The 72089-nt window shown below is 39.7% G+C and overlaps 1 protein-coding gene across 1 annotated transcript; it reads left to right on the top strand.

The window, feature by feature from the left end:
* The first annotated feature begins 25638 nt into the window (after positions 1-25638).
* STMN2 (stathmin 2) lies at positions 25639-60059 on the top strand. Its single transcript, XM_048938620.1, has 5 exons — positions 25639-25899; positions 48492-48587; positions 49231-49403; positions 56136-56327; positions 58654-60059. Exons 1-5 carry the CDS (start codon positions 25881-25883, stop codon positions 58711-58713), a joined length of 540 nt encoding a protein of 179 aa, XP_048794577.1. The 5' UTR covers positions 25639-25880; the 3' UTR covers positions 58714-60059.
* The last annotated feature ends 12030 nt before the right edge of the window (positions 60060-72089 follow it).

Here is a 72089-nt window from a genome sequence, read left to right as displayed (position 1 = left end):
TACATCATAATGGAGCCACTGCATACATTTCCATAGCAGCAAGTGATAAATAACACAATGTGAAATTTTTATGATTTTATCGCATCATCGCCTCTGATTTAATATTTGGTACTTTTTAAAAAATTTCCTTGTCCACTGTACTCACAGAATCACAGAATCACAGAATTGTAGGGGTTGGAAGGGACCTCCAGAGATCATCGAGTCCAACCCCCCTGCCAAAGCAGGTTCCCTACACCAGGTCACACAGGTAGGCATCCAGGCAGGTCTTGAACATACTCCCTCCTACATTACTCAGTTCACACGATGAGCCTCTCACCACTTTCAGAAGTTTATACTTTCTTTTCTCTTCTTGATGCAAAATAGAAATTTGTGCTAAGAAGTCATCCCAAAGGTGATCAGAGTCATTCGTATGTGAAGCAGATGAAGTAATACCTGGGGAGGAGTACTGCATCTCTGACTTTCACAATTCAAGAACCTTGTTTTCATCTTTTTTCCACACTCAGGACCCCAAAATGCAAACTGATGTGCCAGAATTAAAGACAAAAGAAAAAATTAATTTTTTTTTTTTTTAAAAGGTTAATCTTGGAAATACATTCTCCATTGGTGGTCATTTCTGTTTTACTGTTTAACAGTAGGCAGGCAGGCAATCCTCAAGACAATTTGATTCCGTAGATGCTGCACACGAGCAAAAATGCTCTTAAGTCTGATTCTTCCACACTGACCCTTTCAAAAAAATTTGCTTTTCATTTCAAAGCAAATGAGATCGAGATTTACACTTCGAGTTAGTAATGCTCTTTCCCAAGGAAAAAAGTGAAGTTAGGACAAGTACTCTTCTGAACTACTACAATTGCTTTCTTCTGGTAGACTATAAAGCAGGGAGAATTACTTTTTCCCTGTTTTCATCAGATTAAATTGTACGTGAGGCAACCAAGAAATAACTCAAAGTGGTTTTAATGTAAATTTTGTGGTTTTATTTTTACCTCTAAAGAAATGAAGCTCCTGGGAGTTCAGGGAGTTTTATAAGATGGCAATTTCTTGCTCTTAGAATGGGAAAAAAACGCTGTTAGAACTGTTTAGAGTTTCATAAAAAGTGAAAGCAATCTTTTTTCGTGATTTCCTGTCATTTTTTTGCTAATTCAGTGCCCTTCTAACTGTCATTAACTGTCAGAAACTGCACCCTAAACTCTGATATCCTTATTCATTGCCTTCTGTCACCCTAACTGGTAAAAAATAATCATACAGTAATAGCATATCCCAAGTTGGAAGGGACCCATAAGGTCCACTGGGTCCAACTCCCAGCTCCACACAGCACCGCTCAGAATTCAAACCACGTGTCTGTGAACTTTATCCAAACACTCCCTGAGTGCCGTGCCCACTGCCCTGTGCAGCCCGTTCCATGCCCACTGCCCTCCAGTGCAGACCCTGACCCCCACCCTCCCTGCCCTGACGCAGCTCCATGCCGTTCCCTCGGGCCCTGTCGCTGTCACACACAGCAGAGCTCAGCGCTGCCCCTCCGCTCCCTGTGAGGAGCTGCAGCCGCCATCAGGCCTCCCCTCAGCTCCTCTGCTGCTCCTCACACATCTTCCCCCTTTAGGTCAACGTGTTTATAGATCTAATGCACCTAGCCTTGCATTTTCTAACTTAAAACGGCACTTACAACACCACATATGTTATTATTTCAGCTTGCCATAGACAAAGCAAAATTAAATATGCACAATTAATAAAAGTATAATGGAATTATATCCAGAATTTACCCACATTAAAAAAAAATCCTTGTCTAAAATAAAAACTTTAGTCAACGTCTTGTTTCTGTTTTATAAATGAAGAGCACTGTGAGAAAGCTTCAAGAAAGGACACAGTTGCCTGCCTGTCTTCTGGACCAAATTTTACATTCTCCTGCTCACCACTGTGTAGAAACAGGACTGAACTGCACTCAACTGTCACCAAACCAGAGGTGCACCCAAATTTCCTTCAGCAAGAGATTTCCTTCTTCAAGTTTTTCAGTCAATATTATAAACATGACTGATTTGCAGTAAGACCACAGCGAACTTGCTTTATTTTATGACACTTGAGAACAGAGCAAGACTCGATGATCTCTGGAGGTCCCTTCCAACCCCTACAATTCTGTGAAGAGTTCCCCACCTCTGCAGACAGCTCACAAACCCCAGCATTGGAAGGTGCTTGATTTTCTAACTGGAAAATTCTCTTGTTTCCAGCCTGTCTCTAACTAGGATCACCTATAATACTGAATTAACATTTAAGACCCTAACACCTACTCCTCGTTCTGCAGGATTCAGATATTCACTGCTCCTCCTTCAGCTTTACCCATTGAACTATTTCTAATGTGTGATGTCTTTGCAGTTTACCTACTAGAACACATCTGAGCCAGTTGAGGTAAACATTTAAACATGTTGAGTTAGACTAAGGCTAAAGACAAGAAACATAGGCTTTCAGTGACCTTTAGATGCCAGATTCATCACCATTATATTACTCCATCCATTATTATATTCTAAATATATTAGGATACTGGTGATGTGAACTGAAAAACAGGCTATATTCAGACTAATTTATTTTAAGTAAATCATAACCTAGTAGTTTGAGAACCTTCCACGTAGGCTTAAACACTTACGATAGCTGCCAATTTTAATGATAGCTGCAACTAGAGAGTAAAGAAAGAAAAACTGGTAGAAAGAAAAACAAATAATATAGATTTTTATGAGGAAAACTGAAGTGATTTTCATACTAAAATTTCATTTGATAAATAATTTTACCTTACCAAATTGATTTTTTTCAGTATTTCCAAAAGACGTGACTTTATCAAAACAGTAATTTTCTTTTTTGGCATTTGAAAAGAGAGATAAAAAGAGCTAAAAACTAAATCCTTTGCTGAAATATGCTGTGTACTGGACTTGCTTTGTTTTATATTGTTTGTTTACTCATCTTTTAAATGTTGTAATTTTAAGTTCTGAAATTACGTGATCCTTCTGACACTCTCCCAATTTTTCATCTCAATTGAGCCTAAATAAATAAATAGCTTGCATAAATGTGGAATCATAGACTCATTTAATTGGAAATGACCTTCAAGGTCATCGAGTCCAACTGAGTCCCGTCACTGAACCATATCCCTTAGTGCCACATCCACACATCTCTTAAATATCTCCAGGGATGAGAACTTGCTTGGACAGCTCATTCCAATGCCTATATAAATTCTTCCTAATGTCCAATGCAATAAATACTTTCTACTGTCCAACCTAAGCCTCCACTGGCATAGCTTGAGGCAATTTCCTTGTGTTCTATATCACTTATTACCTGAGAAAAGGGATTGACACTCTCCTTGCTACAGCCTCCTTTCAGGAAGTTGTAGAGAGCTGATTCAGGGTATGTTTGGATCTGAGAAACGGGATGTCTCAGGAGCAGAGGCAATCAAACTACACACTCAGAGCAGCACAGAGGGTTATGAATTTTATTCAACATACGCACACTCATACAGAGGCATCCATTTTAGATAATCCCAGTAAGAGGCAAGCAGAAACTCCCTAAGCAATCTCACTATTACTTACCCTTGAGAGATGGCAAACAGCCAAAAAGGAGAGGGAGAAGGAACATCCCAGCAATGGGTTCAAAAGGTAGTGCCAGGAGGGCATCCCCTGCTTCAAAGTACATTTTTCCTTTCTTTCCCACCACAGCCTCTCTCCTGCTTTTATTCTCTCCAGGGTCTGCAGAGTTTTCCACTTGCACACTGTAGCTAAGACAGGATAGAGGGCCCAGGTGGAATACCTGTTTGCAATATAAGTCCCTGGCAAAAACAAGATAAGATAGCAAGGTCAGCTCTCTCATCAAAACAAGATATTTGTATTGGTAGCCACAAATATCGTTTCCCTTAAAACCATCAGAATACTGTGCTTCACCCCAGGATTCTTCATTCAGAGCCTTTAGGTCACCGACACAAGAGCTGAAGAGAGCATGTTAGATTCCTCAAAATATTGAAGGCACAGCTCCCACATTTTGAGATACAGATAAAATGCAGGAGAGGAAAGACCTACACCATGTAAGAATAGGATTCACACACTTTCTCCAGCTCTTGCTGGGTGGCTGGATCCTGAGCTGGACCTGCTTGATTCATCAATATGTGCTTTTCAGCTTCACGACTTAGAACCCTCCTCTCTTACATTTCCATTGGTCAGGATTTGAGGCAAGACAGGAGGCAAGAAGAGGGACTGCCATCCAGCATTCCTTAGTGTACTGCTGAATAAAGAAAGGCCTTTGCCTTTCTGTACACTTATTTACATGAAGAAGTGAAATCTGATGGGAAAACAAAAAAATCATGAGAATAAATATAGTAGATTAAACTCCTTTTCCTCTTAAGTAATAAGAGAAGCAGAAAATTGAGAATATTATGGTGAAGATTAAAGTTTTTCCTCATTTAAAGCAGAAAATTATCATTGGAATTGGAATTTCATCCCAGATGGCTTGGCCAAGGAACATATGCCAATACTGTTAACCTCACTGTATATGATTTGACACACTGACATTCAGTAAATTTGGAAAATGTAATTAAAAGAGACATATATCCTGTAAAGATGAGCCTTACCAATACTAATGTGTGTATTTACTGTCGCTGTTTTCCCTGAGCATCTGGCAGGTTGGAAGGCATCTCAGGCTGTAAGCAAAAATTATCTAAATTCACATAGCACTGCACCCACACTAACAAGCTTTCAAATTTCTGGGGATTTCTGCAATTCACTTCACTCAGTCCAGCCCCTAGTGAAAAATGCTACTGGGAACTGCAGTTTCTATGGTAAGAGGCAGGAGAGCTTAAAAATGTACAGAACTGAGCAAATATCGATTCATGAAGGCTTCTACATCCTTCCAAAGAGATGAGGCTCAACAAGACCAGTCAGCAGGTCTAAAGAGTAACAACAAATTCATCAGAAGTAGTGGTGGAAATATAGGACTACCAAGGAACAAAATTCTCTATGCAATACACCCTCTCTGCACAGCGTGCTTTCTGGAAGTGATGGTTGATGTCAAATGGTGCATTTAATTTCATGTTTCAATTCAGGAGTATTTCCAATAACAAATTTTTAATATCAAATTTTTTTTGTATCCCCATCTACCTCACTTAGTCTTGCACTACAGACTGGTTTTGGAGCTGAAATTCTGAACTTAAACTGAAAAAAAAAAAATTGAATGTTATTAATTCTGGATGAAAATAAGAATATAGGCTCCAGAAGAACACCTGAGGCAAATGAATTATTATTCTCCTTTCAGAAAAATAACTCCCAGCTCATGACCAGATAAGAACTAGACCACAGTAAAAAACTCCTGAAAGTGTAATCTGTGTGGACATCAGGTCTCAGCTGCACTTCGCTGCACTGACCTTGCTCCCTCTGGACAACAGTACTGGCTAATGCAAGCATGTTAGCCAGTGTGTTAAGGGAATGAGAAAGCTTTGGAGTCCCTTATGGTGCCTCAGGTGCCTCATGTAAGTGTCTGAGCCATCTTGCAATCAGATTCCAAAGTCATTGAATATGCATTACAATGAACTCAATCAATCTGTGTTGCATATATCAGTGTAACTGCAAAGTATTCTACAGACAATTTTGGTAAGTAATTTTTATCGTAATTTCCATTACAACTGCAAATCGAAACTTGATCTTAATGTTTTCTTAGCAGTTTCCCCCTTGAGCTGTTATCATGAAACATGTTTTCTGTCTTAAAGTAGTGTGGATGGCATAGCACAGATGGGATGGTTGATTTAAAATTATTTAGGAAATGGATCCTATTAGCAAATGGTAGACGTTAAAAATTAGAAGAAAAGATGACAAGATTATATCACAAAAAGGATACACAGGAAGATGGATGACTTCTAATGAGATTTATTCACTGGTGATTTTTTTCTTAGAGATGGGACTTTGAAATGAAACATTAAAAATAAGACAATAAAATTTAATTATAAAAATGGTCTTTTTCTCAGCGTTCTAGAGACGCCAAAGTGCTGTACAGCATTCTATTTAAAGTTGAAAACATATTTATTTGTCTGCTGATCAAATTAATTACTGTTCTGCTCTCAGAAACATAATTTTTGAAGGAATTCCTTTTTCTTTCTAATGTGACTCAAAACAGCAACAGCTTAATCAACTGATTAAGAAGAGTGACTCTGGAGTGTGCATAGATCTGATGCATGTGATCTAAATAATGAAACATTTTGTTCCTCCAAGCCAAAATGCTTCTTCAGCATATGCCTAAATAAAAAAAAATTGTGGTCATGCTGTGGCAATGTTCCATTGACTGTTAGCAATTGTTATAAGATGCACCTTGTACCTAGTGCTGGAATAGAACTTTGTGTGAAAATTCAATACAAATTCTTCAGAATCAGAAGAAAGCCTGGGGAAAAGGCATAAGAACACCTTATAGTACAAAAAGATAATAGTCTATGACATTATATTTTAACAAAGGGTCACCATCCTCTGTGTGAACAAATAAATGTTAAAAAATCATTGCAACTGTCTGCAAAAGAAATCTCTCTTTTCTCACTTTGCAGGCACTTTTCTCCCATGAAACCAAGTGGTAAGCTTTGCAAATTAAATAAATAAATTGTATAAACTCATCTTAACCAATACAAAGATTTGCAGTAAATGTAAAGAAGTTGTGTGGTTTTTCTTCTAGAAACACCAAGAAAGTATTTTCCATCCATTTGACAAACTCCATTCCATCTGATCATGCTATTGGAAAATTGCATATCAGATATGATAAAGAAGACAATGTTTATATCTGAATAATCAGAATAAATCTTAAAGCCTGCTAGGGTAGAAAAAGTTATTCATTAAAAATAGGACAATTAACTATTCTGAAGTTATACATGTCCCTCTTTTTTTATTAAAAGTTCTGGAGAAATGAATTCAAAATATTCTGTTAAACCCACTTACCAATATTTGAAAATTATCATAGGGTTCTCATCTGGGATACTCATTTACATCTACTGTTAACCTGAAAATACTGCATGTCTATTTATTAGTCCACACGGTAAATAGAGAGGTTTTGGTCAACAATCTCTAATTAATCATCACAACATTTCTGTGAGGTTTTGTTAATTCCACCTCAACAAAAAAAAAAATGAATCAAAGACAGGGAAAAAAAAGGAAATGAATGAATTATGAACTCAGCAGATTAGCTACATATAAATGATGGAGTTTCCTGAGAAGCACAGCTGTACACTTTCCTCCAGATGCTTAAGAGAAGGCTAATACCTATCACCTCCTTCCTCATCAAATGACAAATGAGGACCCAAGGAGGACCTAAAATCATGAGTTCTTTATTCTGTTTGGAAAAAAATAAGCGTTTTTCCTCATGTTTTCCTATCTAGTTCTGAGAAATTAACTTGCTCTCATTGCTTTACAGAAGTATATATGAAGCCTAACATGCTTATCGAAATAAAAACTGCTTGTTATGGCAAAGACTTTGGATGGAAAGAAAAAACCCGAGATTGGCAAGTGGATTTGAAGAACAAGAGAGCTAATTTGCTGATGGGTTAGTAATTGTCAGGCTTTAGCGAAAGCAACAGAAAACCTTTAAAATCTCTATAAAAAGGACCTATTTTAAAGAAGCTGTCATTGCTGAATAGAGTAACAGACAGACTAATGGGACTAATTCTAAACCCAGCAGGTCTGGAGGTGAGTCCCTGCAGAATAGAAAGGGAAAGCAATCATGTCAGATGAAAGAGAACATGTAAGGGAAGAATATTCTGCTGGGTACCATCAAGCCAATTGTGGACTAATGCACATCTCTCATTTCTGTCACTAATTTAAAGAGGCTGAACATTCAGTCACTGTTATTATGTTATCTTTTTAGCTGAAGGTTGAACATATGGGCATTGGAATCCATTTCTCCTGTACAAGTTAAAAATGGATGCTCCTTTATTTGTTGTAATATGTTGCACAATTTGGTGAGAACATTTACTAGGAACTAGAGTTGAAGGATATATCTGAGCAAAAGTAAACAGAAAATGCTTTGTCTGAGTGGCAGTTGCTATCTGTTGAGTAAGGATACCTATCAGCAAGTAGGAACAATATAGTCCCTATTGCAGAGCTTCCCACTATCGACATACATTTACGGCAAGCGGTGTCAGTGATGTAGTCACCAGTGAGCTCCTCTGATTATTTCTCATGTAAAACTGCATGGTGGAAGACAACAGAAGTCTCAGAAGGGTCATTTCATTTACTTACCTACTCAGTGACTGTAAAAATAAAAATCACATATCAGAGCTGTTAGCAGGAAATCTAGTAATAATTCTGTAGCTTCATGACAAAAAGTCTCTAGTTTCTTAAAGAATCATACAATAATTTAAGCTGGAAGGTATTTAGGTCAGCATGGAGACCTCCCAAAGCAGGGCCAATCTGAGCAAAGAGGTTGCTCAGGGTCTTGCCCAGGAAAGTATCTAATGTCTCTAAGGATCAAAACTCAGCAGCTTTTCCAAGTAACTATTCCAGTACTTCCCTTTCCTCGTTGTGCAGAAATATTTTCTTTACAGTTATCTGGAAGATCTGATATTTTTATATTTGCTGAGATTCAACTCCAGCATGCAGCCAGGTGCAACACGGCCACTCATTCACTTCTCAGCTGGGTGAGGAAAAGAAAGAGTGAGAAAACTCCTGGGTTGAGATAAAGACAGTCTAGGAGAGGCAAAAGCTGAGTCCACAAGAAAAGCAAAATAAAGATTTGTGTTCACTACTTCCCACTGGAAGGCAAATGTTCAGTCACTTCCAAGAAAGCAGGACTAAACAGAACTATCACTTTCTTTGGAAGACAAAACCATCACTCCAAATGCATTCCCTTCCTCTTTTGTTCCCCTATCTTTTATTGTTGAACATGATGCCGTGTGGCATGAAAAGACCCTTTCAACTGCTTGGGTTGGATGTCCTGGATGAATCCCCTCCCACTTTCTTGTGCATCCACACCTCCCTGCTGGTTGGGCAGTAAGACAAACAGAAGCTCTTGCTGTGTAAGCACTGTTCAGAAATAGATAAGACATTGGTGTGTTATCAATGTTGCTGTCATCGCAAATCCAAAACATAGCACCATATGAACTGCTCTGAAGAAAGTCCACTATCCCAAACAAAATCAATATGATACTGAAAATAAAAATTCCCAAGTACAGTCTTTTCATCACACCAAATAAATAAATTTAAATAAGCAAATATGCAGTATAACCTGGAATACAGTAAGACATTTTTAATAAAGTATTTTTTACTACAGACAAAATTCAAGGACCCTTTGGATTTCTGAGTTATTACTCTGCCAGTTTGAAGAATGGGAGCAGAGATGACAGGTCACAGCTTTCCAATCCTGCTTTTTAAACTAAGAAAGTCGTTTCTTCTGATCCTCCCAAAGGGGTTTTGATGCACCCTATTGCAGTTTTCTTTACTAGATGGGACACACAGTGCATTTCATATGCACTCACCGAACATTCGTTGAAGTAGATTCAGGTAACGTCATAAATTATTAAAACTATAATTATATCTGTATATATCCCAGTGCTTTATAGAAAACACAGCTTTTCTACACACTGTGCAGCACAGAACAACACACAGCTTTCTGTCAAATTTTAGCAATAATACAGAGCACTCACAGATGGACTGATCAAAGAGAAAGAAAGGAGACAGGAGGACTTCAGACCTTCAGTTCCTGATTTCTGTCCCAGCATGAGTGTCTAAATCACAGTCTCACTTGCACTGGAAAGACCTGCCATGGGGAGCTGGAGAAAGCTGCTGGGTGGTGTCTCCTCATCCCAGCATCAGAAAGTGAAAGAGGTCCATCACAATACACTGGGAGAACCTTGCTCTTCCTCTTCCCTGCTATCCAACCTGTGACTTCAGAGCCAGACACCAGTGGTAGACAAACAAACAGAAAAAGTGTGGAGAGAGAGAATTTGGAGGAAGCCCTGGTGCAGCAAACAATTATTGTTGATTTAAGGAGCATATGGAAAAGTCATTTTCAGCATAACTGGTTTTAACTAAATAAAGTACTCGTGCCCATATTACAACAACACTTATACTGGCCATATACAAATCAATGCACATATCATCATAGATGCTTCTGCAGCCTAAAACTGTTTCTTCCACAATTACCAAGCAAGCTAAGAGTAATGGAATAAGCTTCTTCATAGCTGTAGATGCTTCTGAATTTATTTGTTTAGATAATGCATCTCTAAGAAAATGTTGACACATAAAAGTGACAGGTATGGTTAAACCATCAAAATCCCTGAGAAATAATTTAAATTATTAGTAACTTTCATGGAGAAAAATGTAATCTATACATTTTTTGTTTGTTTGTTTTTATATCTGGCTCTGCTAAAATGAAGGTCTTGTTAGAAATTTTTTTCTCATGTAAAACTACCCTTAAATCATTTCTCTTTCTCTTCGCAGAGCTCAGTGGCTTAGTCAACCTTAATGCTTTAATAAGCGGGTCCTGTCCTTATAGCTGTTGATGTTTTCACCCCTAGATGTTTCCTCAAGGACATTTACATAATAGTTTGCTTGAATTGTGCTTATTACTCCAGCAGCTGAAGCAGGGCATGCCATGGTAATGGGCCCACAATTATTTCTGCCATTTCTGACCGTGCTGCAGCAATCATTGCTAGGTAGATGGGATGAACACTTTCACTGACAATCTGAAGAAAAAAATAAACACACGTGCTCTCCCACATTAAATTCAAATCCATTCGAGACAACTGAACCAAATGTTTGTATTATACTTCACCGCTAGTGATGTACAAGTGTATAAAGGTGTAATCTACTTTTATTCTATAAAAATAATTACGCAATGCAGGTCTAGAGATATAAAGAGTAAATGCAGACAGTTTCAACATTAAAAGGTTGTCTTTTTTTTTTTTCCTCTCTATTTCTCTCACTCATGCATAAATGCTATTCTGAGACAAACTACAGAATGAACCACAGTGAAGCAGGTCGCTCCACTACAGTTAATGGATCAGCATTGGTACCTGAATGTCTAAGTCTGAAAAATATAGATTGCTGCTAACTGTTCTGACAGATATCATTTCCTTCAGGCAAGTCCATGCTGATCTTTGGAGGCTACTATTTCTGTTATAGAACGTGGGTCACTCCCATTGCTTTCACACTGCAGAATTTCCAAAGTATCTGCTGGAAGTTTGAAATGAATTCTGAATTTCAAAGAGATACACAAAGGGAAACCTGAAATTTCATTTGGGTTTGCTTTGATACCAAGTAAAGATCTTCAGGCACAAATTCCAGAGTTTTCTAAATTTGAGGCAAGCTTTCAGAAATATTGATTGAAATAAAAGCCAGTGATAGGCTACCTTTCAGATTCAGTAACAAGTGTGAAAGCCCACAACTTCAGTATCACAGTGCTCCAACCTAAGTGTAAAATATCCCTGTAAAATATAATCTTCAGTACTTCCAGAGAGAAGATCTGGGGAATGATGTTTGCTAACATCAGCTAATCATATTTGTAACATACAACTTTATAGCTATTTAATAAGATATGGGAAAGAAACACAGGAGACCTGTGAAATCTGAGCCTAGCATCCATCTTGGGACACTCAGCTGGCTATTAGGGATGCTGCTGCCAAAATATTTCTAAGCCAAAATTCTTAAGAGAACAGCTCTGCAAACCTTGGCCAAGGAGGCCACTACCTCCACTTTCTATGGGGGATCAATGAAATCCTGGGAGTTGGCAAGCATGCTCTTCTGCTGCAGTACATGAACTGCTGTGTAACCCGGTCTGTCCTTCTCACTGACCCCTGCTGCCTCTTACTGCTCGCTCATGGGTGCCTGCTGGGGCTGTGTCTGTTCCCAGTTCTTCTGTAGATGGCAGAGACTGCTTCACTCATGCTAAGCAAACAATACATGCTCACGGTCTTGGCTCTTTGTCCTAATATCAGCTGCCTGCAGAACTGATTCATTCACGATGTATAATACTTTGGCTTGAAAGTTGGCACCCTGAGGCACAGAGGATTTATGGCACATGAGTGTTCATAGCCAAATCAGATTGTTATTCCAAGAAATTGGACCCAATCTCATCCTGACAAAGCTAGTGGTAATTTTCCTAATTAATGCTTTGAGAGCAGTCCTCAGGAACTATACTGAAATGCAGTATCCCCTTAGCCCCTACGGGGCTGCAGTTTTACAGTGTGACAATTATTCAAATATCATTCCATTGTAAAAATTATAGTTTTAAGCGATGTCATGGGTTTTGACATTTGATAAATTCACGATACATTTTACTACATGCTCCTGCTCAGGTATAAATGTTCAGAATCCCACAAATGCAACAAAATACAATAAAACTTTTGACTTAAGATATTAATTAGGTGATTAAACTGTCACATAAGATTTGTTTATTCTTTGTAAATTAGCAGTTCAATCCTCACAATTTATAAGCAGTACAAATCATAAAACAAAAGGTTTGGTTCACTATAAAAACCACTAAGCTTTTGCACAAGGCCAAAGCTGCCATGGAAAATTGATTTTCCGCAGCTTGCTCAGTTTTGAATAGGCGCTGCTTTGTAGATTTTTTTATTGAGTGAATCCAAAACTCATTCTAGCTAAAACCTTTAGAAACAACTCGTGTTTGCTCCATTATTTTTAATGTCATCAGAATCACATTTTAACCTGATGTATTAAAGTGAGAAGAGTGTAAAGATACATTTTCATTTTATTATCAGTGTAAAAGAAGGAGACTATGCTAGATTCAGTGCTAGAAAAACAATTATTCACCAATTCTTAAAGGATAAAGACTGTGTAAAGAGCAGGTGTAAGATAAAGTAAAAAGGATGCAGAGTACTATTAAATTCTGAAACTCGTTATCACTGGATCTTAATGCAGTCGATACATCATAGAATCATAAATCATAGAACAGTTTGAGTTGGAAGGAACCTTTAAGATCGTCTAGTTCTAACCCACCTACTATAAGCAAGGACGCCTCCAGGTTGCTCAAAGCCACATCCAGCCTGGCCTTAAACATCTTCAGGAAGTGGGCATCCACAACCTGTTCTAATGTTTTACCATGCCCACAGTAAAGAATTTCCTCCTAGTATCTAATGTATATCTACCCTCTTTCAGTTTAAAGCCATTTCCCCTTGTGCTGTCACTACATACCCTTATTAAAAAAATCCCTCCCCGGGAAGGGAAGGGAAGGGGAAAAATGATTGCTTGCTGTAGCAAGAAATGTAATTCTTCACCATGATTGACATTTTCAAGTAGTTTTGCCATTTTAATGTTAAAAAAAAATGAATTTTATGCTGTCATCTTTTCTTCTCTGGGGTATATTCAGACCAAACTCTTTGCTCCCAGAACTACCTCAGACACAGGAAAAACTATTATCCCACTGCTGCAATGATGAGATATATGACTGCTGAGATAAAAAGGGCATGGCTGTAGTGTGTTAGTTCAAATCTACTGAATTTAGCATATTATTAGCTGACAACATTCACTTTAGAATCACTGTGGCCATTATTGATGTTTAATAATGCCAATTTAAATGCATTACTGAATTGAAAATTTGAAGTCTCCAGAATGTGCCTTATTTACTTTTGAAATCATTCATTTTTTGCTATGTAGATACATGGTTTCTCAGAAATGATGGATATTGCATTTCTTTTGCTGCTCAGGATTCTTATCATCCTTTCAGACAATTGAATTTCTTCCATTTGTAAAATCTATTACCAGAGAAACAATTGCAAGTAAAACCCAATGACAGGAATCAGAACTGCTGTGGCAATATAGGAATAGTTCATTGATCCATATTACTACCTAGGTATCCCATTTAAAATATTATATTTACTCAGTCTTAACAATTAGAACTTGAACAACATCAAAGAAAATCCTATGAGGCTTGTATTTTCATTATATTCTTAGAACAGATTTCTGCTCTTAAACCTGAACTATTGAGATGTTTTAATGTTTGGAAATGCCCTAAATAAATGTAACAATATTACATTTTTAAAGGCTGATTAACCAGAGAGACTGCAAAAAACAATCATAGAGGAAAATCATTGTCCAAAGAGATACTTTCTGGAAAGATTCCCAAAAAAGTATTTACTTTAATCCAGATGTGAAGCAGCATTTGCTGTAATCTAAATGCAACTATTAAATTATTGCTATTAAATACAAAAATGCTCATAAAAATTGTGACATCGTAAGCAGTTATTTGCAGAATGACTAAGAGAAGTAATAGCCCATTCCAGACTTAAAAATTTATGAATTGATGACACTGTATTGACTAGAACATTTACTGAACCTTCAATAGGTCTAATTAATCAAACTATTCACACAATTAAACATAGTGCTTAGCAGTATGACGTTATGTCCCAATTCTTTGCAGACATCTCTGCATTAAAACATGTTCATGCTCATGCAGTGGCCTACTCAGCATCTTACTGCTTATCCTGTTCATGTCAGGGAGTGCTTAATTAATATCACGTATCTTTTGCTTGCCTGCATATCAGTGTAGAGCTACTTCAAAGACATGCACACTGCAGGGAGTGATATTTACTGAAACAACACTGTTAGAAATTAGATGTAAAGCAATATTTGGTTCATTTTATCACTTAACTTGAAAACTAACTACAGTGATAAAGATGTAGGTGATTACTTGGATAAATAAGTTTGTTATATTTTGCAAATAACAGTTGCATTTTAACGTGGTCCTTCACAGAGGTATAGATCCAGAAATAGGTGGTCCTCGCTACTAAAACAGAAAACAATAACCTGTAAAGCAAAGGGTCTGAAAGGAATCTGCATGAAATCTCAAGCAGCTACATTACGGCAAGAGCAACTAAAACAATTTTTGAACACATCAAATGAAAAGTAACGAAATAAAGCTTTCTATTTCTGGATGAAATAATTTGGAAATAAACTCAGGAGGCAGACAAGTTAGAAACTTGACTTTTTTCTGCGAAGATGAGGGATTTTTTCATCTCTCAGTATGTTCTTGTGATGATGAGGTACCTTTATAGAAAACATTTAGGAAAATATGAGCCATTTTGCTAAAGAGTTGTTAGAATGTAGTTACTCTGTTTTGTCCTCCTGTCAAGGTAGAAAGTTCAGTGGAGCAAGGATTTCAGGTAAAAGAGATCAAAGTTTTCTAGCTCAATGAATCCTTTGTTGCCATGAACTCACAGCTAACCGGAGATCTAATAAGGGAATTTGATCCTTGCCTTACTTTCAATCTATAAATCCAAGAACTTAAAGCTATTATCCTGAAGGTCATGTTCTTACATGTTAAGATGTTACATCTTACAGTAGCACTATCCTCATATTGCACGATCACCTAGCAGATATGTACTGCAACACTTCAATGCAACAGCCTCACAAAGAGAAGAGCTTACAGTCAGTTTTCTTGGTTATGTGAGCTTCAGTCAGCACCAAAATGTTACTTACACTTTAGATGTGTAAGAATTGGTTAAGCAGCCAGGTTTTCCATTGAAATCCATCAAATAAATGTGATATTCTAAATTTTGGGTAAGGAAATGTCTTAATTCTGAAAGTTACTAGCACTTGGAAACTGATACTCTACAGTAGAACAGAATACAGCTGTGTCTAGCAGTAGCAGTACACATGAGACTGACACTGTCGAGTCCAACCAGAATGCCTATCCTACATAGTGCATGCTTCACTCCTTAGCTCATAACCTCATTTTTTACGTAGGTACTTCTCTCATTCATGTCTCTCTTTTACCTTTCAGATAAAATCAACTTTCGTGTGCTGAGTAAAGCTGCAATCTGTAGGTTGCCAACACTACAACTCATGCAGACTTCTCTATTGGCCAGCTTCTCTGGAAGAAGAATATAAGAAGTCCGCTCCAAGATCTTGGACTCAAGAAACTTTTCAACAATTTGAAAAGAAAATCTGAGTTTAAAAAGCAGTGTAGAAATGCACTCTCGGCCAGTCCCATGTGCAGCGTCTGAAGCATGGACTCAGATGTGGTGAATGATCCAAATCGTTTATTACAAGTTCTCACATCATTTATATACCTTCACAAGTTTTCTTTTTCTAGCTTTGCCATCCACCCCTACAACTTTCCCATGCACCTTTACATGCCAACAGAGCATTCTACAAAACACTCTTCAACCGTTCTCCAGGCACTTATCCAATCAGAGCCGTGAGACATTCTTTCTTCTTCTAGAGGAGTCCTTGGTTCTCATGCTGTTTATCTTGCTCCACAGCTTCTGCTCTGAACAGTTTTCCTTGTATTCCCACACCCATGTAGCTGATGAACTGAAGATTTAATCTAATTTGATTTTCCATGTTTGGTTATTACAGCAACTACATAACATGGAGTCATTGAAAATGAATGGCAGCTTTTCTCTTCTTTTTTTTTTTTTTCATTTTCTTGCTAACATAAAACCTTACTTGACTTTATTCTAATAGTATTAGACTGAAAAGGAAATCACAATTCAGACAGGAATTTTTCAGCCCTAGAAAAAATAAAAGTGATTTACTGCTTTAATTGGCTGTTGAATTAGCTCATATGAATAATAGCTCATGGTGTTTTTAAGTTCTGTGGTTTAATAAGACTCACTTTTACTTCTCTGTCTGAAGATTTACTGGAGGATACCCATTCCTTCTGGGCATAGTGATTACTTTCAAACTCCAGACGTAAAAAATGAAAATGCTATGCAAAGCAAAAAAGTATATGTAGTATATGCTGCTGGTAACATTGGGGTTTTTTTGCTGACTTTTCTTTCCATGTGGTAAATATAATCATCTGTTACAATTATGCTGCTGGGCCAAAAAAAAGAGGGCTCTTCATTACCTGGGACTGCATATTTATATTGCATATAAAAATATAAGCAAATATAAAATACAAACATATATAAAGAATAAAAATAAAAACAAGTGAAGCCAAGGAGGGTCAGATGCATGCTGGTATGCCAGTCAGCAGAACCATCACCCATGTCACAGAGCTGGAACTCAAGCAGAACATGGGCTATTTCATGTTCAGTGCTGAACCAGCACTGAAAGAAATAAGGGAAGAAGTGTTATGTGATCCAAAACATGGATTTGTACTGAACCCTTTACCTACAGTAACCACAAGCAGGTACTACTAAAAACAGTTTTTAGTGTACCACTAGACAAAAGAAAACGTCAATACTAAATGAAACAATTCTGTATTCTCTTTGAAAATTGTTGTTGTGGGTTACTAAGCCAGTAGCTTACTGCTTACATGAGCTTTTACTATAACAAGCAGCAGCATCAGAGATAATTATCTAGCCTCCAGCCAGCCACAAGCTGTTAATGCTTTGCCACTATCTTTCACAGCATCAATTCAAGCTCTGCCTAAGCAATATTTACCCTTAGGTTACCCAACCATACCTTCATGGACCCTACCCATTTAAAATAGGAACATAACCATTGAAGAATACATCATAAACTCAGAACATCCTAAGAACAGCCAGAACAAACAATCCTGCCCAAGAGACAGGAAAAGGCATATGGGCCATCAGTATATCACTTAATCCCCCTCCTGCTAATACTTCCTGCAGAAGGATGATAAAAACTGATTTTACGTGTGTATTTTGATATATTGTTTAGTTACTATTTTTGCACAGGGTAACTGGTTCACTCACCAAACAGCTAATCAATATTTTGCTTTCACCTCATAACTCATTGTGTGGCCCATGCTTTGTTTACTGCTCATTATTCAATTGTGTCATGGTGGTAGAATTACTAATTTCCTCCAGGGCTTCTCAATAGTGCTCATCACTTCAACATATGAGTGCTGCAAAAAATGCAAATTAATTTAGCTTCACAAAAATCCACAGTGGCAAAGAAAAGGTAGTATTCCTATCAAAAATGTATGGAGTAGAGGCACAGAAAGATTAAGGGCACACGTGTTCACTAATTTTACGTGTCCCGTCTGATGCATCAAAGATGCAATTTAAAAGTGTTTAGCAATATTTCAAACACAGAAGTTGCAGCATCAGTCACAGGTGTGAATGCTGAGCAAATTGGATTTGGGACTCTAACGGTGGTCATTAAAATTAGATAATTAGAAGCTATTAGACTATCAGAGGTTTCACCTAGAGAGACTGCAAAACTGTTTTAAGTGGATATATTATCACTAGATGGGAAAAATCCTGTGCAGCAGCGCATTAATTCAGTCACATGACTTTCCTTTGCCTTCCCTTGCTTCATTCATTAACTACTCTCAAGCTCAAGCAATAAATGAGGCAGGAGTCATGCAGGCATCATCACACAGCCCCAGTGCATCCTCAGAGCAGGTCCATCCTGTACCACATTGGAGCCAGCAATCCTGCATAAAAACAATACATGATCACAGACGTATCATACAGGAACTGAATTAAGGTTGCCAGGCAACTTCAACCCCGCATTATGCCACAAATCCTTGTCCTTCATCTTTTCAGCAAACAATGCCAAGCCCCAACTCACAACCATATTCTTTCCTTAGTCTGCCTCAGAGATCCTAATTAGCCATGCTCCCAAAGGCTTCTTCATCTCAGTCTCTTTGTCCAGAGAGTTCCAGCTTTCTCTCATTACTCCAGTTGTAATTTTGTTTTCTACATAGTCCTTAGTCCATCTCATTCCCTATTTCCCTTACAAGTTCTCAGTCCCAAGAGATGAGACAGATACAATTAAAAAAAATAAAGCATCCTCAGTGGGATAGAAACTTCAGAGATTCTAATGAGATTTTAAAGTGTCTCCAAAAGCTGTACATAGCACTTCTTTTCCTAAAGCACAAAAATATTGCCAAGATTAAGTGAATTTTTACAGTGAAAAGATAGCAAAACTTTCCACTACCAAAATAATTGTCTATCATATTTCAATTATCTATTGCAGAATAGATACTGTTAGAATGTTCCCAAGACCACCAGAATGAACAAAACATTATCACATTACTTAGAGCTTATGGTCAAAAACAGCTAAGATAGCTGGGTTTTGTTATTGTTTTTCTTTTTTCAAACAAAACAAGTAATTGATGGACATGAAACACTGAAAACATCAAATTAAGATAATTAAATTTGACAAAGCTGTGAGCAAAAACAGGTGCTGCATGAAATTTCCTGTAAACTTTGTATGGGCTACAAGCAAGACTAGAAATAGAAAAGTTCTCCTACACTTCGTTCTCAGTGTTGTTTTTTGCTACTGTTTCCCTGTAAGTGTGAATTTCACCCAAATGCAACTAATGTATTCAAAATCTATTTTATATATCCTCAATGTTTTTTTTTTTTTACTTTATTGTCATCTGTTGTCTATACAGTGATAAATTGCTGAGAAAGTAAAAATAAATTCTAGTTACAAAAGGAATACATAATGAGCCTGGTATCAGAAACAGGATCATTACTTGAGAGACAGTAATAACATAGCACTTATTCTCCTAAAATCTGCCTGACTAACAAAGAAAATGATCTGTAGTATATTTGCAGCATCTTCTTCAAAGTTTATGAGACAAGAACCATGGTGAAACAGCTAATTACCAAAATTAGCCACCACTGAGTGGTGGCTAATAAATAAAGTATAAGTATAAATAAATATTAAAATCAACAAGGGCACAAAAAAGTTAGTCAATCCTAAGAAGAGCAAAAGCATCAAAGGAAAACCTGACTAATTGCATTTATATCTCTGCAAACAGTATGGTAGAGAGAACAAAGTGAATCAGACCTTTGCAGAATACTTTATTGCCTATTTCTCTTTACAGACGGCATTTTGCTGTTCAGAAAGACTAGAATCAGGAAACCAAATCAGAAAAGTGACAACGTACGCTTCATTTCAAATAAAAGGGCCTTCTTGGAGGACATTTTCAGTCTAGGACTTCTAATTCTGTAATGACTTGTGATTTAGATTTGTTGAATATTGTCACTTCTAAAAAAAATTTCATGGAGAATTTCTGACTTGCTGTGGATGGAGTTGTCACTTGCTTTTCTAATCTAATTCCTTGTGCATCTTCTTCCTGCCTGCAGGGTTACTTGAAACTCCTCCCATTTTAAAAGGAGAATTGGATCTGATGTTCTCCTCTTTGTTACCTTCTACTTTAAAGAGTGAAGAACCCTATGACTCCAAATTGAAAGCATACTTAGCATATCAGATCTAGAGATGAACATAATAGGTCTTGGCAGGACCTATCATGCTTAAAATAAAGTTTATTTGCTTAAAATAAGCAAAAGAAGATTGTTCTTTACAAAGGAGCCAGCCTGTAGAACTGACCACCACAGGACATAGTGGAAGGTAAAAGACAGCACGAGTTCAAGCACACTGCACAAGCACTTAGAAAGGTTTGTAAAGGGCTGCTGAATAGGAAAACTGTACCAAGCTCAAGAATCTGCTGAGAAAGTGGCTGGAATGATCCATGGGGAAGAACTGCACGTGCTTGTCCTACTCATGGCCTTCCCCAGCATTCACTTACAGCCAGTGGTAAGGGAGAGGGTGGAGTCACTAAATGTGTAGAAAACATAGGAAACCAAGTCTGTAGAAACCAAACTGCGTATATTTAATAGAAGAGAGAATAACAGGAGCACTATCATGGAATTATAGAATGAACCACAGAATCATAGATTGATTTGAGTTGGAAAGGACTTCAAAGAACATCTAGTTCATCTCTTTGCTGTGGACAGGGACACTTCTTACTAGATCAGGTTGCCAGGGGCCATCCAACCTGGACTTGGACATTTCCGGGATGGAGCACCCACAGCTGATCAATCTAGTCCAGCATCTCACCACCCTTATAGTAAATAATTTATTCCAAGTATCTGATCTAGATCTACCCTCTTTCAGTTTAAAATCATTGTTCTTTGTCCAGTCACTATGCCCACTGATAAAGAGTCCCTGCCCAGCTTTCTTGTAGGATCCCCTTTAAGTACTAGAAAGCTGCACTAAGGTCTCCTTGGAGCTTTCTCTTCTCCAGGCTGAACAAGCCCTGCTCCCTTCATAGAAGATGTGCTCCAGCCCTCTGATCATCTTCTTGAATTCCTCTGGACTCACTGCAGCAACTCCACACCCTTCACATGTTGGGAGCCACAGAGCTGAATGCAGAACTGCAGGTGGGGTCTCATGAGAGCAGAGTAGAGGGAAATAATCACTTCCTTTGACTTGCTGGCCACACTTCTCTTGATGCAGTCAAGGACATGTTTGGGCTGCTGGCACATATATATCATACACACTTGCTCTCTGTTAATCCTCCTAGACCTACGTCTATGACTGCTTTTCCTATAAGGTTTCCATTTTAGAGAGAGATGTCAGCTCTTTATCTGTAAACAGGAAATGAAAGAAGAAATAAATTAAGAAAAAGAAATGCATGGGAATACAGATCTAGAAACATGTAGGCAGGGAAGAGTTAAAGGATTACAAAAGTGAAAAATAGGAAGTTAGAGGGGTACATCAAACTGTGTACCTCTAACAGCATTTTTGTGAGCATTCTGAAAATGCTCACAAGGCATTTTCACTTGTAAAAATGGCAGGCACTTCTAGAGGCAGTCCAGCGGTGGTCTACTTGGAGATGTGTCAGGATAAGAAAACTGAAAGATGTTCACAGGCGTAGGATTCCCCTTCAGGTTGCATCCTTCAGGAGCTGTTGATGACCAGTTTGTCCATGGCTAGAATGTTATTGACAAGAAGATCCCATTATCTGATGGGGACTTGAAAGGGGTGGGTATACAATTGAGAGGGTACTGGCTATATGCCTAGATAGCCCTTTGGACTGATTCAGCACAACAGTCCCCTGTGCTCAAGAATATGCTGACCTCATTCAGAGCCACAAAATTGGCTGCTTCTACCACTCTTCCTCCACAAGACCAAGGGTTGTTTGTATATTTGCAGCAGGGAATGGATTCTAGGTGCAACTAAGTCACTCCAGTAATGCAGCCTTGCACAGCTCTAGCCCACATCTCCTGGACAAGGGTACTGATGGAGGTCTAATTATGTACAATCCCCATGTTAAGCTTACAACATTGCTCAGAGATTTCTTGGAAAAAACATCCACAAATACCATAATGCCATTATTCAGGTTCCCTACCGTGATTCTGAATGTTGCTGATATAACACCATGTGCAGTCATGCAAATATAAAAGCCTGCATGAAACCAGGCTAACACTAAAGCTGCAGTAGTCCAATGTGTGCTATGTTCAGCAACTGAAATCACTAATAGTGACACTGTTTGCAGCTGGCTTATTGAACCACTATCAAGCTGTAACAAGATGATTTTCAGAAAGGCTATGCTAAATGCTAGTAGAAATGTAAGAGTATGCTGTTGCTTCATAACTCATATGTTGCTTTGGAAAACGAAAGGATTAGAAAAGTGTAATACATGAAGAAAATGGTGATCATGATTTATATATGACTCGGTTACACGTATATATCACTGCACTTTGTTTCTCTTAATGCATTCATCAATACACAGATCTTCTTCTTTGCTTGTTAGAATATTTGTAGAATTATGCAGAAATTAAAAAAATTAAAAATCCAAATTACAAAATTGTATATTCATGTATTTGTAGCCTCTCTCTAAATTCCACATTGAAATATGTAGGGTACTGAAATACACACTAGGCTAATTTATTCTAATCCATACTTAACCTGCTGTGAAGAATAAGTCTGGACAAAAGATTTTTTCACCCATGTTAGAAAATTATTCTGTCAAATGTTCCCTTAAGAAAATCTTTATTGTCCCCATGCTTTCAATGGTACAGAGGACCGTGTCATGATTCTGTTTTATGAGAACAAAATAAAAATAAAATAGCAAATAGTCCTCACCGAGGGAGCCCCATCCATTCTGTTATGGATGCAGGAAGAATCTGGTGGAAAAACAGCATGAGTACATAATTTGAAACTGTATCATAATATATATGCATAGGGGAATAATTAAGGTTGTATAGGCACCATTCTTCTCTGACTTTTAAAGACTTCATTGCACAACCTGAAAAACATCTTTCACCATAGCTTTGGGTGAAGGGGTGTAAGTAACGAAGATGAAATAAGTGAATCGGGAGCTAATTACTTATTAATCTTCAAAAATTGCATGAACACAAAGAGAAATTGCTTTGGGAGGCCTAAAGAAGAAGTAGGAGTGTCCACAGCAAGAAACCAGCTGCTTTAAATAAGGTTGATTGTATTTCCTAGTGACAAATATTAAGTGTACAGAAGTCAGTAAGAGCTTAATTTCTCAAGTTACTTAAGTTCAGCCTATGCAGCAGAAACAAAAAGCACAGGCTAATAGAAGATGCATAACCTACTCCCACCTCTGCTGTTTGTAGGTGCCAGAGCAAACAGCATTTTCCGTGCCAAAGGAGTTCGTTTACCTAGCAACAACAGTCTTCAAAGTGCTGCATAAACATTCCTCTTTCCAGTATCACCTCCCTCCCTCCTTCCTTTTCTTGTCTCCAAGTGGGTAGGAATTAAGGTTCTTTCTAAAACACGATTGGAAAGAAAAGAAGAAATGTATAACAATGGACTTTTCAGCTATCTGGCCAAGGCCACAGGTGAAGTGTTCAGTGAAAACCCAAAGCCCACTGCTGTTTAGAAGCTTTGCCCTGAAGTGCATCCTTACAGCCTGCACACCCACAACCTGGAGGTAGGCTGAGCTGCAAATGCATTTTAATGTCGGCTAAGAAAAAGCCCAGACCATGAAAGAACACGAGTTGTAGCCTTGCTAGAACATACTATAGCTTAATTCTGTTATCCTCTCAGATATATGTGAAACACAACATTAAAAAGTGGTGGCAGATCAGACACAATATATGGTGTGTCTAATAACTGCTCCTGTACGTGCCAATGATTGACACGACAGTGATTGCCAACCAATTTCTTGCACCGCTGCCTCGGCAGGAGCCTCTTTTTGCAGGAGGAGAGCCGGTGTGAGCCTCTTTGGGCCTCTGCAGCCAGAAGGAGCTGCGGAGAGTGATGCGAGAGAGAAGGGCGGTGCCGGGCAGGGAGCGGGGCGACTCTGCTGTCACTGCGGAGGTGGCTGGGGGCAGGCTGGGTTAGGAAAAGAGAAACATCAGAATGAAATAATAAACTTAAAAAAAAGAGAGCAGACGACAAGGCGGCTTGGCTGCCTGCTGGGCGTGCCGCGGCGGGGGATGGGAAGCCGAGCTCGACAAGGAGCGTTACGGCAGGGCCGTACGGGGGTCCCCCCGCGTCCCCTCCCGGCAGCTGAGCCCTCGGTGCCGGGAAGGCAGGAGCCGGGCGGGGCCGGCAGCGCGGCCCCTCACCCTCTCCGCGTTGCGGCTGCCGCGCTGCGCTGGCGCAGGGCCCGCGGGGGGAGGGGGCGGCGGGAGGAGTGCGGGAGGATGCGCGCCGCCCGCTCCGCCCTGCCCCTGCCCGCAGTCCGCCCGGCCCCACCCTCCCGTGCGCCCCGGCCGCAGCGCCGCCGCCTTCAGCACCGCGGACAGCGCCGGCTCCCGTATCCCCGCCAGCCGACGGGCTGAGGCCGCCCCAGCAGGAGCCGCCGCGGCAACCTCCGCGCTGCGGCTCCCACGCCGGTGAGTCACGGCGTCCCGCTGTGCCCGCTGTGCTGCTCTGGGCCGTCTGCTCGTCGTCCCCCCGCAGCTCACTTCCAGATCTTGCTGCTCGCACTTCAAGGAAAAACTCGGTACCCGCAATTCAGAAATGATCAGTAGTAACTCAAAAGAGAGAGCTGGCCTTTGAATGAGCTCCGGGCCCCACTCTACTCTGACACGCTTTGACTGGTCTGGAGGAAGCTCATTAATGAAACAACCCCACCAAGCTGCATACTCCAAATTCTGAAAAATTGCCCAATGGCTGCTTCTCTGCAAGCAGCATGGGGGTCTGCTACCTTCGGCCCCAGCAGAGGCAAGTGAGCTCAGCTGGACAACATAAGGATGAGATGGCCATGTGTTGTCCCCTTTGTAGCACAGGCTCAGATGCTGCCTCCTCTAGAGAGATGTCAGTTGTTTCCAGCCTTAGGAGGTGTGCAGCCATTGCCATATTTCTAGCAAAACAGTCAGGTAACCACCCATGTGTGTTTAGTTGTCAGCCACATCCTTATGAGAATCCTTAAAATGAATGGCAAGAATTCTTATGATGCATCCATCTCTTTTCATATAACAATCCTGTTGGGTCACGTTCGGCACTCTTCATCAAGAAACTCAGCCTCACAGCTTCCCAATGGCTATCCTTACTGTGCGCAGTGGTTACTGGAACTCCTTTTCACATTCATCCTGTTTTGGGCTTTCCAGAGCCCTTCCTGAGCACAAGCAGCTCTAGATGTCGTTCCCCATGTTATGGCACAAAGCAAGTGGCCCAGGGTTAGCTCTTGGGTTTCTAAAAAAAATATGCAGCATAAAAGTATATAGCATCTGCATGTACTAGCAGGAAACAGGATGCACAAGGGAAAGTGACCTAGGCAGTTCTTCTATTGAAATGGTTTAGAAAATCCTTTCAATTTGTCCTCTCTATTTATTTATTTATTTTTGTCACAGCTTTGGAATAAAGTGTGTTAAAATGCATTTCTGCATGTTTTACAGGTAGCAACAGCAGAGCCTTCAACGCCAATAGGCTTTTTTCATGTAAGACATAAAACATTTGACATGGAATGTACTACTGAAGCCAGACCGAGGGGGGGGAGGCGTTCAAGGACTGATTTCCATTTCAAACTGCATTCTGGCACTTTGTACTCCAGCACCATTGGTGGATCAATATTTAATGCCCGGAGATTCTGGCTCTGCAGGAGTCATGTCAGGGGACCTCTAGAGCCAATCTGCTTGGGTAGAGGAGTGATAATTATTCATGGGCTCCTGCCTCTTGCTCCTTCTCTTGCACGGCCCCACTCTGCTGACTCAGTGCCTTATTCAGTCTTCTCTCCCTCTCTGCACTGCTGTGGCTGGACCCCTTTGCCTTCAGCACCTCTGAGCGCCTGCACATCCCACCATGGCTAAAACAGCAATGGGTAAGAAAATACATCTCTTTTCCTTCCAATGCCACCTCCACTATTTCCTAGCACCACTCCATGCTCTGCGGGCTCTTCTCAGTGGCCCCAAAGTTTAGAAAAATCAAGAAAACGCTAAGCCTATTTTTTATTTGATGGATTAAAAAAAAAAAAAAAAAAAAAAAAGATGAAGAAAAAAGAAAGAAAAAAAAGGAATAAAAAGAAGAGATGAGGGAGGGGGAGGAGGAGGGTGGGACCGCGGGGTTCTTTTAACGTCCTGAGATCAGATTAAATATTTTCTAATGGCGAGGTTGGTAGTGTGAACACAGCCTTATTCTCAAAACGGTTTTTATTACTTCAAAGATTAGCGTATCTTATGGCACCGAATATGTACGTAATGTTAATATATGTATTAACATAGAGCTATATTTAAAAAAAAAAAAAAGAGAAAACGAATGGAAAAGTTCTCCCCCCGCAAAGATGCCCCCACCGCCCCGCAGCCCCGCCGGCGGACGTAGCGCTGCCCTTTATTTCTGAACCGCACCGCGTGGCGAGGGGCAGAGGGGGGATCCGGGGATGGCACCGCGGAGCGAAGCAGGCGGGGTGCGGTGCTGTGCGGGGGGCGGCTGCTGCGGAGCGCACTGCGGGCCGGCCGCGCCCAGCCCAGCGTCGGGGGCTGCGGGGGGGCGAGGGGAAAGAGTCCGCACCTGCAGTCTGCCGTGGGGGGGGAGGGGGTTGGAGGGGGAGAACGGGGGAGGGGATGTAGGTCACTGCACCGTCGATGGCTGTTTTCTAGCGGGTCCCACCCTGCTTTTCCTCTCCCTGGGGGCTCTGCTGTTAGCTCGCGTTTGGAAGCTGCAAGCCCAGCAGCCCCACCCTGCCCCCCCGCCTCTGACGGAGCCGCGCCCTGCCGCCTCGCAGCCCCTCTCCCCGCATTGGGGGTGCGGGGACCCCCTGCTCCAGCCTTGCTCTGACCGCCGGGAGCTCGTCCGGGCACCCCGGGGACGGCGGCGGGAATGGGGGTTGGGGGGGGGGGGGCTGCAGCCCGGCCCCTGCCCCCTTTGTCTGAGGGCGGCTGGAGAGTGGGTGGGGAGCGGAGAGGCGCAGTGAGGGTGTGGGAGATACGGTAGCGAAGGGTGTGGGAGAAACGGCTGCTGGAAGCATCCGAACTTCAACACTTCGTGCGTTTTCCTATTTCCCTCCACCCTTTTTTTTTTTTCTTTTTTTCTTTGGGTGGGGGGTGGGGTGCATCTGTGCAATAAGACAGGACCTGTTTGACGCAGTGAAGTTTTCACAGGCGTTCACTATTAAAGTCGTGCACACACACATGACATGAAACGATGATGGAGAGCTTCAACACCATCCTTTCCCGAGAAACAAATTCCGTTCAGATTCCCACTCCGTGCACTGTCATCCACTCTCAGTCACGGTGCACGAAGTTGCACGGAGCCCACCTGGCACTGTACGTGATGCATTCTGCGTTTATTTCTTTGAACGCTGACGTTCCGCTCCCGAGGAATAATCGGTGCGGATGGGAGGCGTTTTAGCCTGGCCATGAAACCCCTGGGGACAGGGCGGGAGACAGCTGGATGCCCGAATAGCGGGGGGGGGGGGGGGAGGGAGGGCTGTGGATTGTGGCCAGCCCTGCAGTGCGAGCACGCCCTCCCCTCCCCGCTGCAGCAATCTGGTAATCGGTATTGATAATTTGTCGTCTGCCAGAGACGTATCGCTGCAGAAGGCCCTGCTAGGAGTGCTGTCAGTGGGAAAGAAAAGGCTCGTCAGCCTTTGATTAATGATCTCTCAGAGCACAAATATCGAGGTTTCTGCAGCAAGAGACATGGCGGAAATCATTAGATTTGCCCAGAGACTGGCTGGCGTATCATTCCTCTTTGCCTACTAATACCTGGCGAACGAGCAGCATAGAAAAGCAATTAAAACCAATATAACTACCTAGCTCAGGTTTCTGAAAGTACTAAATACAGTGTTAAATTAAAAATGAAGTGAATGTTAAGAAAAACATTTTCCTTCTTTAAAACTCACAAAGGCAGAAGCATCTTTTCACCATTTCTTTAAACTTCATTCTTCTTTACTGTAGTTATTTTCAGGGAGATTTTGAATGTAGACAACATACAACAATAAACCCTTTCATCTCCATTTTGAGGATTTATTCAACAGAAGAAATTTTATTGTCTCATGGAAGAGTAGATGTTTTCTCAGTCAGACGTGCTTCCATTTTCTGCTAAATAAGCTGCATTTGTTCTGTATCCAAGCTTTACCCAACAGACCACTAAGAGACCTACACAGTGCCTGATTATTTTTTCCCTATTAAGCTCTGTATTTTGCAAAGTGGCAATAAAGATGAGGCCCTGCTATCATCAGAGCCAATGGAACATTTCTAATCAACTTAAGTCGGCCCACCATTATGTTTCTGGCCCTGCTCCAGCAAGACACTTAAGCAGGTGTCTGGGTTTGAGCATGTGAACAGCCCCAGTGGTGTTGAACAGAACTCTTCAAGTTACTCAGCTTTGGCAGGTGCTAAATACCTACCTTGATAATCTGTGTTTATCTTCTGCCATAACGATCATTATGAAGTGTTTGGAATTTTGTTTTAAGACTGTTAAATTAAACCTTTTCAAAGATAACTCCTTTGACTTACATGGGATTTTCAACAACTACAAGAAATTCTGGAGCTTGTTGTACCCTGAGTGCTCATGAAGTTCTTTCTGATCAGTTTGCATAATGTAGGAGTGATGCCCACCAGGCACATGCATGCATGTGCATATGTGTGTGTCTTATTTAAAAAAAAATGCATATAATGTGACTGCAGAAGATGTGGCGACTTTTAAATGGCGCTCTTCTCTTGGCTTCTTCTTCCAAATAAAACTTGGGTTATATGGATATAGCACACAAGAGGCGCATTTTAGAACGTTAAATCTGCTGATTTTTTTGGGTGGGGTCACTGCAGACCTGATAGGTCGTGTACGTGGTTGTATAATCCATCTTAGAGCATGAACATGGCAGTGTGAGGGTGGAACAGGCAGTGATGCTGCTCGAACAAAAAGAAAATGCATCTGAAATCATTATTCTGCTGTTTTCTTCCTGTGTTTAATTTAAAGAATACTTGTTCTGAGAACATGTTCAGGCAATTACCATACAGAAAGTCATGGCGCTGCTTATGGTCTTCAGTTTTTTTTATAGCAATTGGTCTAACAGAAATACACGGGATATGCATGAATAATGTGTTAAAGGAGTGTTTTAATTTGGACTATTTTGAGACAGTCAGGAAGTCTGTGAGGTGACAAATGGGTGGAATTTATGGCAACATAAATATTTAGGCAGCCCCACGTTGCCTCTCAGTAAGACTGATTAAACCATTGTAAAAGCGCTTCAGAGCATTGTTCTTCTATCCTTTGTGTTTTAGCTACAAGCTCAGATCTAAACACTCAGCTTGATGGATGCACTGTTGCTGCTCAGCTTGTCTATTAATGGAGTACTGCATTATTGTTTTATCTGGTATGTAAACATACATACAAAGTTATGTGTATGGTTGTTGATTTTAAATGGTTCAATTATTTTAATAAGTAGGCTTTCTACCACGAAGAGCTAAGCATTTTGCTCTGACCTGCCAGTACTCTTAAACAATTGCTCTAACAATTGCACATGAGTAGTCGTCTGGACATCAACAGCAATGACAAGCTTCAAGTTTAACAGCATATGGCCAAGTGCCAGGCCACATTCAGACTAAAAATGCTTCCTTCCATATTGTGCAGGCTTTCAGTGAGGGTTTTAACCTGTTTTCTTCCCCTTTTTTAAATAAGTGGACACAAGTCGTCAGTATACTAATTGTTAGAAATTTACATATTTGAATAGACTAATATAAAATTACTTCAAAATAAGAATTAATGTAGACGAGAATCTGAAAAGACAGTTTGTTGTCTTATAATGTTGACTGAAATGTGATTTGACTAAGACATCATCATTCCAAATTTTATCTGGGTCTCGCAGAAGAAACATTTCAATTAATCTGTTGGTCATTCTTCTGATCATCGCTATGCTAATATAAATTTGCTGGCCAGTACAGTTCACTTGAGAACTCAAGGTTAACACTTATTTACATTTTTTTCCTGTGCTTAAAAAAGTAGATTACTCTTTCTGCTGTTGAAAATTTGGGATAATTTCACTAACAGTCCGTGTGGGTAAGAGCTTATGTTGCTTCATAGCAGTTCTTTATTTACCCTGTGAAATGTTGAAACAGGAGAAGAGAGCATCATCTATTCCATCACCTTATAGAAGATATCCCACAGTGTTCAGAGAAAATAAAAATCAGCAGCTTGAACACTTCCAAAGTATTCTCTTGCCTCTACATCCATCTTCTCTTGTCCTAATACAAGCTCTATGTAGCTGAGCTCTTCTCTGTTTAATAATGTATTCTTATAATCTATTCACATTGATTTTTCTTTGGTTTTCTCTTAATTAATTAATTTAGCCTGGAATCTTTTTTCATTTCTTTGGTATTTGCACGACAATAGCACGTTTCTCTAGATTGCACTTTGCACACATTTTTTCTTACCATAATTATGCATGTAATCTAATGGCATGGTTAGGTTTTTCCCAGGTGACATTTATATTCATTTTTTTCAGAAAGGAATTCTCCATTTTCAAATTAATGCCACTAATTAAAAGACTGATTATAGCAGAGAGGTTGGATGGTCATATTCAGCAATACACTTAGGTGACATTTTAGTCTTCAAAGACTGCAAAAATTAAGAGATTAATTCTCCTAAAAGCCTCCTGTGAGAAATAAGCATTACCATGTAGGCTGAAGAGCAGAGATCAGTTCTCACGTCAGGTAGGTCTGGGCAGTACTTAACACATGGAGCATTTTCATGTAAGTCTAATTCATCTGCCTTAGAAGCACAAAGCCAAAAGGAAAAAAAGATATTCAGTGTTCCTGAAAAAAAAAAAATAAATAAAAAAAGCCCTAGGCTTATTTAAGCCCTGTGCCTTAAACAAGGCATCCTAACATGGTGCCACTGCAAATAATTGAGGTTGTTGGAAAATTAACTCTCTGAAAGAGAATTCAATGTTAAACGGCATGTTGGTCACCAGCCGATAATCCTGCGGTCTGACCAGTGAGCAACAGCTCAGCTGGAAATGGAATCCTCCAACAAGACTTTTTTCTAATTGAACGTGTTTCCCAAAGGCTCTACATGTATTGACTACATTTGTCTTTAAACCTGCAATACCAGGCCTCAATTATTTTTTTTATCCTGGCACTACCAGTAGTTCTGCACGATTCTTTGAGGCCAAGTGAATATCGTGTCACAAACCAGCAGTGATCACTTGCCCTGCCTTCAGAGATCTGGTGTTAATCGTCCAGACAGCTTTCTTTTGTAAGTGAAAACTACTGCTGTCATCAGGATGCTTGTGAAGAACCTTCCTCAGCAGTACCCATTAAATGGATGGTAGATGAAACAAATCTACAAGTCTTGTCTCCTTGGTCTCAGTGGAATTCAGGGCTGAGCCTACGGGAGTGCAGGATTGTGGCAGATAATTCAGAGGAATGACCAATATTCACTATTTTTCGTAGGGTACACAGTCAGTAATTTCTGTGGAAGCACTCTGATCCACTGCTGGATTTTATTTTTTTTAAAGATACTGTTGATCTTGCTTGGAAGTGGGTCAGTGTGCTGCCGCAGACTGCAGCTCTACCTCTCAATCCTGAAAGGTGCACCCATGCCTGTCAAGAAGGCAGTGTTTGTTACTCTAGACATTACTCTAGTAATTAAGTAATTACTCTATGCACTACTATAGTGGCTCACCACTATCAAAAACTAAGAAACTAAAATTTTTTGAGACCTGCATCCTCAAACAGAAGAAAGGTGTCGTGCAGAAATGATGGTTCCTGGGAGCAAAATATTCAAGACATAATGTGTCTGAGCAGCAGCCAGCATACAAAGCTGCTCTGCAATTATTTCATTTTCCTCCACTTACTATGTTTTCATTTTCTGATAATACATAATTTAACAAATGAAGTGAATTCAAGCTTAAAGGATGTACAGTTAAACTGATGAAGAGCATCTACTGAAACATTAGTCACTGATTGACACATTTAGAAACATTTTTCGAAGGCGTAGTTGTCTAATCCAAGTTGTGCATGAAAAGTGCATAATTTATGAACTCGTTCTAGTACACAAAACCAATCACTGGGGTCCTCACCATCACGGCACGAAGAAAGAGAGGTGGCAATGAGTGCATCCTCTTCGGCCCTACAGTTGGTGGTTGGCCTCCAGTTGTGGCACTGGTCCTAGTGTGGCTCCCGGAGAATGCCAGAGCTGAGCTGTGTCCTCTTACCCATGGGAACAGCTTGATGCTGGAGAAAGAACACGAAGGCAAGTAGGTGGAAGATGAGTCCCACTGAGTACCTGAGAAGTCCTGGCTGGTGGAACCATTGTTGGATGTTGCACACTACAGCCACTGAACTAAAAGTAGGAACAGTTGCAGGAGCTGAAAACAAAATTTGATTCTCTTTGGGTGGAAATTAGGGACTTTCAGGTTAAATCCTCTAATTTTGTAGAGATTGAAGCCTGTTTTTTTCTTAAATGCCAATATAGACATCCATCTCCCCTATTTGATTTATCCCTTACTCTTTCTATGATTTGACTTTCTCTTCATTACTATTGGCATAACTTTATATAATTATTTCAGCATTGTGTTGTGAAATAATGTTCCATAGTGTATAGAAATGTGTAACAATGATCTCTTGTTACTGAATTTTCAGAAAACTATCAGTTAGGTCAGAAAACAAAGCAACTTTCTGTCTAAAGATAAATTAGCTTTCTGAGCTGTTAAGGTGCTTCTTATAATCCTTACAGAATATCTCAGGTAAATGTGGTTATTTTATACCTGTTAGCACAGAATGACTACAAACTGAGAATTCAGGTTCAGCCAGGGTATGTTTTACTTTAAGAGATGCTAAGATATTTTTTAGTATTTGATTTTTCTTACATTTAAATATATTCACTAGCCACTGGGTGACAATGTCACTGTAACTTCTGAACTTGGTATTATTTTTGATCCTTTCTAAAGTTTTGGAAAACATCAGTGACCATTTTTGCTTTGGTTTTATTATATTCTCTGGTTTCCACTCTGTCAATGACTGATGTGATTTCTCTTGGCAAGTTTCCCTGTGTCTAAGTGTCTAAAATTATTAGGGTTATTATTTTTTTCATCTCAAAAACTACACAGACTACATAAAGGTCAAAGATTCACCAAAAAATTGACCAACATCTTATCTATGATAGTATATTAAAATTAGTGATTTTTCAGTATTTTTGTCCTCCAGTTACCTGAGTGGAGCTGTAAGAAATCTTTGTATGTTCCTGGGAAATGTTTTAAGTTAAAATAGAATACATGAACTGGTTTCCATCATTTTTTCAAATGCATTTTTTTGAAGTGAAATTCAGTTCTGTAATCAATTTTATTAGGATTTATTAAATATCAAATTTAACAATTTTAATATATTTCCTTCTTACATCATTCAAATGTGAAAAGAAAGCACAGCTAATGTCACCCAGCAGCCATTTTTAATATCACTCAAATATAAAGTTTTGTGTCTCCAGGTTCTGGCATTCATTCAGTTTATTATGTAAATGTAATACAAATAACTGTTCTCAAGCAAATGTCTTTTCTATTCATTTAGATAGTTTTGGTGCTGTTAGGATTCCAGGCAGGCAGCTTTCAATATTATACATTGTAGATAGAAAAGATCCCCATACTCATTGTGGTTTTAAAAATAAAAGTTTAATATTTATTGATAAAATATTGTCCTCAAGTCAAATAGCTCACTGATGAGAAAACAGTGTCCTAATGCTAAACGTGATTGTTTTGTAAGTAGAATATCTATAGTGATTGCTTAAGAGAAATGGAGGATTCAAGTTATTCACTTCGGAAGTGTATTCATGGTATTTTGAAGTGAATCATCAAGAAATGCAACAGTGAAAAGACTTTCACCTTCTAGTGCTGGAAGGTCTTAAAAACAGGGTTAAACATGGCAGAGGTATTTTCATGTGCACTGCAAAGTTGTAATTATCACTTGGTGTAAGTCACCAGCGTTATTCTGCAGCCTCAGCTTTTCTGGTATCCTGATCTCTGCTGCATGAGAGGTGACCAGCACAGTCAAGAGGGATAAAAACTTGCAATAATGAGAATAAACACTGAACCATAGCATAAAACTTAGGCCATTTCAGGAATCAAACAGAAACAATCTGCAACACAAAGCTTATAAAATTTCACTTGATACGTTTCTGTGCAGTGACATTTCCTGGAAAAAAAGCAAAAATTAAGGAAAAGTATACTGGAAACAGAATACTAGATCACATGGACCTCAGTCTGTCCCTGAGCTGCTGTTCTAATATACCCATAGTCTTTCAATGCCATTTATTCTTCAGAGGAAAGCTTGAGCTGGCAGTCAGAAAGACTTCTATTTTTGATTTTCCAGCACTGAACTTCCTTCTGAGCGTTCTGCCATTAGAATCGCAGCTTCCCATCTGCTCCATCCCTCCCACCCACTGATTTCTACTCCCAGTCCATCTCCTTCATGCCCTTTTTCTCAAACTCAGTCTATTTATCCAGTCACCATTCTGGGTCCTTTTTCAATTATTCCATCCCTTAACAGGCTTTACCTTTTAAAATGTATTTCATTTTTATTTTCATTTATCTGCTATTCCTTCTACCAAGCAAATTCAATTTTCTTCCCTTCACATAGCCATTAGCGGTCCTTCAATAAACCTCTACACCTCTGAGGGACCAGACACAGAGGAGTTGATACCACAGAATAGTTGTTTTCTTTTTCCAATTTCCAACACTTCTCTGGCCCACGGGAGGAACTGTGTTTGAAGCATCATGTGAATTCAGGCATGTCCAGAACAAAGTATCTTTAGAGAATTTGGCTGTACATTTTTGGACATGTCTCTCGTTGTCCCGAGGGAAGCCTGAAAGCAGGTATTTCAATGAGTTATTCCATTGCCAGCCTAGGCAGATTTTTCAAGGAAAGAATGATTTCCTGGCACAGAGTGTAGAGGTTTTCAAACAAATGCAGCATTTGTCCAGTTTGCCATATGCAAGCTCTCTATTTTTCTGTAGTCATCTTCCCTGAAATCGTGAAATGATTTCAGTAGCAGGCAGCCCTCCAATCAACAAAACTGTTGGCCAAATCACTATAATTTATCCACGTGATGGTGAAACAAGGTCTCCTACGCTTCTCGTGCAAGTGAACTAAAAAAATGGCACTAGATGGGAATTCACTATAGCACTCACTATGACATATAGGCCATACATTTGAGTGGATAAGATGTGCAAAGATCAGGAATACTGGTCTTGCTAGAATGATGTGCTAAACCAGTACAAATCTACTGCAATTGCCCCCATGCTGATTTACGTATTATGATGATTTTTTTTCCCTTTAAATCTCCAGAAGCAGCTTAGAAAGGAAGCATCTCCTTCATTATTTTGAATAGTCATATAAGAGCCAAACACAGTAATGAAGGAGAATTGGATTATACAGGAAAAGAGACTTTTTAATACAGGAAAAGGAATTTGATTCCACGGCAGAAGAGAAAAATCAAGGCATTATAAGCTCCTGTTAGTTTTCAGATGTATTGAAATGTGTGATGAGCGGGCCAGCCCTGGAAGCTTGGTAAGGCTGTTACAAAAAGCAAGCCGAAAATGAACATGGAAGAAGTTTTCACAGTGTTGATGCTGGGATGTGGTTGTGCACAGTGTACTGGAAATGTAGGTATTGCAGGCAAGTCTCCTTACTCCAAATAAGCCAGGCACCCCCCATCAGAGACCTCAGGCATAAAAAGTGCATCTTGACAGGGATCGACTGCTGATGGAGTTAATTTAGCAGCAGAGAAGTACAGCAAGTAAATAGACCCATACAGGCAGGCAGCCAGCCAGCCAGACAGGTACAAAGAGATAAATAGACTGACACAACAAATGACATCTATGATTATATTTCAAAACAGGAAAAAATCAGTAAATTGGAAAACTGTAAAAGTAGAAAAATCTGAAAAACTGGTGGATAATGAAAGACTTAATTCAGAGCAGTCACATTATTAAAATCTGTGTAAGTTGCTGTAGTTTATACAGCTGTGCATCTATATTACATCTTCAAGATCTGCGTGTTTGCATTATGCAAATCTGAGCAAAGCTACTTCTTACACTTAGAGGTTGCTTCCTCTAACCACTGGTTGCTCTTTTTTTTGTGTGTTAATTGTAACAAGAATATCCCACCAATTGCTCTCTCTCAGACAGTTTCACGAATTATGAATAATATATTAACTTGTTTGCACCATCAGCATGGTTTTGAATAAGAGTTTGTTATTCTTTTATTTAATTATTATTCATTTTACACATCCTCTGACTAAAGTAATCAATAAGATTTATAATCTTTGCCTAACTGATAAACCTTAGTAATATGCTGCTGAGTGATATAATTATTTTCTTAATTTAGGCAATCCAATATTTGTAGATAGACCTGAAGACACGTCAGGACATGATGGTAGAAATATTTATCAGTTCATTAGTAATAATAGGTGCATCAATAGTTTAATCATGCAGAAAAATATCTGAAAGCCACAGAATAACAGACATTTTGCAGACGGCTCAAAAAAATCATCTTAGCCCCTGAGAAAGCATTTTTTTGATAAATCCACACTCCAAGTCAAAAGAACTTCTGGGTTGACTTGCAGAAAAGTCTGGGATTTCTGATTGATGATGAAACATGGCATTAATCAGCTGAAGCTCAGGACTGACAATAACTTCGAACTATTGTAGTTCATTTTCAATTCAAGTTCTTGACAGTAGAATGTTGCTAGAGAGAAACTATGTCTTCTAGATAAGCTTACAGAGACCTACTCATAAATTCTACAGCTCAGTGGTTGAGCTTTTCTGTTGCATACGTGCATAGCATGTATTTTTCCTCAGACAAAGAAAGGATATGACAAATTGTGAAATGCTTGTCACCTAGCAGGAGTCAACGTTGCTGAAGATTTCATCCATCAGTTCACAGAAGTCACTTGGTTGGTTAACACAGCACTAATAAGTTTTACTAATAATGACAACTTATGTCCAATCAAATCACAGAATCACAGGGTTTGGAAGGCACCTCAAGAGATCATCAAGTCCAATCCCCCTGCTAAAGCAGGTATCCTACAGTAGGTATCACAGGTAGGCATCCAGAAGGGTCTGGAATATCTCCATAAAAAGAGACTCTACAACAAGTCTTTTAGATTTATTATGTGGTCTGGATTTGGTTTTAGGCTTGACCATAACTGATTTAAATTGTGGCAATTTCTGGCTAAAATAGACACAGTTATATTCACAAGCTCTCTTTCTAATATGATCTAGTAGTTTTGCTTAATAACAAAACTTGCAGAGACCCTGGATTTTTTGTGCTACTTAAGATAATATTCACTGATATATTAACTATTATTTTATTTGCAGTGGTTCTAAGAATGAGATGATGACTTAGACTCCAAAAGCCATACAAAATCCCTCCCCCCCCCCCCCAGTGATGCAAAGCCAATAAATAAATAAATAGTTACAATGATGGTATCTCCTTCTGTGTATCTTTTTTTTTTTTTTGCCTCCATCTGTTCTGTGTGTTTTATTGCTTGCAGACCTGAAAGGGTACTTGAACCACTGTGTTTCACAAAGAGGTAGGATGACTGGAGAAGTGGTAATAACTACACCTGAAGTCCAGCAGCCAAGTGGGCTGGGTCTCTCTCTTGTGCTACCACAGCAACATGGCAAAAAGAAACCATGAGGTTCTTTGGCGAGGAGGTAGGGTGGAGACCAGTGAAGGAAGGAGCTACTAGCAAGCCTTGCCTCCCACAGGAGCATAAGATGAGCTTACTCTGGGAACTGAAAATCTGGTTGGAGGTACATCTAGAGATCATTTACCCTATCCTGCTACATGAAGCAGGACTATCACAAGTTCATTTAGCCAGCTTCTGAAATCTTCCATGGATAAACTCACAACCAACATCCCAAGCCACAGTTTGTGGCTGTAGCTCCTTCTGTTATCTGGCAGTACCTGGCTGGTGGAATTGGCTCTGCCATTTCACGGATCATCCCTCTAGTTCTAAGCAACTAGCCTATCACCCCTTAAGAGTCCCCTTTGCCAACTAAACAAATCTCATCTCTTCCACAAGCCTTCACAGGCCACGTGCTGCAGGTAACCCTCTGCTAGATCCACTCCTGTTTGTCCATGTTTCCCTTTAATTGGAGGCAGTACCTCAGGTGGAGCCTCACAACGCCAAATAAGTACAATCAATCCAACGTCTCAGCCTGTTCATTGACACACAACTCTGCATCTGGCTGGACTCCCCCCTCAATTTTCCTCATCTGATGTCTTTAGAGGAGTGATAGAGGACATTGCAAAAAAGCTCTTCCGTGTGAGACTTTCAAAGCCCCCCAAAAAACAAAAATGGTCATTGCCCAGTATCTACTCCTATTTAGTGCTTAAGACTTCATCTTTAAGCACTAGCAGTTACGGGTTTACGTAGCTACGCACTGAAACATTATCTGAAATACCATTTAGGCATTTGTAGTCTTTTTAGGGCTGCATTCAAGTCTAACAGAAAATTATCCTATGTTCTTAAATGCCGTGAAAATAGATTTGTACTGTGGGCATGCTGATCATTGAAATGTCTAGGAGTAACCTCAAAGATTCTAGACTTGAGGATCTGCTAAAAGATTGCTTTCTAGCCAATCCACGGCCCTCTTCTTATGAGACAACACCAAATGAAAAAAGTGAGTTTCACAAAAACTGCTTTGTATCAACATGGTAGATCAGGGAGTTGATGTCATTAGTGCTTACTGTGTGCAGTAGTGTAAAAGACCTTCAAAATCTCAAGACATTATTTTTAGACCCAAAGATTTCCCCAAAGATAAACACACCCTAGATGTACTTCCTACATAGAGAGACTTTCTTAACTCAGGGTTGAAGTCTGTCTAACTTAGAAATTCAGTTCTTTGGAATAGCCTGTAATTAAATACAACCTCTTACTCCTATATATACCTAATCAAGATAATTCTTAAATTATTTTTAGAAACTCTTAAATTACTTTAAGAAAAAGGGTATTTAAGCCACATGATAGTCATAAATCAGAGCATCAGAGGATCTTTAACAGGGTTGTTCCATGCTTGGATTCAAAGCAAAAAACCTCCGTAGTTGCAAGTTATACGTATGAACTCTAATGTCAAACAGTTTTATATAGAGATCTAAAAGTCATCTAAACTTTGTTATGGCACTCAAATTTAAAATGCAGTTTTAATTAACGCGATTATAATGTGTATGTTGTATTACTGTGAAAGTAGAAACACTTCATTTTTAAGTAATCTACTTACATACACCATTTGTAATTGGGTACAGAAAGCAAACAAATGCTTTTATTCACATGGATGAGATATCCTTATTTTAAAATGTCCCACAGAATTAAAATTCCATTCAGAACTCAGAGGAAAATGGGATTTTTCAGACTGTCTCCTTTCATTGTCATTTTCATTTTGACGTTTAGCTAGTAGTCATAGCAGCTCATAGGAGTGATTGTGTAGAACAAAGGTGTGGTTAAACATGTTTGGCTTTGGATTAAGTACATTAAATGCATGCAGATTGCTCAAAATCAACCAATAAATTTACAGAAAAAAAAAAGGTTTTTGTAATAAGTATCATGCATATATATAAGGTGTATATAAACTAAGTAATGAGTGCTTCTGCATTTTTATATCAGACGTTATAAAATGAGTTTTCTAGGCTAGGTGACTAGGTTTATTTGAGGGGTACCTTTCCCAGCACTCACAGTAGCATGTTGTTTCTAAAATGGATTCTCCTGGTAATTATAGTGTGAAAATAATTAAAATATGTTCTGCACTCACTGAAGTGACTCAGCAAGCAATGAATACATTTAACTACTGGGATATAAAGATCAAGAGTCCAACCAAGCTGCAAATTATAATTGCATTTATTATAATAAAAGCACAAATCTCTACTTAGCTGATTGCCCTCAGTATTGTCTTTCCCTAAAGCAAATATGTGCTCCTTACAATTGAATTCGCAGCTCATTTTCTGTGTCTTAATTTATAACTAATATTTTGGCCTTCATTAGTTCAAAGAACAATTATTTAAATATTGGAAGACATTAAGGATATCAGTAACTTGGAGTGGCACAAGGCATGCATTAATGAGGACTGCAGTTACAAATCATACATGAATTATTATTAAAAAAATTTTAAAAGGCCAACACATTTCATATCTGACTTCTAGTTCTTTCAAATATCTGAGTCCCAGATAAACAGCAAGAATGGACTTTCCAGTAACAGAAATTGTAGTAATGCATCTCTTTTTGCCTCAGTGAGGTGCTCCAATTTACATCAGCTGAAGTTCCTTTAATTATGGAAACAGAAAAAGTTGCATTCCATACCCATTCTTTCTTAACTGCCTGCTTTGCAGAAACGATTCCTTTGCTTGATGTTGTATCAATGGCTTACTTCTAGAACTTGTGCATAAGTCCGCTAGAAGTTGCTCTTATCTAGAAGCTCAGTGTGAGTCTTAGAACTGTTTTGCACCCAAATCCAGAGATGGGAGCAAGGGGGGAGCAGGCCATAAAATAACTGAAATAGTATCAGTATGTATCCAGAAAAGATCTACATGTCAAGTTGCAAAGAAGCAGTAGCAAAACTCCTGATAATATGATCAATATCCTAGGATTATGTCATGACCCTCCAGCCAACAAAGATTAAAATGTCTCCAGAAATGTGCTGCAACCCAGGAAGTGCTTGTTGAGGCTACATTTAGGGATCGCTGTGGTGCAAAATTAAGTCAGTGGAAGTCTCTGAAGAGATTGTTGTGAAACATGGAATGCATGCTTCTGTTCCAAGGCTGAGATTCAAAACAAATGCTAGAAGCCAACTCCGTCATGTCCTACTCCACTAATCCAGTCTTACTGTGCTAAAATAAAACCTACAGCCTATTTCATACCTTGGGATTATGTTGTTTGATCATAGCAGACTGCTTAACTAACCAGTTACCACTCCGTTCCATCAAATTTGATTAGCATCCTTCCTTCAGAGGCTGTTCTACCAGCCAGCACCCAAATCATCTGCACCATTCTCAAAGAGACAGCTGGGCCAATGAAAGAGTCACTCATTCTGACATCAGGAGACTGGGTTCTCCATGAAGCTTTCCTACAGACTGAGTCTGTGACCTGTGGCCATTTTTGTCATCTCCGGGTTATTTCATCCTCAGTGCACTCTGCCTGACTTTCTCACTTACACTTTAAGATGTTTGGCGCAGGGTGTTTGCCTCTGATGTGTTTGTACAAAAGTGGTGCATATCTCAGCTGGATGTCTGTATGCTTCTACAACATAATAATGAAGTGACCTTAGGAGCTCGCAACAGCATCTCCAGTCTGGCCCTTGACTGCAGAGAAAACTGCTGTGTTCAGTACAAGAGCTTGAAATTGTGCTTCCCACCCAGTGCATGGTATCTGCACCGGCTGTCTGTAGGTTCTGTGTCGCTTACCAGGGAAGATCTTCAAAGCTGTATTAGCAGACATTCTGGGGTGAAGTATCTGACTTTTTAAGCCACTTTATATGTGACCTTTCTCAGAAATAAAGGATTCTAATGGCTCCATGTGCTGGCAAGAGAGTATGTGGAAGCTCTTCAGGCACATGAGGCAAAGGAAATACGTTACACAGTGAGCATTAAGTCATGCAAAGCAAATCCAGCCAATCAGAAATTCCACAGCTTAAGGTTTTGATCCTTAAATCATCTATGTAAGTCTCCAAGAGAGAGCTTGGGGATTTTCCTTGAGAACAGGAATATTAATGACAGGATCAGACTCAGACTGATACATGTACTATCATTATTACTACTACTCTTACCAGTAGTCATAAATGAAAAGTGGAATTTAATTTTTCTGTATGACATGACAGAGCAGAGATTGCTACAATACCATCAGAAGAGGCTGTTTTCCCAGTGGGCAGGTGTGCAGTCAAAACCACAGCAGTTGTCATGCAGGTGAGGTGGGCCAGGTAAGGGGGGTTGGTTCTCCTGGTGCAGCTCTTACTGCCCATCGCCTTTTTCTACCTGATTCTGATTCAGGAGAATGTCTTCACTTATGTCTGAATTTCCATTGTCTTTTATGCTTCCAGAAGATATAAGAGAAGGCAGATAGCAGAATGATTACCGGGTGGGGCTGTATTAAATGATTGTGAACCACTGGCCATACCTGGATTTCACACTTAGGCAATAATAGTGCATCAAGAACTATCTATGAGTGTGGTGGCCTCTTATGATCGTAAGCAGAACTTCAGCATCTTAAACATCAGCATCCTGACAAATAAATTTGAAGAATTTGTCTACAGAGCCAAAGAGGTACAGTGAAAAATTAAACAACTGCTTTCAGTTAACTGGCAGGAAATTATGCTGTCTCAGGAGCGTAACAGCCTTTAAGTTCATTCTTTGCTGTTCATTCTCTCCATTTTCCTCAAAGTCTGTTTTAGTAGCTGACATCCTTACCTATAGAAGAACCTCTATGGGAAGAAAACTGGAGAAGGAAGATGGGGTGTGGAGGCAGGGAAAATTCTGGGGTGAGCAGGGGGAATCTTGAGAAAATGGCAAAGGTAAGGCAGATACTGAGTGAGGAGGTTTTCTGCCCCCAGGGAAAAATCTGTGGATTTCTTTTTGAACCCTGCAAGAAGTTCACTGAAATTCAACTGAATTTCAGGAACAGCACAATCAGGGTTCAGTAAATGGATTTTCTCATAGCTCTACCACAGAAAATTACACACATAGAAACATTACAGTGCAGTAACAGCATTCTGACATCAGAAAGTGAACAACATTTGAATCAAATCCCACTCATTAAGTAAAAACTATGGACATAGCATCTGGAATAATCCAGGAAAGCATTATTGGGCAGTCTGCATAAGCAAACAGCTGCTTGTATATTCCTGTGGGTGGGTTTTCCAGCCAGATACTGCTCTGCCACCTGTGCTGTAGAAAGGCCATGTGAGAGCTTTCATTTGATGGTAGGGTTAATGGTTTGGTACAATTTGACGCAGTCATAATAGTATGAAAGGTCAGATCTGTCATTTTCATCAGTTCTTGTGTTTTGAAGAAGTCATGCTCCCTAATTCCACTGCCACCCTGTGCCTCTATGAACAGTACTATTACTTGATTCTCCTCCAAGCCATTTTAATCTGTTTTTCTAAAAAGGCTTTCTATTCAAAGAGAATAAAATTGCACATACTTCTGCTGGAACCTAGATAGCTTTTGTGATTTCGAAATGTCCATGAAGGTTACAGAAATGAATGCCTAAAACTACTTTTTAAAATTCTCAGTTACTACAAACGCAGATTAATCTGTCCAAGTTCTATCTCATTTTCTGCACTTATTGTGCACTTTATTGTCAGTGTTCACAAAGGAAACTCAGTAATGCCCAATTTCTTTTCTGCATTCTGTTTCTTCTTTCCTTTTCACAGTTTCTGTCTCCTTCCCTTATGGCACAGATACTGAAATAGCAAAAATTCAGGGGCATGGGACATCATTCAAATTCTCTCCACACAAAACTGCTTTGCATTAAATGAAGAGCGTGCTTTTAAAGACTTGGTCAACAAAGAATGGCCCAGTTTATAATCAAAAAGGATAAAGCCAACTAAATATTTTTTTCTGTGTGCTTTCTTTTAAATCTACAGAGATTAATCAAAATTTTATCTTCAGTGATTAAGAGAAAAGCAAAATGAGGATAAAATGCATGCCAGATAGATAATAATTTGATAGGGCTATCTTGGCTTGCTTCTGGTAGTTATCAGTTACAGTTATGGTTAGGTCACACCATTTCATTTCACAGAAAAGTATGCACAATATTACTCAAATGAATTATGAAAATAAAATCACTGGTCAATAGAGTGTGTCTTTTGGTGTACACAAAATGATGTGGCTTTTCATGACAAACCAAAAACTCTAGCACTTCCAAGAGAGCAGTCACAAAGTGAAATTTGTAAGAAGCCGTTCTCTCAGTAACATTCTTGAGAGATCAGTGCAGAGGATGGTTGTGGTAGGTATTCTGTACCTTGCATTCCATGCTTCATTATCTTATTTCTTACTCTTACACTCTCTTCCAAATAAATTTTAAAAAATAATAATAAAAAATTCAAAAAGTGGGATTTCATTTAGTGACTGTAATTCATCTCAGGAAGCTATCTGTCTTGTGGATGCCCAGCAAGGCAGTGGAGCTGAACTATCCAATAGGTTGCACATTTTGGCCATGGGCAATGCCCATTCAAACTTCCCTCCAGGTGCACAGATTCTCAAAAGTTGGCTGGTGGCATTTCAGTTTTCAAAAATCAGTAACATTTTGTAATATGTAGATTGGATTCAGTAAGGGAAAATGAATCAACAGACTTACGTTCATCAGATGTTAATTATAAAGTAACATTTACACTTATCTCTCTGCTTTCATGTGTTAAAAATAGTCTTGATTATGAATAACAGTCTCCTCTGTGACACAGCAATCTGTCCTAACTCTCCTTTGCCAAGGAACAAAATGTGACTGGATTGCCCATGGCCCATCAGTCAGTAAAGATTTTCATGTTTCAGTGTAAACTGTAGAAAATTCCTTATAGCTATTTGGTAACAGATGAGAGCAGACAGGGTGGTTTTAACAGTGTTTTCCCTAATGTTCCTGCTTCTCCCAGCAGTAGATAATTGTTTGCTGAATTCCAATGGCAGCCATAGCACTCTTGCCTCTTAGCTTCAACCTGGGGGCGAGTTGAAGGACCTCTGTCTTTAGTGAAGAAATACGGAATGTTTCTGACTAAATCTGAGGTCAGGAGAGCAATTTTGAAGTGAATCATCAACCCCAGTTGACCAAGCTTTGGTCTACACTGCAGAGCAAACAGAGTTTAGTTGTGAAGTAAAGAAGACTGGAAGATATCCTTCAGTTGCACTTCTACTGAGCTCAGGAGCTAATGGTTGTTCACATCGTGGAACTAACCTAGTCTAAAGAAAAGACCCTCAAAATGTCTACAGCATGTAGCTCGTTGGGATTGCATCCCTCCACAGATTTCAATCTGCTGTGCATCCCTGCTTATCATACAAATGCAGCAGGAGGATCCGGCAAGTAAAGAGCCCACAGAAATTTATAAAAGTATCAAAATGTTCACCAACACAGGGATTGGTTTCATAATTTATAGACACAGCCGTTAGAAATAATTTCAGATGTTTCAAAAGGTAGTGTTGTTTGCTTCAAACTGTGATATTGAGATGCATTTGGAACACATTCAGGAAAAAAAAAAAATGAATTTTTGTGTTTCAATCCAATCTGAGATTCTTCTCTGAAGCTGTCAAAGTTTTTAAGGGCATTTGGTACTATTTCCAAGCCTTTCTACAAGATTGCAAATACAAGGAATTCAATTTAAAAAAAGAATGGTATGATTGCTAATACTGAAATCTCTTATGTTTTTATCAAAAATCCGTGTTCTGAGTTCATGCCAGACTTCAAGGCATTTAATGCATCTAAACATTTAAATGGTGCTGCCTATAACTGAGAAGATTCTGTTACAATCTTTTGTCAACAATTTCTTTCCTAGCAATTTCCCTATCAAAGCTTTTGTATTATTATGATTACTGTCATTTACTTGCCTTTATTTAAATTGCACATTTAATGCAATGATATGTACCCCACATGACTGCACAAGAAGCTGTATCATTAGTAAGCCAGTTGAAACACATTTGGAAAATAAACTTTGCTGCAATCACTGAAACTCTTTATGAGATTTTAAAAGCTCCACTATATAACGAACATTTTGGTACCTATTTCAGTTAACATAAGAAGACCTGTGTAATATGTATAAATGTTGTACAGTTGCCTTTTGGTTTTAAATGTAAAATGTTTCCTTTAGAGAGAATGTGTTTCTGTGGCTACAACACTTAACTCCATAGGGCTTGGGAAATCACAGTTGTCCCCCTGTTCAGTCGTGAGCTCCCTGTATGACACTGGCCAGCCACTCCAATCAAGACCACCATCTAGAGGTGCCTGCATAGTTGTCACTGGGCTAACCAAACTACTTTTTCTTACCACATATGTCAGTCTTCGTCTGGTCATGGGGGAGAAGTCTTCACAACACTGATGTTGGACACCTGAGGTGTGCAGGTCTTCCATTCCTTCGAGACCCTCAGACCTTAATTTTCCAATAGACAAAACTACCCAACAACACTGCAGGAGTACAACATGCTCTCCCAGTGGCTGCATGAGGCAGAATAGGTCTTCTCCTCCTATGCTGGTCCATGTCACCCATGTGTTGTGGTTTCTAGAGTTGCAGCAGCCTCCAGAAATTGCTGTGAACGTTCAAGGTATGTTCTAACTGTGGTTGAAGGACTTCTTAGGGCAAATAGAGACTAAATCAATACCCTGAGAAGCAAAATGTAACATCGGTAAAGCATGGAATGTCATCCTAATCCTGTCCGTGTTCAGAATGGAATAGGACAATAATTTCAGCAGTGTGCTTTCAGTGCAGCTATTGTATTAAAAGAAATGAGAGCTGTGCACATTCTTATCTTTCTCCAGCCATATTTTGCAGATGACAAGCTAGCAGAACAAACACCCTTTTCTGATTGTTTTTAATGCTGCTAGGAAACAAGATATATTCAATGTCAAGCAAGGGGAAAAAATAATAACGGGGACCCAAAAGGCAGGATTCTTCAGACATCTCTTTACATGCCTCTTCCTACAAAGATATTTCGAGCTATGTGTTGTGTCAGTGATTCATCGGGTCTTTTACAACGTTAAGCTTTCAGCTCATATTATCAATGGCCCTGTCTTTAACAGACAACCTCCTATGTTTTGACTAGCCCCTCATGCAGGATCTTTCCACAGCCTCCACAATGAAGTTCTGGTGGTGTCGGCAGCTGGCTGGTCAAGCCCTCCTCCAAGGACATTTTGTACAGCCACGCTTTTGTGCTTAGAATTACACATGTGGTCACACACTTTATTGGATGAGGGCTTAAATGAATATAACATTATGTTTGACTATCAGTAGACATCAGTTCAAAGTCATTTGACTCTTCAGGGAATATTTGAGTTATTCTTTGCAAGTTGGCACTTGGTTTCAAAAGAAAAATTTGAAATCCAAACTTCCTTAGCAAGCTTAGTTCAGAGAAAGCAAAGTCTTCCATACAACCTTGACCTGAGATGCTGCTTTCACCAGTGGTTTCTGTAAAGCTGTATGTCCTTTGGGTGGGTTATTTAGTGTCCAAACAAAGATTCGTTAACTTAATTAATCATGCACTGGTGGTTAGAAATCCATTTTTAAACTGACGTATCATTCAAATAGCACCATTCTGAGCACCACCTACAGGCTCTCAAGACCTCATCAGGGCCTTTCTGAGTAGGAAAAAAAAAAAACAAAAAAAAAGAAGAGCAGCCATGAGAAATACTAAATGACAATTTTATCTGCACCCACTATTTCAGGATTACAGGGCTTTCTGATTTTCCTACTGTAACATCAAGGATTAATTTGGTCTAATCTGTTAAATGCAATACTTTCAGACCCAGTTATATTGTAAGTTATGTTTTTCGTATGCAGGCTGCAAATATATGTCTGACTCTGTAGATATGATTTTAATAGCAGCAGTGATTTGCGTGTGCCAAGGTCAGTTTTGAAGCAGCCCCACCAACATACATACCTTGCACTGTGTGTGCAGCAGCTGGTGTATTGCCACAGGACTCAGGAGGCCTGGCTCTTGTCTGGGTTCTAATTTCCAGTTAATAAGCTGAGATGTCAGTAATTAGGATGGGCGAATGCAGACTATCATGTAACGACTAAGAATTGGTACCACCATTTCTCAGTCCATCACTGGGGTCTATAGGCACTGCAGACTAACACTGAAGGTAAATTGGAAGTGTGTTTATTGCATCAGCTGATATTCAGTAGGCCTGAATATGGAAGCAAAGTGACTGTACAGGAATTGAACAGGGAAATACTTCTTTGTTTCAAGTACTTTCTCATATTAAGGACATTATGCTAAGGATTTTATAAATGGATCCTCATTTCTGGCTATATTTTTAATTATCTGGATGACATTTTCATTTGTTGCAGATAATGAGTTTAGCATCTGCCTATGGCAACACATGGGCAATATTTCAGAGCTGTTCCCAATTGCATTTGGAGACGTCATAGAAATTTGTAAGAGCTTCATTTATTTCCACCTGCCAGGAGATAGTGGGGTCATGGCACTCTTCCAATGCTAAATACATTTCCTGGTAGCTAGATTCGCTTTCTTTTACTGAAAGAGGACTGCATGCATTTGAGCCAAGGCTGAGGTCATGCATGACAACAGAAGCAGTTTATTCAGTACTGAACATCTCATATTTGATGTGATAAAGACTCCGTGTTCAGAAGAAACAAAATAAATATTCTGGATAAATCTGCCAGGTGGGTTATGAAGCAGATTTGCTGGTCCATGGTCAGTCATCGCGGTTAGAGATTCACTAAGGAGAAGCTGAAGAAGGGGAGTTTGCTAACAAGGTCTCTTGTTTCAGCTTACAAGGAAAAGATGAAGGAGCTGTCCATGCTCTCTCTGATCTGCTCCTGTTTTTATCCTGAACCTCGCAACATGAACATCTATAAATATGATGGTGAGTAACTTTCACCTGCAGGTCAGATAAAGTGCTAATGTTGGGACGTGACTCAGTTCACCATCCTGGTACCTAATGTTAGACAGAGAATATTTTGCTTATTTAACCACTTCTTTTGCTGATTTGGGCTATTGCCTCATTGACTGTGTATTATTATTCACGATGCTTGATATTTTTTCTAATAGCAACTGGCTAAACTCCTAAAGCTATATCTTTCATATGGTGCTGTATTTTTCCTAGTACCTTGAGAAGTGCTTCCCATGTGAGAATTACGTCTTCACAGCTGACATCATAGTTCCCAAAGAAACCCAGAAAAGATGAAAGCATGCTTAAAATTTAATCAGTTTGGGCAGCACTTGCTGGGAGTGTGAAATGACACAGAACCCCAGTAAGCTTCCAAAACCGCTGTAAATTTTTATCTTTATAGGGTTCATGTATAAATAAACTATTGCAGGTAAAATGGGATGTACTTCTCCCAAGGACAATTTTCAGCCCATAATCTGGCATTTTCTTTGAAATGCCCACAGCAAAAATGCTAAATCATTTGTCTGTATTTCTGATCCTATACTAATTTTTGTACTGCTTCTCTCCTTAACACCACCACAGTATTGAAGTGCTTACCGCTTCTCACTTTATTGTGCAGACATGGAAGTTAAACAAATCAACAAACGTGCCTCGGGCCAGGCTTTTGAACTGATCCTAAAGCCACCATCCCCAGTCTCGGAAGCACCACGAACTTTAGCCTCTCCAAAGAAGAAAGAGCTCTCCCTTGAGGAGATCCAGAAAAAGCTGGAGGCTGCCGAAGAGAGGAGAAAGGTATTTTTCGTTAAGAAAATATTAGTGATTATACCCAGCAGTGTGCAGGATAACATCCAATTTTCCTATCTATTTTGTATGTCTCTCATCTCCATGACTGACTCACAGTGTGCTAGCGTTGACAGAAGCTACTAATATGTTTAAATCGACAGGTTAGTTTATTTTCTTTCAGCGACTTGCAAACATCTGACTAGTCCGGATTTTTAGGAAGCATGTGTCATAAAATACAGGTAGTTTTGAACACAAAGTCCCAGTGGGTTCAAATTTATGCGCTTTCTCTCTGTGTGTAAGGGTACATTCAGAGTACCTATGATAGTTGCTGAAAGCTGGTTCAGTCTTGATTTAAGAGACAGATATGCAATTTGAACAGCTACTGCCTGGGTACCAAATACTGACTCCATGTAGGGTCCATGGAAATTAATCACAGGGCCTATCTATGTCAACTAAACTGTCTTATTTATGCAGTATGGAGACGTGCCAGCCCTGAATAAAGAGTGTTCTGGATTGCTCACCAGACTACTTGATTGCTGTCGTAGCATTTCTAGCAGACAGTCTGAGTAGTGCTGTAAATAGGCCTTGTAGAGTTATCTACTGAGTCTTTTCTCCCTTATGGTCTTACCCATAACAGACAATTCCTTTTTTATAATCATTAAGCTTGTCACAAAGAGCTTAGAAAGGTTGATAGACCATCTACATAGCAATTAGCACAAATGCAGTGTGCCTGCAGCAGAAAGACCCCTGCATTTACAAAATCTTTTGTAGATGTGGACAACAACGTATACAGAAGTTCAGGGGCAACAGATATGCCAGAGATAGAACATGGGGTATCTCCAGCAGCAAAAGACTCTCTGCTCTCCTTTTGCTTCTGTCAGACCAGATCAGGATTCCTTTCAAGAGATCTGGAGCCATTACAGCTCTATGTGATGAGAAGTGAATCCCCTGAAGTCAATAAATCTGGATTCCTGACATTTATTTTAAAAGTGTTCCTTACTTTTTATTTGTGATGAAACTCAGAATCTCATTAACTGGAACAATTCAGTCATCCAGATGTTGCATGTTAGATTTATAGCTTCAGTCTTTGTTTTTGTCAAGGCATTCTCTTCAGTGGAAGGACATGCCTATATGTGAAAGGATAATCATACACACTAGCACCGGCCCAGAAGAATGAGCTGTGGCACATCCATGCGATTGCAAGCTTCAAGGACAGTCTGTGAAGTACTTCTGTAACTAGTACACATTCTCAAGAAAGGATACAAACACAGAATGAAATGGCAACAGTTAAGAAGCCCAATATTATGCATATACTTAGTGGGAAGTAGAAACTGAATGTTCCAGAGATTTCATTTCATTGATTTCATTACTGTTCATTTCTTCCTAAAGGAAAACTCATTATTGCATTCATTTTGAATGAACATATAGCTAAATGAGCTATTTTAATAGACAAGATCTTCCATGCTAGCAGTGCAGGAGAAATTGCAAGCAAAGGAACAAAGAACAGAGCAGAAAACCTCTCTACATCACTGTTAAAATCCTTGGTGCTCCTACATCCCAAGCATTGCCTGCAGTTTTAGTCTAAAAAAAAGCATATAATGCAGAGAAGAGTGAAAAATGCAATCACAGGGATAGAACATCTTCCATAAGAAGATAAATTAAACAGTCTATTTCTCAGCTTGGAGAGAGACAACAGGTGGAAGATAAAACAGAAGTCTTAAAGTCTTGAATGGTAATGAGAAGATAAGTAGGAACAATTATATTCTGTTTCACACATCCAAAGGGGAAGAAACATTCAACAAAATCAGGCAACAATTTGAAGACAGAGAGAGGGAATTACCTTTGCATATATCATTTAATCAAGTTTTTGAATTTGTTACCATAAGCTATTTAGATGTTATTTAAATATTAATTATTTCAAAAAGACAATAGCAAAATTGGTAAAGAAGTACCTCGTAGAGATAATTTGACAGATACAACATCTGCCTCAGCCAGCATGTAACCTGGTGGAAGCTAGGAAAATGCATAGGAAAGAATCAGGCAGAATTGCCCAACTTCATATATACTTTCCCAAAGCATCTTCCGCTTTCTGCTGCTGGACAAGTCAGGCAGATGTTTTCTGAGATCCAGCATGGCAGTTGTGATCATGCTTTTTTATCTATGTACCTCAACTATTAGGCATAACCATTCTAGATCATGTCCTTCCAGCACAGTTCTCATTAAAATCAAATATAACTAATGAATGAGAATTGTCTTTAAAAATACACATACTCACTGGTTTTAGGCCCTGCTTAGGCCCTGCTCTGCTAATTAGGCAACATTTGCATAGAACATCTGCAGCAATACATGCATTGCTTTGCTCTGTAAGCCCATGGAGGGGGTGCATCCTGTTCTCCTTGTCCGTTCAGTCATAGCTTTGGGAGAGCAGCTGTCTCTCCCTGTGTCTTGGCACACCAGTTGGGACAGAGAATTCTGACAACAGTCAGAAGTGGTTCTAATAATTAAAAGTACACCCCAGGGAGGAATATGCCATAAGTGAGATCTAACTTATAGAATGGCTTGGATTGGAAGGGACCTAAAGGATCGTCTAGCTCCTATCAATTTGTGCCCATTTCCTTGCTTTTATGCAGGAAAGCAACTTCATTTCTGCTACTGAAAACATCATATAATTAATTCCTTCTAATTAAGAACTTTTTATTAGGAATTCATATGTTGGCATTTGCATTGCAGTAGGAGTCTTTAATCCTACCCTGTAGTATATCTTAAATACACAATACAATGAATAATACCAAAGTTATTGAAGCTTCTACTGAAGAATTTCATTTAAAATAAATCCATAGCATCACCAGGGTTGGAAAAAACCTCCAAGATCATCTAGTCCAGCTCTCCACCTACCCCCGGTATTCCCCTGCTAAATCATGTCCTTCAGTACAAAATCTAAACGTTTCTTGAACACCTCCAGAGACAGTGACTCCACCACCTCCCTGGGCAGTCTGTTGCAGTGCCTGGCCACTCTATCAAGGAAGAAATTTTTCTTAATATCCAACCTGAACCTCTCCTGGTGCAAATCAAGGCCATTACTTCTCATCCTATTGCTGTTGTAAGAGGCCAACCCCCACTTCACCACAACCTCCTTTCAAGCAGTTTCAGAGGTCTCCCATGAGCCTTCTCTTCTCCAGAAAGCATGTCTCATGCTGTGTCTCCTACATCCTAGTAGCTAAAAAAGTCAGGGAAATTTCTTGTTTAAAGTGTAATCCTTTATCTCTGAATAAATGGCTTAAATATTGGGAAGTATGCGTCAAAGGAAAATAGATCGATGTGAGAAAATAAGAGCATAGAATCATAGAATCATAGAATGGCCTGGGTTTAAAAGGACCACAATAATCATCTAATCTCAACTCCCCTGCTATGTGCAAGGTCACCAACCACCAGACCAGGCTGCCCAAGTCAGATAAGTGGAATTTTCTTACTGTAATAATAGTAATAACAATAATAATAAGACATTTCAAAATACAATTTCCATAATTTTGCTCTTAGAATGCTTAGTTGTCTGCATCTATCTCTGACCAGCTGAGATGCGGATTTCCTCATGAAGGACTCCGAAAACTGGGATTGCATATGGTCCTCTAGAAAGTGACATGAATGTCTTAAGGAGTTTGCCTGCATCAGTAATCTTTTCAGCACAGTAGTACATTTCTGGGAGCAAAATATCTATACCAGGAATGTCTAACAACATTTTTCACACAGAGCGTGTTGACACACTGGAACAGGTTGCCCAAGGAGGTTGTGGATGCCCATCCCATTAACAATCCTGGAGGCATTCAAGGCCAGGCTGGATGTGGCTCTGGGCAGCCTGGTCTGGTGGCTGGCAACCCGCATACAGCAAGGGAGTTGAAACTGCATGATCATTATGGTCCTTTTCAACCCCCAGACCATTCTATGATTCTATGATTTTTATTCCTCTACATCTGGCATTAGAGGCTGCAGCTGTAGCTGCTGTGATTAAACATTTTATATTTAATAAGTCTTCTGAATATTCACCCAGAGTATTCTTTTTTTCCTTTCTCCATCATTTTATACTTAATCTTCTTTATCTTCCATCCCACTTCCAGATTTTTATACACATTTTCTCATAATAGCTCTGCTAGAAGCATTTATTGTAAACCATTTACAAGTGCTTTAAAAAATGGAATATGAGAATACCTTTTCCAGCACTTCAATACATCGTTGAAAAACAAATATGCAATAAAAACTTCCTACATGTGTTAGATCCCACGTCAAATCTGTCCAAATGCATCAGTTAAAAGCCAACACCAACAACAAAAAGTCCATTAGTTCCAGGCACACTAGATATCAAGGGCCATTCATTTTAGTAATTTCTGGATATCTAGCAGGCTTTGAGCAGACTGGGTGGCCAAGATCTTTAGCCAAATGTATCTGAAACACAAAATCATATGACAATCCAGTACAAAAATGCATTGACTGGGTTCCAAAATTGTCATAAGGGTATTTCAACAGAGATCTGGACGCAGGGGAAACAGACAGGCTCACAGCTGGTGTAAGTGGCATTAGGAAAGGGACATCAGTGTAAATGACACTCTCCTCCTTGTGTGCCTTGTGATGAGGAGGGGAGCCTTTATTCTGAACAACTCCCAAGTACCCTGAACATTTTGTGTGAGGAAAAGGGACGTCTTGTAAGGCACATCATAACGAACATCAGAAATGTGCGGTTAGTTCCTGAAGCATGGCATGGCTTTCATTTAGACTCTTTCTGATGCCAATGTAATTTACATTCAGAAAATACTGCATTAATTTGTAAGTAAGTATTTTCTTCATTATCTTGCATTAGTGACCAAATTAATTTTTAAAGTGTTGCCTGCCAGCACGGCCTCTAGAACTGTGTGTACTTTGCTATGGAGCTCTAATTTTTCACTTTTCTCATGGATTTATGATAATAGAAAGTAGTTCCAGAAAGCAAAAGGTTTCAGTGGAAGAAAATAAATCCTGACAAACAAGCAAGCGCCCCAAAGACCCAAAGGCATTTAGATAATATCTCCCACTGATAGCCAGTGTTCTTTCAAAAAATGCTGCTTAGAAGCACAGTCCAAATCTTACTTTTTATTATGGGATGCATCCTTAGACGTATCTGTTGTCCAAACCTCCACATTCTTGATCATATATTTATAATGGGACTTTATGTTCCCATTTGCAATGTTTTGTCTGGCACATCAGTCATTTTGTCTGACTCGGTTGCTCTATTGCTATCTGTTCAACATGTGCTATAGTGGTAAAAGCAGTGAGGATCACTGCAAGGTACCAAGCAGCTCAGTGCAGCACTCCCATCAGCTAGCTCCAGAAACTACAGCTGAGCAGCAAGTCCAGAACTGCAATCAGGCTGGAGGTGAAAGAAAATCCAATGAATGGCCAAGAATGACAAAAGTAGCTTTATCTCTGATCTCAAGCAAGCTGTTCCAACCTTTGAAAGCCAGATGGATTTAGATCCAGTCTTGTTGCAAGATGTTCTGCCTGGCTTCTGCAACCTTGTCTATAATCTGCTTAATTTGCCTTGTCAGTATATTTGGCTGTATGTGTATCCTACCTTTGTTAATATATTTGTTTTCTTCTTCTAGTTGGATCTTCCACATATAAGAAAACAGCAGCTCTTTTTCACTCCATTAAAAGCCTCTCGATATAATTTAATAGGATTAATTACTGCTAATTGTAATTACTGGTTAAAACCCTTAATTTAGGCCTTAAGCTAGTCATTTTTATGGATAAAAATGGCAACAGTGTATTGTTATCTGTGCTGAAATATTCACTTAGCTTCCCAGAGCCATATTTCTTCCCTGTTTTCTGTTTGCCTCTCATTTTCCCTCTAATTTATTTTTTTCCAAGAGCATACAGTGCTGTTTATAATTTCTAAATAACCCCTCTGAAACACAGTCTTTTCTGCTAGACTTGCCTGAGGATGGGCCCAGTGCTGCAAATTCTCTGGTTTCTCTCCTAGGATTACTGGTTCTGTGTTATTAACTTGATTTAAAATAAATAACAAGCCTTGTGCTTCTGAGAAATAAGTTTACAAAGGATAGTATGCTAGAATATGTTTAATTCCTACCTTCAGTTTTCATCTTTCTTGAATAATTTAAGTGAAAATACAATTCTTACATATTTTCTGTATAACATAACACCCTTTTTCTTTCATATTTAATGAGGAGAAGCTGAACATAAATACTGGGAGAAAAAAAACATTGTCTATATTGATCCTTTATCTTGTGAAGGATTCGTTTATCCTTCACAATTGTAAACTTCAAAGCCTGTTACTATTCAGACATACTAAAAATGCCCAACCTGGGCAAAAAATTCAGCTCCTTTTTAACACCATTCCCTTCAGCTCCCAGTCCTGTATCTCTACAAATAAAATATTCACACCTAAAGGACCGCAGCTCTCAGAGGTTAAGCAACCACTGCAATAACTGTGGACAGCACTTCTCATTAACAGAAGTGGTTTGAACACTGCTCTGCTGCTCCCTAAGGCATATTCCCCACATTTAGCCAGTGCTTCTCAGCCCGCTATTGAAACTAATCTGGTTTCTACGTAGAAGTGATTTTACCCAGCAATGCTTTTAAAAGTGAACAAACATTACAGAGTTTCCAAATTCAGTGAAGAGCCCCATGGAGGTTATTTCACTCCACGTGGGTTTTCAAGACACGTCTTTCAACCACACGTCTCTCTGTTTCCAGTCCCAGGAGGCCCAGGTGCTGAAACATCTGGCAGAGAAGAGGGAACATGAGCGAGAGGTGCTTCAGAAAGCTCTGGAGGAGAACAATAACTTCAGCAAAATGGCAGAGGAAAAGCTGATACTGAAAATGGAACAGATCAAAGAAAACCGCGAAGCTAATCTAGCTGCTCTTATTGAACGTCTCCAAGAAAAGGTAACTGCGCCATCACTCCTCAGTCTGGACTAGAGAAGAGCATCTGATCAGTATTTCAAAGAGATGCTGTGCATAGCTCTTTTCTCAGTTACAAAACTTTAGTTAGTTTTAAACCAGAGTCCCTGATGCCTATCTAAGCCACTTTTGGGAAATCACAGATTGGCAGGGACCACTGGGTCCATCTGGCCCAGACCCCGCTCCAGCAGAGACGACCAACACAGGGGGCCCAGATCACATCCAGGTGGTTAATGGAGGTCTCCAAGAAAGAGACTCTGCAACTTCTGCACAACCTGCATCAGTTCTCTATCACCTGCACAGCACAAAAGTTCCTCCTAGTGTTCAGAGTTAGCCTCCTGTATTCCAATTTGTGTACACTGCTTCTTGTCTTACAACCCTTTACAACCTTCCTTCAGATATTTACATTCACTGATAAGATTTCCTTTGCACCTGGAGAGGAACTTCAGTGGTCAAATTAAACATTTATCCTGTGTATAGTTCTTGACTTCTGATGGGGAAAGAGTGAAAAAATCATGAAAAATTCTTTCCTATACATTAAAACATGCCTATTCTTCCAGTAAGTCTTGTAACTAATACAGTGTAAGCTTTCTTTTGAAGATCTTTGGTACAGCCATAGGAATTCCTCTTGAGAATCCAGTAAATTACAAAATACACAGTTGAGAGCCAAATGTGCCCTTTTCCAAATCACCCCTCCTAAACAAGAAAGGAAGGCATGAGAATTAATGTTCAGAAGAGTTAACAAAAAGATAATTTACATTTATTTCACCAATGAACTTTCTAATATTTTTGAAAATAAATGATTAATAGAAATAAAATAGCTCCCAGTCACTTCCGGTGAGACCTCTCTAAATGCTTCTTTCTTTGATGGGAACAATAGTGTCATGCAGCAAAAAAGAAACCATTGTTTCCCAAAGTTTTAAGTGAATATGCAAACTAAATAATTGTGGAGTTTAAGAATTGTACTCAAATTACTTATTTTCTCAGTAGATGTGTTTACAGGCACATATCCCAAAGCTTATGAAAACAAAGGGAAAAGCCAACTAGCCATCCTGGAGATCCAAAAGGAAATGGGACAGACAGCTGGAGCATCTTGATGCTATGCTCATATTTACAGGCTGTTAATCTCCTGTTCTTCAGCAATATCATGGCAGATGTTCATGAAATACAAAGGTTTTTTAACAAAGACTATGATAACTCATTTGAGAATATTTGTACAGACCAAAAATTAAATACTACATGGCTATATAGTTTTTGCCAGCACAACACCCAACTCTTACTATGCAGGAAAAGATGATGTGAGATGTCTTCAAGAGTGACCAGAACTGTGGATGCCTCAAGGCTATGGTGCCTAGAAGCTCCTATAAGATCAAAGATAACTTTTGCATTCTGCAATTAACTGGAGCCCTGAGGAACAGGTCCCTTAGAAAATCTGGCACTTAAAATTATGAATCTTATAAGAAACTGTGATTTACAGACTCAGATGATACAATAAGCTGTGTTGGCCTATGATCCATAGCTTAACTCAGCCAATGAAAAGATTCCTGTTGAATTCATTGAATTTTTTACTAATCCCCATAGAATATCCCCTAATGTATGAAAATATCTAGGAAGTTCCTTAAACAGAAATCAGCTATGATGAGTTGCTTCTCTAGTCATCTTGTGACTTGTCATTTAGTTTTGTAACCTTTTTTTTCCACTGATCATATAGAAATGGTAAAAAACTGACAGTTTGACAGCTGAAAAACAAGAGGCACAAATCAAAAACCCTAAAATCTTGAAGCTGCCAAAAATTATACAGTTTTATAAACACCCTGAATGGAATATTTCCTAAATTCATTTGACAGCTGTTGTTCCTGACCACAGACCAATTTTCACAGAAGTATTTGAATATACAGTCAGTCAAATAAGTCTAAACAAGTCATGACTGGTTTAGTAAAAGAAAAGACAACATGGATATAACTGGATAGAAGGGCACAGCATTGACTTCTGGTATCTCCTCCCCAGCTTCATCATAGCAGAAGAAAGACAGAGAGGATAGCTAACTTCATTGTTCAGTCTAAGGAGGATGGAATGGAATGGAATGGAATGGAATGGAATGGAATGGAATGGAATGGAATGGAATGGAGATAGGATAGGATAGGATAGGATAGGATAGGATAGGATAGGATAGGATAGGATAGGATAGGATAGGATAGGATAGGATAGGATAGGATAGGATAGGATAGCTCAGCTATGTTATCAACAGGAACCTCCCTTGGCATGCAGGATGAGAACAAAGTTTGATTTTTCCTTTCTTGATGTTTTCCAGGAGAGGCATGCTGCAGAGGTGCGTAGAAACAAGGAGCTCCAGGTGGAACTGTCTGGCTGAGAACAGCAATGGTGGATGTGACCCATCCCCACCATTAGTAAACTCCCCCTGCCTATATTATTATGGATCATGCGATATCAGTATGGGAAATGTATGACATGGTTTAAAAAAAAAAAAAAATCAAGAACTCAATAAAAACTTTAAAAAAAGAAACAAAAAATAAAACAAAATCAATGCGGTCTCTTTGCAGAATGATTTGCTTGATGTTTAAAAAACTTGGATCTTATTTTGTAAATACTTACATTTTTGTTAAAAAATACAAGTATTGCATTATGCAAGTTATTTCATAATCTTACATGTCCTGTAACAGGCTTCTGATGTTGTCTATTTCCACTCAATTGAATTTGCTGGATCTGTCCATTTGAAGCACCTCATGTCTAACTCCATTCCCTGCGACTTTCATTCCAACTCACCACGAGGTCAGTAGTAGTTCTATGGTGCTAGAGACCAGTCATTGCCTAACAACCTAGGCTGCTTTGCCATCAACGAGCTTTGTTGAAACAGTGACTAGATCACAGGTGTTGTGACTTCACATTCAGCTGTCCAAGACAAGAGACTCTTAAAATATAGTTTCTTCAAATGCAACTCGCGCTACAGGACTCTGTAGCATGCTGTATAACTGAAGTTAAATCACCATGTGCACTACTTGGTGCTTCTGCTTTCTGAAGCAAGAGGCAACAAATAACAGCTTTGCAACTGAATGAAAGCAAGTGGTATCAGTTTGAAATGAATTTAAAAGGCACATTGTAACCATCAAGCTATGACAGATTCTAAATGATGCCAAACAGCCATACAAGTGCTAATTGTAAAGTGAGCTTAATCTACCACTTGAAAATTTATTAATGAAGCAACTAATAGATAGCATCAAGTGGCTTTATTTGTAGGTGCCATGATCTATGATACTTCTCTGATGCTACTGTAGTACATGTGTAACATTAAAAGAGGCAATCAAATATTTCACCGGGAACCCTTGAACCAGATGTTTTGGTTTTTTTTCTCACACTGCTGACTTCCATTTGTGTTGACCTTTATTCTTCAGTGTTAGCCAACCCTAGAGACGGACAGCTAGGACTGAATGATCTTGGAGGTCTTTTCTAACCTTGGTGATTCTATGATTCTATGACTAAGAGGGCTGAAGCAGGAATGACTAGACAGGGTGCTTGTGCCAAGTACAGTATCACGAAACCTAACACATCGTCCCCAAAATAGCTGCAGTTTTGAAGTTGTCCCTGCCCCCCAACCCCCCCCCCCCCCAGAGGTTGCTGCCTGCATATTCTACTCTTCATTAGTGCTATTTTCCTGTATGTCATTGTGAGCAAGCTGTGATTAATAAAGAATTGGGGTTCTGTGAACTGAAAAAGGGCTTGTCTCTTCTCTCGCTCCATTACTTCTGGCATGTGCCTGTATGAGGTGAAAGCCTAACAAAGTCATAAAAGCATGGAAATGAGATTTAAATAAGACCTATTAATAAATCAAGTTGATTTCTCTGCTAAGAAATAAGCAGGTCTAGCTCCTGCTATGTGCTTTCCAGTACTTAGGCTGGTTATTTTTAAAGATTACCATATAAACTGAACCTATGCACATGACTCTAGCATTAAGTTATTACAAAAGAAATTGGTACATGTGCACCCCTTAGCCTGACTCAGTACTGAAAAAAAATGAGATTTCAAGAAAAAGAAGTAAATGAAGTTGTCCTGGGCACATACATCCATAACTGCATTAAGATTCTGGGTATTAGCACGCTGACTCTCAGGGTAAAAGGAGTTCATGTATTGGATTCACTGAAAAACATAAAATAGACCTGCTGTGCTGCAGAGATGAGATATAAAACTGGATCTGGCTCCATTTACAGCATCTAGAGTGTTAATAAATTACCTTCAGCATTAGTTTTCTGATTTAAAGTCGTGCAAGTGCTGACAATTGCTCTTTTGGAGAGATGAGCCAGAAGCTCCAGATCTGCAGCAGTTGGTTTCTGACCCATGCAGACTGTATTATTTTGGAGCCAAGTTATGTCCCTGGAAGACTTGGCCCTTGGTCAAAAAGCTGTAGGAACTCATCCACACACAATGCTGCAAGGTCAGCCACTGCGCTCAAGGAACTCTGTATCTCAGAGTGGGAGCAGCAGTCCAACTTGTAACAGCAAGTTGGTTTTGCAGCCTAAATTACTTGTCTTTCAGGCAGAATTAATAGGAGTAAGACTGGCAGACAAGTCAAACAGTAAACTTTGAAACTGGATGTCAAGCTTCACCATTGCCAAGTCTTCAAACTTTGTGTTTTTCTTCAAGCCCTAGTGAAAAGGTCTCTCAATCAAGCTTATATTTGGCTTTAAGGTTCAGTATCTTGATTTGAGGTCTCTTGGAAACTGGTTTAATTTCCTAATGGCAAATTACATAATGAGTTTTTCCTGACCTCTGACTCAACAAGACCCAGTTGTGTTCCAGACCCTATTTTGCTTTCTTTGCATAGCTAGTAGGGCAACAAGCCAAGGACAAACCTGTGGTGCAGGACCCAAGCAGGGCTGTCTGCCTTGTTTCCTTGGGACAAGCCTCTTTTCCGCCACAAAGGTGTCCATGTCCAGGAGGGCCCATAGCACACGCCATCCACAGAACTAGACCTGGGCCTGGGTATTAAAACTGCACCAGAGAATTAATGAAGAAGGCAGTCTGTCCTCTGCAGGCCACTGTCAGGACCAATGCTTTGGTCCTGATGGGTTTGCTGTAGGATACGTATGCAGACACGCACACAGCATGAAGCACCTACCTTATCCAAGTTTTCAAATCCCATCACGTCGAACACGATGCTCTCACCAGGTTTTGGGTGGAGGAAAAGAGGATGGGAAGAGGTAGGACCTGCTCCCACATTGCAGTACGTGCCCTGTTCTGAGCTGTTCATACAGCAGGGGGCTGTAGACACCGAGTGGAAGAACTAGAGATGCTTTCCTGCACTCTCGGCTGGTGCTGCAGCGACACTGGTGCAACAGTGCCATGCAGTGGTCAGTTTTAAGAACGGGGATAACCTGAGTACACGGGATTGCTCAGATCTCTCTGAAGGATATTCAGCTCATCTGCCTCACAGTTCACACTAGGTCTTAAAACAAGGTTTTCTTAGTTTCAGCTGGGATGGAGTTGTTTTCTTCCGAGTGTCTGATATGCTTGCTTTTCTCCTAGAACCAAAACACAGCATCATACCAGATGGCTCTGAGGAAAACAATTCTGTCCCACATTAAACTAAGATGAAGGTAAATGGTGGCTCTGAAATCTGAAGATCCCAGACCTTTCCAGATTTAATGGTGTAACGTGTGGCACAACCATGGGTGGCACAACCATGTAAAGCCAAAAAGGTCTTGGCATATTGGTGTGGAATGAGGAGTAGCCTGAATACAGACATTACAGCAGAAACTTGTGACTGTCAGAATACTTAATTCTTTGCGACTTCAAACATGTCTAGGAAGAAATGGGTAACATTCAACAACCATCCCAGATGAGAGTCATAGGAAATGATATAAAGTAACCTCTGAAATACAGGGAACAACAAGTAAAGCCAGCATCAAAAGCCCACATGAATCAGAGGTGGAGTGACCCATGGAACAGCTCTGACATTTGAAATGACTGGTCATCCTTAGAACTGTCACCATTCAGAAATACTGAACTCTTTTTCTCCCTCTACAAATACTGAGAACCAGGACAGAAGATGGAGAAGCCTAAAATCCAGCCTACAGTACACATAAAGGCAACTCAAGGCTCTGTGAGCTGTAGAAACAAGAGTTTGCAGTGGACTCCCCATGGATAAGGAAGATACCTGATGTACAAGAAAATGCCTATGCCTTGGGTATTCAGTAGTATCTGAGCTTTAAAACTTCCTCTGGGAAAAATAATGGTAAATTCTTCAAACGTCCACAATAAACGTAGGCAGGCATATGTTTGATAGTTTACTTGGGCAAACTTTCACTCCATCAAGCCAGCAGCATGATGCCAGCTTACCTTTCCAACCAGTACATGGATGCTGAAAACATTTTCCTACTGTGACACGTTGGTTTTGGTCAAATGGGTCCCAGGAAAGGAAGCTCCTGAGCAGTTCCTGAAGATGGAGTATGGGAAAAACATTATCCCAGATACAACCCAGGTAAGCATGGTGTAAGGAAACAGATGAGGAAGGAAACAATTTCAATTTTTCTCATCTGTTCTTGTTGCAAGAGATTTTTGAACAAACTTTGGAATGTGACTGTTCCATAACAAAATATGTTCTGAAAAAAAAAATAATAATAACTTATCAAATATCCAATTTGCTAAATAGTCATTTATATGACGATTTCCATAAAATCCCCAAGCTCATGAAAATTCTCCTGTACAACTATTTGTGACCGAAAGAGGGCAAACTCCGATTATTTAACACGTAACAATGTGCGGTGACTTCTGTTCTGAGACACTTTTCTAGCTGTGTGCTATCCTGCAACCCTGCTTTAGAGCATCATAAAGACTGATGCAATATTATTTGTACTGAAATCTGGATTTGAGTATATATGTTTAGAACGAAATGGAACAGAACAGAACAGAACGGAACGGAACAGAACGGAACGGAATGGAATGGAATGGAGTGATATATGTAACATTAAAATGCTGTATATAATATAAACATCTTTTACGTGTAACATCAACTTCTTTATAACTGAATTTGGAGAGGCCTGGTAAAGGATGACAGAGAGGTGACCAGATTTATCATGCACTGTGTTTTACATATCACCCTTTGCAACTGATGAAAAAGTGATGGATTACAATGGCATATAAACAGCTTTCAGTCAACAGTGATCCAATTACCTGAATGCCTACCTGCTGTAGGTATTACCTCGGGAGCAGTGCCAGATAAATGCAAGTCTTCTGCCTCCAGGGATAGGTTTGGGAGCAGCATAGTTGCTTGCTCACAGAACAGCCTGAGCGTGAATTAACTGTTTCTGCTAGGCTTTGGATGTCCTTATAAGGAGCCAGCTCAAGTCTTTGTGCTGTGCTCCCAGGAGCTGTTATCAGTGCTGGAGAGGGCTTGATTCAGCCCATGACAGTGTGTCAGCTCAAGTCCATGCACCCATGCACTCAACTACGTCCTGCAGCACAGCTGCAGTAGAAGGAGAGTACATCTCCTGGGTGCTGCAGGGGAGGACGAGGCTGTCATATGCCAGCTGCCAGCTGGGACACAGCAGGAAAAGGGGCCACAGTAGCCAAGCTGGGGTTCAGAGAGCAAAATTGGGTGTGCTACTTCTGCTTTGAGCTCAAAATAATTTCTGAAGGCAGGCAGGCAGGCAGACATGGGCTACTGGCACCATTTGGCCTCCATGTTGAGACATGTTTAATGCTCGTAGTGTAGCAAGCAGACTTGGCTACAGAAAGGCCTTTGCATCGCCTAAGGCATCTGCTGGCCCTTGCAGCCCGTGTGTGAGGGTGGATCCAAACAGCCCTGAGCTCCCTGGCATGGGCTCAGAGCTGGCTGAGCTCAGCCAGCTTCACATATAGAAGCTCCCCGCTGGGAGTCCCAGGGCACGCCAGAACAAGCACTCAGCTGCCATAATGCAGCTTCATGGGCTCTGCTCCATCCGCATGGAGGGCAGGCAGAGCCACCACAGCTGCACAGATGGAGCCAAGGCAACACCTTATCCTGGCACCAAACTCTGACTCTTTGTTCCCAAAGCAGCAGACAGGTTGTCCCTCTGGTCACAGCTTCTACTTGGTCACAGCTAGTGGACAGTGACAGATACCCACAGGTGACTCTGAAGACAGGGCAAGCTCATGGCAGCACTTCCCAGCCTCCAGCACCTCAGTATGCACCTCTGAAGCTGCCTGAGTAAGAGCTGCGTAGTATCAGTGTAGTATTTAGCATCCCTGATGGATATTTTCCTTTATTGATATGTCTGAGGCCTGTGCAAAGTTCTGGTATCTGTAACAACCCATGAATGTGAGCCACACAGGTGTGCACAGGTGTTTGATTTCACATGATAGTGCTGTCTGCTATCTGCTTCATCTTCAAGAAGCAGTTCTTTTCTTTTAGTTCTTTTTTTTTTTTTTTTTTTAAAGGAGAAGTAAATGGAAAACTTTGAGATTGTTATAATGGAGGGAAAATTGCCCTGTCCTGTAACACACATGTGACCAACATGCAGTCAGATACTATTTTACATGCAGTCTTCATCTGATTCTCCTGGCAAAGAGAACAAGGCAAGAAGTTTCTAAAACAAAGATAATTGCTTCCCAGGGGAATAAAGCATATAGGTGTAGTCTGTATCTCTCTCTTTTTCCCACCACATTTCAGACTATTTTTAATGGGCTTAAAGGCAGGACAAAAGCTACAAATTAGGCAAGTATTTCAGCATGGTAAAGAGCTCCATCTGCATTCTGTATCTCTGAAGCCCTACACTCAGCACAGTGCTGTCAGTAGTAACTGAATGATGTGCAGATCTGAAGCATAAACAAAAATGAATGATTAAAACAGAAGCACACTGTGTTTCCGAGCACAATGCTGATGCAGTATTGAGCTTTCCCTCCCTTTGTGGCAGAAATCAAACAGAAATACCCCAATATCAAATCCGAGAGGAGCAAAACTCATAAACTTAATCTTTCTCTGTTTGCGTAACATGGGAAAACACTGTCTCTCTCCTTATTCTGCTCAGTGATTTATTCATTATTCTGGTGTTAAAGATGACTTATTTAATTTCTGGTAGTATTATGTTAGAAGCTGTAGTTGACTGAAAGCACAGAAAAGCATTGCGTTAGAAAAAAGGCTTAAAACTTGCTTTCACATCTTTGCATTACTATGAAGCCAGTAACGTTCTTTTAGTGAGCACTGCATTTCCAGCAGTCTTAAAGCAACAGAAATGAAGTATGAAATTATATCTATTATAATTGGCCAGATAAGTGCTAGCTGAAAATACAGCTACAAGTAGCTAGAGCAGTTGCAGTTTTACGCAGATGCTAAGACTATGAATTTGAGATATCAGAAATGCCTAGAGAAGATCTATAGCAACTCATCACTTTCACAGAACTACGTAAGACCCATGAATCTTACCATCCTGAGGGCATTTTCTGAGAAAATGCCTGCAGAGGGAGATAAATCATACCAATGAAGCAATAGGCTTTGGAAATACGAAGGCAAATGTCTATGTGGGTTATTTCATGAATATTCGTGTTATTCATTGCATTGCATGAGGTACCTGCTACATGTCAACTAAAGTAGCCACATCAGTAACTGCAGATATTTTATTACATCTAAATCTAAGAAATCCTACTATGAAATTATACATGTGGCACTTTCAATATCAAGTGCTGCAATTAGCACGTCAGTGTACTGAAGAAAGCTTTGAGTATGATTTGTCACTGAAGTAATACAGTCTGTGAAGTATTAGCAACCCCATATGCAATCATAAAATTATTTTAACATAATTATAAACATTTTTTAAACATCAGAAAAAATCACCCTCAAACAAGGGACCACTCCAGAGGATTCTTCACAAACAAGAGAAGAAAGAGTCAACAGTCCTGCACAGAAATGATCTGCTCATGATCTGAAGGCCACCTTCATTTATGTACTTGAAGGGAACATATAAACAGAAGGAGGAACAACTGAATACAAGGATGGATAGCAATAGGACAAAGGGAAATGGTTTTAAACTGAGACAGGGGAGGTTTAGATTAGATATTAGGGGGAAGTTTTTCACTCAGAGAGTGGTGACACACTGGAACAGGTTGCCCAAGGAGGTTGTGGATTCCCCATCCCTGGAGGCATTCAAGGCCAGGCTGGATGTGGCTCTGGGCAGCCTGGTCTGGTGGTTGGTGACTCTGCACATAGCAGGGGGTTGAAATTAGATGATCATTGTCGTCCTTTTCAACTCAGGCCATTCTGTAATTCTGTGATACCTGCAAGACACAAAACAGCCACTGCTGCCAACAGTAGGCCAGAAGGGGAGGTGATTCAGGTGCAAATTTCCTGCATTCAGGTCCTGCCATCAGACAGGCCAGAGATTTTAAGCTGTCATTGGAAAACATACAGAAGCATACTGTTCCTATGAAGGGTATTAGAATCAGGGCAACTCAAAGCAGAAGTTGAAGTGTCCCTAATGTCTTTTTACCTATGCTTCATATGACTCACATGTTTCCTACCTTAGTTAAACAAGCCTCTCTCACAACCAAAGTCCTCCATGTAATTCTCCAAGTTGCTCACATAAGTTACTCATTCTCTGGACAAGTTTGTGCATGGCACTAGGCTTCATTTTGTAGAGCAGCCATAGGAGAACATGAATCTGTGAATTTCTTGAGGACTACTGAATGTCTTAGATAGAGCCCACCTCACTACAAACTGCTTAATATTTCTGGAAGAAGAGTTCTCCTGAGGCCATGGTAGAGAAGGATATGTAAAGGAAAAATGCAAATGGTTCCTAAAGCATGTTTCACCCCATCTTGGGAATTTAGTTCATCGTAAAATAAGACAATACTCACAAATCCTGATAAGAGTGTTTCATGACAAATGAAGGTCATTCTTTGGTATTTGCATGAGGGAATGAAGCAACATAAGAAGGCAACACATAATTTTGTGTGTTTGGACCTCATTAATTCATGTGTGCCTCTTGAAACTGTACAATGCTTACCCTATGAAAAGCTGTTTAAGTCACACACAAGGATTTGCACAGAATTCAATGCTTGTTGTCAAACTGAAGAAGTGTTTTACTTTTGGAAGAATTAACTTTGCCTCTCAAAAAACAGATGTGGATCCGCAAAATTGCTTAAGGACAAGTTTCTTTTCTTTATCATAAATCACAATTTCATTATATAGCCATCATTTTACTTAAACTGAGTACCTTTTCAGGGATTCTTCAAAGAGGAATGCATGGATTGTAATGAAATAGCTGTGGTACTATGAACATACAAGAAATACTTTAATTGGATATTGTTAATAACTGTTCCAAATGTTCTGCATTATATTAGCATTTAATCGGTTTTGATCATTCAGTTTTCATCCATAAGAGAATACTGAATTAATTTTTGACGTTGAAACATTATCTCAATTTTTATTACTCCAAAGAAAAACTGCTACTGTTATAGCAGCCACAAATAAACACATCCTCAGAGTGAAATATTTTCACTTATAAATGTTTGTATTTTGACCATGCTTTAAAAAGCGCAATTAAAAATTAACTACAAATACCACAGAAAGGGATGAAGTAACAATGAAGATGTGTGGTCACTCGTTTCATCTTCGCGTGGCTAATAAAGAATCTGACCTCAATATTCACTGATATCAACAGGAATTTGTTCCATAATGTTGAATCGAGCTCCAAATATGTCGTTCAAGATCTCACAGTTGAAAAGCTGAGTCACTGTGAAAGGGAAACATTTAGAGTCACTGGAGTAAATCAAATAGGACACATGTTATGGCCCTTCAGATAACATCCTCTTTTCACCTAGATGCCACATCATAACCTAAAATGGAAAGTACATTGCTAATAATCTGGAACTATGGCAATCATCCATTCATCACGTTATTCGGATAATACTTGCATCTAACTGCTGAATGAAAACAATGAATCAAACAAACAAACAACCAGAAACACAGACCCAGCAAAGGAAATACTGCCATTGGCCACCTACTAAGAAAGAGAAGTTCTAAGGTTTAGTGCCTGTGACCTTGTGTGGGACTTGGTTCAGGAGTTGTACCTCTCCATTCTCTGACACAAATGAGATACTTTCCAGTTTTTTTCCCTGAGGTTATCAAGTCCAATTATCCTTGTATCATAAATGAAGTCATCAAAATAGCAGATTTGGTGCAAGAACTACAAGTGGGTCTCTCTCCGTTGAGATGCAGGTCTATACCTAAGGAGCAGTGTGTGTGTGTGTGTGTGTGTGTGTGTGTGTGTGTGTGTGTGTGTGTGTTAAGAGTAACTCCTTTTGTGCCAAATGCAGGCAGCATTGGTCTCACCATGAAAGCATGATGACATTGCCTACTTTACAGTATTCCCAGTCACAAAATAATCTTTCACCAGATAAGAAAATCAAACCACAGCCTTACAGCCTGTCTAATGTATCCCTTTGTCTTGGGTGCTAACCCTGAAGGCAGGGAAATATGTATAGATTTTAGTTAGGAATCTGAAAACAACAGCAAAGATTACTCATCACAGTTTTAATCAATCCACAAGAGTTCTACACTTAGTGGAGTTTCTTTATCAGTCTTTTTGAAGATGTTTGTAAATGATTCACCTGAAGAATCTTTATGCTGGCTCGTTTCACTGATGTGTATTTTCAGTGTGCTCCCAAAGGCCATATCAGTCAGAACATTCGATGGGACAAGGAGGAATTGCTGGAAGCAGCAGAGCTCACCAGTGACCCTGTATCACGGTTATTAGGATCCCGGCAGAATAACTCAAGTGAGGATAGGAGCTGAATGAAAGAAGGACCTGGTTTGCCCTGGTGCTAAGAAATGACTGACCTTTGAACAGTTAATCTGCTGGTAGTGAGCGTACCAGAATAGGCCTGAAGTAAAGATAACAATAAATGAGGCCCGGGGATGACAGCCAGAACCAGAGTCCTAAAGCATGTATCTGCTGAGCAGAGCCAAGCAAGTCATGAGACTGTGCTTCTGATCAAAGGCCTCCAAGAGGGCAGCAGCATTCCTTGGCATGTTCAGGAGATCTCAGGGCTATTTTTGACCGCCACTATGAGCTGGCCAGCCAATACGTTCTGCAGATGGACAGATGATCACATCTTGTTGCCAAAAAGTCTTAAGAGATTTACAAACCTTCTCTTAAAGAGAACCATGTTATTTCTAAGCTCTCTCTGTGGAAGCAGCGTCTCAGCACAGGGTGAGCTCTGACAAGTGTCTAGCAGGAGATGTGGCCCTTCGGTTCACTTCTCAAAATGCAATGCAGAGCCTATGCTGCTCTTTTGACTGAATCAGGGGACACCAGAAAGTCATCCATATGCCCAAGAAAGGATTGTGTCAAGACCACGGCGGTGCCTTTGTCATGGATGAGGTCTGGTTCTCAGCACAGGCATGCTGTTTTGCAACATCTCAGGCAAACACAAATCTGTTCAAATTTGAAGGGGTGCTTGACAAAGAGCTGAAGTACTACTCGGAGTAACACTCTTCTGTCAGCAGAAAATCAAAAATGTAGATATTACACCTTCTGAGCATCCTTTTTAGCATTCTGAAACATAATGTCACATAGGAGGATGCCGGAGAAGTGGTGAGAAAACAAAAGAAGCTACAAACCAGAGCTTTGCTAGTCTCTGGTGGAAATGGTTTTCATGTCAAATGACATAAGCATTAAACATGACTCATTGCTGTCATTTCTCTCTGTCCGAAAGAGAGAAATGTATACTCTGTGGTCAAGGCAGAGTGTAACAGGATGACAGTTATTAGGCACACCAATTTGATACCAGTGCAAACAAGCTGTTAGAGTTCTATAAAGGTATCTCTCCATAATGCATTTTACATGTCCATAGCATTCTATGAAGAACTTTTAGCCAGTGTGAGTGTACTGATATTTCAGGAACAAAAAGCAATACTCCTGGAGCTCTCCTGAAACCCTGCATCTGAAATTAAAAAAAAAAAAAAATAAAAAAAAAAAATAAAAAAAAAAAAAAAAAAAAAGTAATTCTGCTTTATTTTCCTCCTTTATTTCTTGCTAAGTGTCAGTTATGACTGTCAGCTTGATGCAAAGAGAAGTTTAGATTTGGGGTGTCTATTATTTAGACATAAAAAAGATGAGGGAGAAGAACCTACAAATGTGTATACACGTAAGATATGGCTTTTCTTTTTGAGAGCGTGGCCCTGTACAAAGTTGGCTGCTTAAATTATGAGCTAAGTGGGCCAATCCTGAGCCATGGTAATATTTTCAGCAAAGCTCCACCAGTTCACCAATGCCAAGAATCTGGCTTATTGTCTGCCTTTCAATCTTACCTCATTGTCTGTGAGCTTTGACTTCAAGTGTAGTGTACTTCAGTAACTCAGTCAACAGAGGGAAGTAGATGGCAAACATTCCCTCCCAGGGACATGGGCTCACTTTCTGTCATTTAATGATGTGAGAGCCAGCACTGATGCAAATCCTCGAGCCAGCAATGCTCTGTTTTGCCATCAGGCTTCCTCTATAGTCAAGGCATCATTGCCACTTCACATTCAATGCCTCATTCAAGTGGCATGATTCATTTCCAACACCGGTAGTGTACACGATTTGAATCGTATCTCACTTTTTCAATGATTTGTTCAGAATGAAGCATCTGCTAAGAAAAAAATCTAACACTGGTCTTTTTCTGCTCCCCCTGACACCTTAGAGACACACACGTCTTCAAACTCTAAGGTCACACCATGTCATCCCCTGCATGTGATGCGCAGGCTGTTATCTCTGAGATTAGAAGAGAAAGTTCAGCAGCCAAGAGAAGGATCTGCAGTGATGCCCACAACTGCTGTTACTTTTTATACACACTTGCTTGTAAGCCAGAAGGACTCTGACAATTTTCACTGTGTTTTACTTTTCAGATTGGGTTTGCAGTACAATTCTTTCATTTTTAATAAGAGTTAAAACCAATAATTATAATAAAAATAAAACCAACTATTTTATCAGCAGAAACACAAACTTTTTGGTATAGGCGTTTGCAGAAGCGTAGCATTCTTGTTTCATAGAGATGCCAATACGACTCTGGGAAATAAAGATGCTTTCTGACACTAGATTGTTTTCTGTAAGGGAAATCTCCATGCTCAGGGTCACTGAAATAACTATTTTGCAGTTCTGACTGTATAACATTTGATCCCACAGCTCTTAGAAAGAAAAGACACCCATGGACCTCAATAGGGTTCTAACCTCCATGAAAACAACAGGCTGAAACTTTTAATTTCTATGCATTCTGCCAAGATTCTGCACAGCTTTTTGGGTTTATTTTGGGTTTTTAAGGAAATCCTCTTTCCCCTGTGCTCCATGTGTTAGAACTGGGCCCAGCCACAGTTGCTGGCCCAAGAGGACAGGAAGGAAAAGCAAACAGAGCTAGCCCCAACCTGCAGAAAGCCACTGAGACTTCAGGAAACAATGTATGCTATAAAGTCCTTTTTGGAACAAAAGCACTCTCATTGCACTCTCCTTCTCTGTTAAATCAAGAGTTGTAAAAATTATTTCTATAGAAACCTATTTTCTCTCCATGTCATAAAATTATATGTAAGTGTTACCCAAACAGCTCCATTGCTATTGTAGAGCCAGCACACCCGGCCCCAAAGGCGCAGCTCTGCTCCCATAGGCAGCCCAGCTAAACACAGCAATTGCTCCGCTGTCTCACAGCCTTCCTCCTCCAGTCTTGTGAAAGCCAGAGCATAAACCAAAATTGTTCCAGAGACACTAATATGTTCTGTTTTCTGTACTC

Source organism: Lagopus muta, chromosome 3 (genome assembly GCF_023343835.1).
Source record: "Lagopus muta isolate bLagMut1 chromosome 3, bLagMut1 primary, whole genome shotgun sequence".
Lineage (NCBI taxonomy): Eukaryota > Metazoa > Chordata > Aves > Galliformes > Phasianidae > Lagopus > Lagopus muta.
The sequence above is the reverse complement of the archived record's forward strand: the minus strand, read 5'-3'. Positions and strand labels throughout refer to the sequence as shown.

Bases quoted from the DNA above. Each gene is read 5' to 3' on its own strand.
- STMN2 (XM_048938620.1), top strand. The intron at 48,588-49,230 runs GTGAGTAACTTT...TTTATTGTGCAG, and splicing joins GAACATCTATAAATATGATG to ACATGGAAGTTAAACAAATC. The intron at 49,404-56,135 runs GTATTTTTCGTT...CTCTGTTTCCAG, and splicing joins CTGCCGAAGAGAGGAGAAAG to TCCCAGGAGGCCCAGGTGCT.